The sequence below is a fragment of the Chlorocebus sabaeus genome, chromosome 6, assembly GCF_047675955.1.
Source record: "Chlorocebus sabaeus isolate Y175 chromosome 6, mChlSab1.0.hap1, whole genome shotgun sequence".
NCBI lineage: Eukaryota > Metazoa > Chordata > Mammalia > Primates > Cercopithecidae > Chlorocebus > Chlorocebus sabaeus.
Window position 1 is genome coordinate 40,820,192 of NC_132909.1, and position 72,089 is coordinate 40,892,280.

The 72,089-nt window shown below is 41.2% G+C and overlaps 2 protein-coding genes across 2 annotated transcripts in view; one reads left to right on the forward strand and one right to left on the reverse strand.

The window, feature by feature from the left end:
• The first annotated feature begins 19,697 nt into the window (after window positions 1-19,697).
• LOC103234284 (uncharacterized) lies at window positions 19,698-52,136 on the forward strand. Its single transcript, XM_073015751.1, is given in 8 exon segments — window positions 19,698-19,768; window positions 22,043-22,222; window positions 23,339-23,412; window positions 35,831-35,913; window positions 39,071-39,197; window positions 39,695-39,790; window positions 48,685-49,021; window positions 49,023-52,136. Coding segments are annotated over 8 exon segments (1,896 nt in total). The 3' UTR covers window positions 49,951-52,136.
• An 18,603-nt stretch (window positions 52,137-70,739) lies between these two features.
• LOC119622657 (zinc finger protein ENSP00000375192-like) overlaps window positions 70,740-72,089 on the reverse strand; it is a 3,210-nt gene continuing 1,860 nt past the window's right edge. Inside the window, 2 exon segments of the mRNA XM_037995092.2 lie at window positions 70,740-70,785; window positions 71,356-71,555. Of these exon segments, the coding sequence (XP_037851020.2) occupies window positions 70,740-70,785; window positions 71,356-71,555 (246 nt within the window).

Genomic DNA, 72,089 nt, shown 5'->3' on the forward strand with positions numbered 1-72,089 from the left:
TGCTCCCCCTAGGCTTATTCCTAGCATTAGTTAGAGAAGCAGGCACAGCACAGAGTCCCTTACACTTGGCATTCTTGTCACAACACAAATACTTCTGGCACAAATGAAGACAACCAATCTCCATCCTAAAGTATCAAATTCTTTGCTGGCTCTTTAAAGTTTACAGAGGCAACAAAAGGTAGCAGTGCCTGAATAAGCTTGCATTTGGAAAACAACATGTACACATGGACTAATGCAATGTTTACTAAGCAGGTACTATGTGCTCAAGAGTATGTTGCAGAGCACTGCGCTAGAAATAACACATTATGTGATTTAATCCTCATAACACACTGGGAGTTGGTACTAAGTGTTTAATAATTCCCAGCATTAGGTGAAGGGCCCAGCATATGTATTTCACCTTCTGTTTCTGTTCTTGGTTTTTTTTAAAAAAAATGTATAGAATAAAAGCTAAATGTAGACAGATGACCGGAATACAGAAAAGTTGAATGCAGTTTAGAAAAATTTGTATTGTGTTTATATTTACTCTTTTGTGACTTGTGGAGCAACAACTGAATCTGCAGGAATAGAAAACAAGTTGCTAAATGGAATGTCTCTGCAAGCACTGATTTAATAGAAAATTTAAAAATGAAGACCTTAAAATACTACTTTATTTTTCCCATTTATCTCCTTTGGGGTACAGAAAATTGTGAGCACCAGTTTTAGAAAGGCAGCAGGATTCACCAGCCAAAACTCTCTGAGGCAAGACTCCAGAGTGGGGCCAGATCTAAATAGGACCCCCAAATAGAGTGAATCTGAACAGAACTGGGGTAGGGAGTGGACCTTACATAGAATTCTGTTCTCTGTGCCACTGGGGTATTTCCAGTTCTGTTTTCCTAAGCTTGCCTAAGAGAAACTTATATCTCAGAGTTTGTATAATTTTTTTTTAACCACTACCCTGTCAATTATATAATGCGTACTAATAAGCAATTTAAATAAATGTCTTAAGGCTTTCTAGGGTAATTATTAGAATATAAATATATATTATTAGCAGGAAATAGAAATGCATGTAATAATAACAACTCTTCTGTTCATAAATATCCCCTTAGTTGATGACATAAGAAGTCACTACAATATGAAGAAAGTGGCCCAAATAAAGCCCAAGGTTTTTTGCACACATCTGTTCATTGTATCAACCACATGATGCTTAATTCAACCCTTTATTCAGGTGCTAGCCTAGACTAAAAGTTCCTGGATGGTAGGAACCATGACTGCTACATCTGTTTTTCTAATGGTCGTATAAAATAAAAGCAATTAGTTTATATGTTTGAGTCTTCAGACGTCCTGGTTGTTTGTCACCCAAGTACCAGAAAACTGGAGAAACTCTCATCTGGGTACCCACCAAAGTCATCTCCTGTGTAAGGGGAGGAGCAAATACAGGATGACTCAATTTTCTACACTGAGACAGAAGCAGAATTAACCACTTTTGTTACCCTGGCACAATTCTGCTCTGGACATCCTCAAATGCCTCAAAGATGCCCAGCTGATTGTGAGAGTTCCCAGTGACCCTGGGCTGATGGCCCAGTGATAAGCCAGGCAGGAGAGACTCAAGCTAATTCTTTTTTTTTTTTTTCCTTTGAGACGGAGTCTTGCTCTGTCTGCCAGGCTAGAGTGCAGTGACACAATCTCAACTCACTGCAACCTCTGACTCCCAGGTTCAAGTGATTCTCCTGCCTCAGCCTCCTGAGTAGCTGGGATTACAGACACCCACCACAGCGCCTGGTTAACTTTTGTATTTTAATTAGAGACAGGGTTTCACCACGTTGGCCAGGCTGGTCTCGAACTCCTAAGGTGATCCGACCACCTCGGTCTCCCAAAGTGCTGGGATTACAGGCATGAGCCACTGTGCCCAGGCGTTGCCAAACTTTAAAAAGGAAAAAGAAGTGTTCAAGACCATTTAAGTCCTTCCCCAAACTAGCACACTGTCAGTTCACAGGTTTCTACTGCCCTGATTAAATAAGGTCAGCCAGATTTAGGCTTTCTAAAACAGATTCTGTATCTCAATGGAAACAGCTGTAAAAGCACCTGGCAATGGGCATAGATATAGGAGGGATGAAAAATTGCTACAGTTTTTGCAATGAATATTATTCTGCCTTTTTCGCATATGTGGTTTATACAACTCTTTTACACCAAGAAACTTTTCCAAAGATCGACAGCTACCAAGTGGCTGGGCTGAAACTCAGGATAAACTGAATTTGTTGATTTATGCTGCTCCATAGATCAAACTATTGACTTCTGCAGACCCATGAAATGCTGGAGAATGATACTTTTACAACAGAAGCCGGATTTTGTGTGTGGTGTGTGTGTGTGCGCGCGCCCATGTAGTACTGTTTATTATTGGGAATAATCCTGTCAAGAAATTGCAGAAGCACAGGGTGCCTCACACCTATAATCCTAGCACTTTGGGAGGCTGAGTTGAAAGAATCACTTGAGTTCAGGAGTTCAAGCGCAGCCTGAGCAACATAGTAAGAACCTGTGTCTACGAAAACAGTTTTCAGGCTGGGCGTGGTGGCTCACACCTCTAATCCCAGCACTTTGGGAGGCCGAGGCAGGCAGATCACGAGGTCAGGAGATCGAGACCATTCTGGGTAACACGGTGAAACCCCGTCTCTACTAAAAATACAAAAAATTAGCCGGGCATGGTGGTGGGTGTCTGTAGTCCCAGCTACTGGGGGGCTGAGGCAGGAGAATGGCGTGAACCTGGGAGGCAGAGCTTGTGGTGAGCCAAGATCGTGCCACTGCACTCCCACCTGGGCAACAGAGCGAGACTCCATCTCAAAAAAAAAAAAAAAAAGAGAGAGAAAAAGAAAACAATTTTCAGAAATTAGCCAGGTATGATATTGCATGCCTGTAGTCCCAGCTACTCAGGTGGCTGAAGCAGGAGAATTGATTGAGCCAAGAAGATTCAGGCTGCAATGAGCAATAATTGGTTACACCACCTCACTCCAGCCAAGATAAAAGAGTAAGACACTATCTCAAAGAAAAATGGCAGGAGCATTTTGAACAGACATAGAATAATTTGAAAAGCTGAGGGATGAGCTTAGAAAGTCAAAGCCCAAGAACATTATTCATTTTTATCAATTTGAAAACTTGTAAAAGAAAAAAAAAACTTTAGAGAAATTAAACAAGATTAAATTGAGCAAAAAATTATTTGCAAATAAGATAGCCTGTGGATCCAGATTAGGCTCAGAGATACCCCAGCATAGCCACATGGTAGAAAAAGCAAAGTGACACACAGAAAATGGAAGAAAGGTACAGAAACAGTCGGATTGATTACAGCTTAGAATTTGCCTTATTTGAATATGATTTAAACATTTGTCATCCTTATATTTGCCAAAACACTGCAGCTGGTACAAGAACGGGTACAGCCTATTTATATATCAAGTTACATTTCAGTTTGTACGTAAAAAAAAAAAAAAAGAAACTATTGAAAAAAATTAAACGTGGAAGCAGGCAGCATTAGAATATAATTAATAATTTATCACTTTTGGTCTTCTCAATTTTGAGAGATACACCAAAACTTTAAATATTGAGGCTGGGCGCAGTGGCTCACGCCTGTAATCCCAGCATTTGAGAGGCTGAAGCAGACAAATCACCTGAGGTCAGGAGTTCGAGACCAGCCTGACCAACATGGAGAAACCCCTTGTCTACCAAAAATACAAATTAGCTGGGCGTGGTGGCGCATTCCTGTAATCTCAGCTACTCGGGAGGCTGAGGCAGGAGAATTGCTTGAACCTGGGAGGCAGAGGTTGCCGTGAGCCAGGATCGCACCATTGCACTCCAGCCTGGGCAACAAGAGCAAAACTCTGTCTCAAAAAAAAAAAAAAAAAAAAAGAAAAAACCCTTTATATATTAATATCACTCTGTCACCATCAAAAATGTACTTATTGGCCAGGCGTAATCCCAGCACTTTGGGAGGCCAAGGCAGGAAGATCACGTGAGGTCAGAGTTCAAGACCAGGCTGGCCCATATAGTGAAACCCCATCTCTACAAAAATACAAAAATTAACCGAGCATGATGGCAGGTGCCTGTAATCCCAGCTACTTGGGAGGCTGAGGCGGGAGAATCGCTTGAACCCGGGAGGCGGAAGTTATAATGAGCCAAGATCGCGCCACTGTACTCCAACCTGGGCCACAAAGCAAGACTGTCTCAAAAAATAAAAATAAAAATTTACTTATTTAGTGTCAAATCCTACTGTAAAAAAGCGGAACCGTGGGGTTTTTTAAGTGGAAACATGGATTCAGGTTATTTTATTTTATTTATATTTATATTTTTTGAGATGAAGTTTTGCTCTGTCACCCAGGCTGGAGTGCAATGATGTGATCTTGGCTCACTGCAACCTCCGCCTCCCAGCTTTAAGCAGTTCTCCTGCCCGGGCCTCACAAGTAGCTGTAATTAGAAGTGCCTGCCACCACCCCCGGCTAACTTTTGTATTTTTGGTAGAGACAGAGTTTCACCATGTTGGCCAGACTAATCTCGAACTCCTGACCTCAGGTGATCCTCCCACCTCAGCCTCCCAAAGTACTGGGATTACAGGCATGAGCCACTAAGCCCAGCCGATTATTTATTTTTTAAAAGGTTAGAGGGGCTTCCTTGTGTTGAAATCTATTGTTTCCAGAAGAAAAATATAAATCTGGTCTTTTTTAGGATTTACCTATTTTCTTAAATTTTCAGTGTGATTATGTCACATTTAGCACAAGTGATTCATTTTGGTTCAGTTTGGTTTGCTCTGTTTGGAACTAGTGCACAAGCTCAGTTTAGAATGATGGACTCCAATAACTTTTTGCTTTGAGACAGAGTCTTGCTCTGTCACCAGGCTGGAGTGCAGTGACGTGATCTCGGCTCATTGAAACCTCCGCCTCCTGGATTCAAGCCATTCTCCTACCTCAGCCTCCCAAGTAGCCGGGATTACAGGCACGCACCACCATACCCAGCTAATTTTTGCATTTTTGATAGAGATAGAGTTTCACCCCATTGGCCAGGATGGTTTGATCTCCTGACCTTGTGATCTGCCCACCTCAGCCCACAAAGTACTGGGATTACAGGTGTGAGCCACCACGCCCAGCCAACTTTGTTTTTAAAACTTTTCCTTTTTGGTAAAATTCTTACGTAGGTCAGAGTGTGACCAAAACTCAGGGCCTTAGTGCCACTCTCAATTTCCATTATTTAGGGTTTTTGTCCTTATAATGTTATTCACAGGTTATGGTGTCTTCATAGCCACATATGTCTTTGAGTTTCTGTCATTCCAGTTAAAGAGAGACCATTTGATATTCTAGAGATGACTGCATGTGAACCTTTATAACTTTTGAGAGAATATGGTGCAGTAGGGAGACTACTATTTTGATTATCAGGAGGATAATACCAAGAGTTGAAACAGGCTGGGCATGGTGACTCATGCCTGTAATCCTAGCATTTTGGGAGGCTGAGGCGGGCAGATTACCTGAGGTCAGGAGTTGAAGATCACCCTGGCCAACATGGTGAAACCCTGTCTCTACTAAAAAAATACCAAAAATTAGCCAGGTGCAGTGGTGCACACCTGTAATCCCAGCCACTCAGGAGGCTGAGGCAGGATAATCGCTTGAACTCAGGAGATGGAGGTTGTGGTGAGTTAAGATCATGTCACTGCTCTCCAGCCTGGGCTACAGAGCGTGACTTTGTTTCAGAAAAAAAAATAATAATAATAATAATAATAATAATAATTGAAACCATGCTTCTTAGCCAAGGTCCCCATGAACAACCAACTAAAATTCAATAGATTAAATAATTAGCTAGATAAATGATCTCATTTCAACCAAGCAGCCTGTTCATTACTCCCCTACAATTGCATCTTTGTAATACACAATGTATTCTACCATGTGCAACTACAAGTATTAGCAACTGCACAGGTTATTTATCCAGTAAGTAATGAAAAGAAATTCTCTTATTTAGCACAACTTTAGTAACAACATTTAATGCCTATTGTGTAACCGTAGCCTTTACATTAGAATCTGCTATAGAGCCCTATTTTGGGAGATAAATTTCTGACCATTGCTTCATTTATGCTAAGCTTTGGAAAAAATGATCTAAGAAATGATGCCCATTCAGAAGAGTAATGGTCTGCTGGCAATGCTCTTTAACCCATTCTGAAGAAGTTATTTTTAACTTATGAAGTAAGTTTAAAGCAGTGGATCAATACTCTGTTTCTGATATTATGAGGCAACAAATGTTTCATTAAAACTTCTCACCCACATTAGCCTTTCATCTTTTACCTATCAAGGCAAAAGTTTTGTTATATATAATGTTGTCAGCAAAATTCTCTACCTATGGGCCAGGCACTGTGGCTCATGCCTGTAATCCCAGCACTTTGGGAGGCCAAGGCAGGCAGATCACAAGGTCAGGAGTTCGAGACCAGCCTGGTCAATATGGTGAAACCCTGTCTTTACTAAAAATACAAAAATTAGCCGGGCGTGGTAGCAGGCGCCTGTAGTCCCAGCTACTCTGGAGGCTGAGGTGGGAGAATCGGTTGAATCTGGGAGGCAGAGGTTGCAGTGAACCGAGATCCCACCACTGCACTCCAGCCTGGATGACAAAACAAGACTCTGTCTCAAAAAAAAAAAAAAAAAAAAAAAAAAAAAATCTCTACCTATGAGTATACCCCATGAGTGCATACAAGAGATTCCTTTTTTATTTCTGCTGTTTGTAGAGCCATTAGAAAACTGTGAACAAATTCTGCCATGATAGCAGAGATGTCTTAATTTTTTCTTTCTTTTTTTTTTTTTCTTTTGAGACAGAGTCTCGCTCTGCAGCCCAGGCTAGAGTGCAGTGGTGCCATCTTAGCTCACTGTAACCTCCGCCTCCCAGGTCCCAATTCAAGCAATTGTCCTGTCTCAGCCTCCCGAGTAGCTGGGATTACAGGCATGTGCCACCATGCCCAGTTAATTTTTATATTTTTTATTTTATTTTTATTTTTTTTGAGATGGAGTTTTGCTCTGTTGCCCAGGCTGGAGTGCAGTGGCACGATCTTGGCTCACTGCAACCTCCACCTCCTGGGTTCAAGCGATTCTCCTGCCTCAGCCTCCTGAGTAGCTGGATTACAGGCGTGCACCACTACACCCGACTAATTGCTAATTTTTGTATTTTCGGTAGAGACGGGGTTTCACCATGTTGGCCAGGCTAGTCTTGAACTCCTGACCTCATAATCCACCCACCTCGGCCTCCCAAAGTGCTGGTATTACACGTGTGAGCCACCATTGCCCGGCCTTGATTTTTTGATCTTATAAAGAAAGCTGTCTAGATGAAGATTGCTATCTTCTTTTGAGGAGAAACTTTCCTGCTTAGCTTTACTTAAGATCTCCTATGGGTTTACAATTGAAAGAGTTTGGAGAGGCCCTTCTAAGCTGTGAGACTATGAACCCGATGTTCAAGGTCTTGAAGTCTTGCTTCAGGGTAGATGGCAGGCAGACTCAGTCTCTGAATTCTAGATTATAAAGGGTTCTACTATCCTCAGTCAATAGACTATTCAGGACTTTCTTTACTTGGTGAAAATATGCTATATTAGACCTCTGGTCAGGCGCAGTGGCTCTTGCCTGTAATCCCAGCACTTTGGGAGGCCGAGGTGGGTCGACCACCTGAGGTCAGGAGTTTGAGACCAGCCTGGCCAACGTGGTGAAACCCCATCTCTCCTAAAAACACAAAAAAATTAGCTGGGCGTTGTGGTAGGCATCTGTAATCCCAGCTACTTGGGAAGTTGAGGCAGGAGAATTGGTTGAACCTGGGAGGCCAAGGTTGCAGGGAGCCGAGATCATGCCATTGCACTCCAGCCTGGGCAACAAGAATGAAACTCTGTCTCAAAAAAAAGAAATATTAGACTTTCATGGAAAACCCAAATGCCCATCAATGATATACTGGATTTTTTAAATGTGGTACATATGAATATGTGTATACTACATGGAATACTACACAGCCATAAAAAAGAATGAGATCATGTCCTTTGGCAGGGACATGGATGAAGCTGGAAGTTCTCATCCTCAGTAAACTAATACAGGAAGAGAAAACCAAATATCTCATGTTCTCATTCATAAGTGGGAGTTTAGCAATGAGAACACATGGACACAGGAAGGGGAACAACACACACCAAGGCCTGTTGGAGGGTGGGGAGCAAGGGTACAAAACTTAGAAGATGGGTCAATAGGTGCAGCAGGCCACCATGGCACACATATACCTATGCAACAAATCTGCACATTCTGCACATGTATCCCAGAACTTAAAGTACAATTTTAAAAAATAAATAAACATTGGACTTCAGTAGCAGATGATACATGAGCTTCTATTAGGTGCATAGGCCTTCCAATGAGTATATTATATGGGCCAACTGTTTTTTTTGAAATGCAGTCTCGCTCTGTCACTCAGGCTGGAATGCAGCGGCATGATCTCGGCTCACTGCAATCTCCACCTCCCACATTCAAGCGATTCTTCTGCCTCAGTCTCCCAAATAGCTGGGACTACAGGTGCATACCACCACGCCCGTCTAAGTTCTTATTTTCAGTATAGATGGGGGTTTCACCATCTTGGCCAGGCTGGCCTTTAACTCCTGACCTCGTGATCCATGCACCTCGGCCTCCCAGAGTGCTGGGATTGTGGGCATGAGCAACCACACCTGCCAGGCCGACATATTTTTTCCTGTCTCAGTGGATCTGATTGTCATCAATCTGCAATTACAAAAGCAATCCAGTCAATTTAGTTAGCTTTACACAATACTATTGTATCCGTAATTCCTTATTTAACAGTTTTACAACTTTTCTAGTGAAGTAAGTATCTTTCTTTATCATTGGAGGCTTTTTCAGAAATTTTCCATGAGAAAAATGTATTTCCTTATATTCTTTTAGCTACTGTTATAACATCAGCTTTCTTGCATAAGAAAACTTTTATATTACCAGAAAATACGTATTAAAATGATGATTGAATAAAATTCTTGTATCCATGATTAAATGGCCCATCTGGTAGCAGAAATGTACATGAAGTTTTGATTGTCTTCTCAGGATTAAATGTTTGATGAGAAAACATTGGTCTTAACTTATGTTAGTAATTTATTATAGAATAATCACCGCACACACACTTAATTTATATTCAATTTAGATTATTTTATCTCTTCAGTGATTAGTAATGGAATGCAGAGCTGTTAATAATGGAAGCTTTAAGAACTCAGGAATGAACAAGTGGCTGTTGGCTGTCTAGGTTCTTAATGAGTCCACACTTGACACTAACTTTATGTGCTCTTAAATACCAGGTTTGTTTCTCCAGTTTAGGAGCATAGCACTGAAAACTAAGGGGTTTTCATAGGTAGTTTGACTCAGACCACAGAGTTTCCTGAAATGGCATATCTAAAAAATTTTAGTATGGCTGTTTTAGCATAATATCTTAAAATACTCTGTCACATTAGATAACACAGAGTATTTTCCTAATATTCAAATAATTTTGATTTGCCTAGGTTAGCAGTTTTATAAGAGTTAGTATCTGTATTAGAATTCCCACAATCTTTATGCAGAATAAACAATATGATCCTAAAATGCCCAGAAACCTGTACTCAATTTGTCTGGGCCCTTTCCAACTTTTCATGAACCTCCTTAGAGACATAATACTCTAGGATTTTGCAAGCTTTTGAGATTTTTAGAAACTACATCAGAATTAAACCATTAACTGTGGAAATAAAATGGTTATAAAGAAACAAATAAAAATTGATTATATCTGTGGCCTACAATAACTTATCAAAATCACCATAATTATGACTACTAGAATATACTCAGATATATAAAATTTTTGAAATTTCATATTATTTTGATATAAATATTAATCACATATTTATTAAAATATAAGTTGAAGGTCAAATACCATTTTTATTTAATTCTTGTTTTTTTTTGTTTGTTTGTTTGTTTGTTTTAAAGGAACTCTAGCTCTGTCACCCAGGCTGGAGTGCGGTGGAACAATCTCAGCTCACTGCAACCTCTAGCTACTGAGTTCAAGCGATTCTCCTGCCTCAGCCTCCCAAGTAGCTGGGATTACAGGAATGGGCCACCATGCCCAACTAATTTTGGTATTTTTAGTAGAGACAGGGTTTCACCATTTTCGCCAGGCTGGTCTCAGACTCCTGACCTCCAGTGATCCACCTGCCTCAGCCTCCCAAAGTGCTAGGATTACAGGCGTGAGTCACCACACCTGATCCAAAAATTATTTTTAATTTGACAATGCTTCCCATGTAATTAAACAAATCAAGTAATTCTGTTTATCATTCTTTTAGATGCTGCATTGGTGCTCTGTAGCATCCAAAAGTTAGGGGTCAAAAAGAAGACAATTTTTAAGCTGAAATTTGATTTCGGGAAGCTTGGAAATTATGTCAAAAGCTCAAAAGAGAGCCAAGCACAGTGGCTCACGCCTGTAATCCCAGCACTTTGGGAGGCCGAGGCGGGCGGATCACGAAGTCAGGAGATCAAGACCATCCTGGCCAGTGTGGTGAAACCCCATCTCTACTAAAAGTACAAAAATTAGCTGGGCACGGTGGCGTGTGCCTGTAATCCCAGCTACTCAGGAGGCTGAGGCAGGGGAATCAATTGACCCAGGGAGTCGGAGGTTGCAGTGAGCCAAGATCGGGCCATTGCACTCTAGCCTGGGTGACACAGCGAGACTCTGTCTTAAAAAAAAAAAAAAAGTGAGAAAGAAAGAGAGAAAAAAGCTCAAAATAGGCTGGGCCTGGTGGTTCATGCCTGTAATCCCAGCAATTTGGGAGGCCATGGCTGGATTACCTGAAGTCAGGAGTTCCATACCAGCCTGACCAACATGGTGAAATCCCGTCCCTACTAAAATACAAAAAAAGAAATTAGCCGGGCGTGGTAGTGGGCGACTGTAATCCCACCTACTCCGGATGCTGAGGCAGGAGAATCGCTCAAACTCAGTAGCTGGAGATTGCAGTGAGCCAAGATGGCGCCACTGCATTCCAGCCTGGAGGACAGAGCAAGATTTCATCTCAAAAAAAAAAAAAAATTAAAACAGTTTTGATATTTGTAGGCTATTTATGATTTTCAACACTTACTAAAAGTACTTTGCCTGAAACAACCTCTTAACTTGAAGTCGAGTGACTATAGACAGGGTCTCACTCTGTCACCCAGGCTGGAGTGTAGTGGCCCGATCTCGGCTCACTGCAACCTCCCTTTCCCATGTTCAAGCGATTCTCCAGCCTCAGCCTCCCGAGTAGCTGAGGCTAAGCTAATTTTCGTATTTTAAGTAGAGATGGGGTTTCACCATGTTGGTCAGGCTGATCTCAAACTCCTAACCTCAGGAGATCTGCCCGCCTCGGCCTCCCAAAGTGCTGGGATTACAGGCATAAACTACCACGCCGGTCCTGTCTTTTGATTTTTAAAATGCCAGAGCTGCTTTTCAAGATCCCAAAGTCAGAAGCTGCCATGGGGCAAATCTCTGCAGCACACATGGAAATCACACACAGTGGATGCATCCCCCACCCTGAACCAATTGTTTTCATCCCAGCCTGCATGTAAAAATCACCCGGGGGGCTTTTTTTTTTTTTTTGAGACGGAGTCTCGCTCTGTCGCCCAGGCTGGAGTGCAGTGGCCGGATCTCGGCTCACTGCAAGCTCCGCCTCCCGGGTTTACGCCATTCTCCTGCCTCAGCCTCCCGAGTAGCTGGGACTACAGGCGCCCGCCACCTCGCCCGGCTAGTTTTTTGTATTTTTTTAGTAGAGACGGGGTTTCACCGTGTTAGCCAGGATGGTCTCGATCTCCTGACCTCGTGATCCGCCCGTCTCGGCCTCCCAAAGTGCTGGGATTACAGGCTTGAGCCACCACGCCCGGACCCGGGGGGCTTTTTAAAACCCTCAAATATGCTGAATGCCTTGGCTCATGCCTGTAAACCCAGAACTCAGAAGGAGGAGGTGGGCAGATCACCTGAGGTCAGGAGTTCAAGACCAGCCTGGCCAACATGGTGAAACCTCGTCTCTACTAAAAATACAAAAATTCTCGGGGCATGGTGGTGGGCATCTATAATCCCAGCTACTTAGGAGACTGAGGCAGGAGAATCGCTTGAGCCTGGGAGGTGGAGGTTGCAGTGAGCCGAGATCTCACCACTGCACTCCATCCTAGGTAACAGAGAGAAACTATCTCAAAAAAAAAAAAAAAAAAAAAGGAAAATCTGTTATTTTATTTAATTACAATAAAAGGTTAAAAAGTGGCCATTCTCTGTAATTTTGAAAGCAGCATTGTCTAAACAGATGTGTATTTGCATCTATATTTACCTTCGCATATATTTATGACATCTGTCTAGTCATTCTTTATCCATTCATAGAATGTATTTTAAAAGGATGCATTTAAAATAAGTAGAGTGTCTGATAAAAGAAGCATTTGAAATGTATTATAAAAGTTAGTGTATTACATAGTGTCCAGATACATGTTCACTCAGAACATATAAAGTAAGATTATTATATCGTCTTACAAATAATTAAAAAATATTTTTAGAATATGTGGCTAAGGTTATCAGCTGAAAATAAGTGAGAATATATTTATTTGCACAAATAATAAAAATGCTTTTCAAACTGGATACAAAATACAAAATGTATCATGGAAAAAGTCAGATAATGTACATTATTTAAAAGATATACAATTCTGTGCTACAAAAGTTATGCCGCATAGAGGACATGTTACTAATGGAGGGTGTCCAGGTTCTTGGCAACTTGAACAAAGAATTAGATTAAGTAAAATATACTAGTATAAACAAAATTTGGAGCATAATTCTCTCCACCTGATTTCTCCAAAATTTGAAAACTAGTTGTGAGTATTCCTTTTTTTTTTTTGAGGTGTAGCCTCGCTCTGTCACTAGGCTGGAGTGCAGTGGTGCAATCTTGGCTCACTGCAACCTCCGACTCTCTGGTTCAAGCGATTCTCCTGCCTCAGCCTGCTGAGTAGCTGGGATTACAGATACATGCCACCATGCCCAGCTAATTTTTATATTTTTACTAGAGACAGAGTTTCACCATTTTGGCCAGGATGGTCTTGATCTCCTGACCTTGTGATCCACCCACCTGGCCTCCCAAAGTGCTGGGATTACAGGCATGAACCACCATGCCCAGTTGTGAATATTCTTAGCTTATAACAATATAGTTATTTGCATAAGTGCAATAAAAATCTGTTTTCTTCCTGGGTGCAGTGGCTCACAACTATAATCGCAGCACTTTGAAAGGCTGAGGTGGGTGAATTGCTTGAGCCCAGGAGTTCAAGACCAGTCTGGGCAACATTATGAGACACCCCCTTCCATCTACCAAAAAATATATAAAAATTTGGCAGGCATGATGGCACTCACCTGTAGTCCCAGTTACTTGGGAGGCTGAGGTGGGAGGATCACGTGAGTGCAGGAGCCAGAGATTGCAGTGAGCTGAGATTGCACCACTGCACTCCAGCCAGGGTGACAGAGCAAGACACTGTCTCAAAAAAAAAAAAAAAAAAAAAATCTAATTTTTTTTTTTTTGGTAACAGAACACAATTGGAGACACTGGTTGTTTTACCAAAGTATTCCCTGGAATGGCATGCTTTCAGATACAGATCCCTTTAAGGTATCATAGTTGGCTTATAGAAATCATATAAGCTCTTTGAACAAGCTGGCCTTACACCTCTTCTACACAGTTCCTGTACAGGTTCCTTACCTGTGGTAAGTAAAGAATTCCACTTTCTGACAGGCCGAGGAGCCCAAGTTTTTTATGACCTGATAAAAGAAGCATTTGAAATGTATTATAAAAGTTAGTTGATTACATAGTGTCCAGATACTTACATGTTCACTCAGAACATATAAAGTAAGATTATTGAATGAATTATGAATTATGCTCCAAATTTTGTTTATACTAGTATATTTTACTTAATCTAATTCTTTGTTCAAGAATTAAAGGTGTTTTGCTGAAAGATTTACCTTCATCATAGGTTCGAGGATTCATGAGCAAAAGAAACCACAATATTACACTCAAATGCAATTCAGAGAAAAGTTTAATGATGAATGAAGCAAAAGTATAATGGTAAACTTAGCAAAGACTAAAGTAGGAGAAAAGGAAAATATGTACGTATATACACATATACACCAAATTTGGGAGGATACCTACATCCAGATCAAGCAGTGCTGGGAAGTTCCAGAAACAGCCACCTGGAGTTCCAGTTAGAAGAATCCCTGGGTAGTACATCTACTCTACAGGTAAGACTTCAAGAGAGTAGTCAGAGGCTCCCAGCTTACATTCTCGGGCCAGTAGCTGACATTGTCAGTAGCATTCAAATGTGCAGCCTTCAAGGTTTAGTCAATAATGCTTAATCTTTTAGTTTGTGTCTCTCAGGATGTTCTGAAACACAGAGAATTGGTCAGATTCCCAAGTTTTGAGAAGTTCTATAGCATATGCCCTGTCTTATTTGAAGTTTCTCATCCTGAAAGAGAATCTGAATTTTCCAACCCAGCTGAACACTCAGTCCCTGCCCTTGAACACACATTCTGGTTTTCTCACCGAGTCCCTGCTTGCTCCTGCCCACCTGACCATCCCAGGCAGGTGACTGGTGTTTCTGCTCCATGTGTGTTTTGGCTGTGAGGGTCACTGGTGGGCCACCATTGAGAAGGCACTGAAACTGGCCTCATTATCTGGGGTGTCACACGAAGTTCTTGGTCTCACAGCCAATGAAATCAAGGTACAGACACTCCAAAGGTGAGGTTACAGCAGAATTTTAATAAGCGAAGGGAAGAAAGCTCTCTGGCACAGAGAAGACTCCCAGGAAAAAGAGTTGTCGTTTTAAAGTGAAAAGCCCAAGGGATTTTATAAACAAGCTGGTCAGGAGAGGTGCTTCATTTACATAAGGTGGGAAAATCCAGTCAGGACTAGGTGTGTCATTGTGTCCTTTGCATAAGGTGCAAACTTCTGACAGTCCCCACTCCAGGCGTTGTTGTTGTTGTTGTTGTTGTTGTTGTTGTTGTTGTTTTTAGACGGAGTTTTGCTCGTGTTGCCTGGGCTAGAGTGCAATGGCGTGATCTTGGCTCACTGCTGCCTCCACCTGCCTGGTTTAAGCGATTCTCCTGCCTCAGTCTCCTGAGTAGCTGGGACTACAGGCACGTGCCACCACACCCGGCTACTTTTTTTGTGCTTTTAGTAGAGACAGGGGTTCACCATGTTAGCCAGGATGGTCTCTATCTCCTGACTTCATGATCCGCCTGCCTCAGCCTCCCAAAGTGCTGGGATTACAGCTGTGAGCCACTGCACCCAGCCAAGCCCTAACTCTCGAGTGAGACCATAGGTCTTTTTGTTTTAGCCCCAATTCGGTTCATGGCATGTTTTTAATTTTGGGGAAATGCAACCTTTATTCCAGAAAAATTTCCCCCTACAGTAATGATCACCAATGTCAGGGCACCTAGCACAGTGCCTTGCACATAGGGTGCACTCAATATATATGGAACTGGGTTGATTCAGGAACAAAATCAATAGCAAAGTTGGTTCTGCAAAGAACACTAATTTGGTAATATTGGTAAGACTGAAAGGCCATGACTTAGGAACATTTTTTCATTCATCTGAGAAATAATTTGCAACTAGGTCACCTAAAAGTGTTGGTTTACAGCAGAGGCATTTGAGCTTGGTTGCACTGTCATCACATAGAGATATTTAAACTACACTGTTGCCCAGTTTCCACTCCAGGAACCTGATTTAATTGGGATGTGGCAACTTGTGTTTGGGGGATTTTTAAAGACCCCCCCCACCCGAGGTGATTTTTACATGCAGACTTGGGTGAAAACAATTGGTTCAGGGTGAGGGATGCATTCACTGTGTGTGATTTTCACGTGTGCTTCTGAGATTTGTCCCATGGCTGCTTCTGACTTTGAAATATTCAACAGCAGCTCTGCTATTTTAAAAATCAAAATACAGGCCAGGTGGGGTGGCTCCCACCTGTAATCCCAGCACCAAGGCGAGTGAATCACCTGCGGTCAGCAGTTTGAGGTCAGCCTTGCAAACATAGCAAAACCCCCTCTCTACTAAAAATAGAAAAATCAGCCGGGCATGGTGGCGCATGCCTGAATTCTCAGCTACTCCAGAGGCTGAGACACCAGAATCACTTGAAGCCAGGAGGCTGAGGTTGCAGTGAGCCAAGACGGCGCCACTGCACTCCAGCCTAAGCAACAGAGCGAGACTCCATCTCAAAAAAAGAAATTAAAAAATAAAAAAAAGAAAGAAATGAAATGTCTTCCTAGCAGATCTGTCTATAGTCACTTGATTTCAAGGTAAGAGATTGGTTCAGGCACAGTACTTTTAGTCAGTGTTGAAAATCATAAATAGGCTACACATATCAAAAAGTGTTTTTATTTTTTATTTTTTTCTGAGATGGAGTCTCACTCTGTCACCCAGGCTGGAGTGCAGTGGCGCCATCTTGACTCACTGCAACCTCCAACTCCCTTGTTCAGTCGATTCCCCTGACTCAGCCTCTTGAGTAGCTGGGACTAGGGGAACACATTACCAGTCACAGCTAATTTCTGTATTTTTAGTAGAGACAGGGTTTCACCATGTTGGCCAGGATGGTCTCAATCTCCTGACGTCGTGATCTGCCTGCCTCAGCCTCCTAAAGTGCTGGGATTACAGGTGTGAGCCACCGCGCTGGGCCAAAGTATTTTTATTTTTATGTTAGAGACAGTCTCACTCTGTCGTGCAGACTGGAGTACAGTGGCACAATCTCAGCTCCCTGCGAGCTCTGCCTCCCAGGTTCAAACGATTCTCCTGCCTCAGCCTCCCCAGTAGCTGGGATTACAGGGACCCGCCACCACACCCAGCTAATTTTTGCATTTTTAGTGTAGACGGAGTTTCACCATATTGGGCAGGCTGATCTCGAACACCAGACCTCGTGATCTGCCCGCCTTGGCCTCCCAAAGTGCTGGAATTACAGGCGTGAGCCACCGTGCGCCGTGTGTTTCTTGTTTGTAAAGTTTGGCTAATAGGAAATTTAAAATTCACATGTGGATCACATTTTACTTGGAAGGATTGTGTCCTTTTAAAAATCTCAGGTTAGTTGGGCGCGGTGGCTCACGCTTGTAATCCCAGCACTTTGCAAGGCCGAAACGGTCGCATCACCTGGGAGTTCAGCCTGGCCAACATGGTGAAACCCGGTCTCTAATAAAAATACAAAAAAATTAGCTGGGCATGGTGGCGCATGACTGTAATCCTAGCTACTCGGGAGGCTGAGGCAGGGGAATCACTGGAACCCGGGAGGCAGAGGTTGCAGTTAGCCAAGATCGCACCATTGCTCTCCAGCCTGGGCGACAGAGCAAGACTCCATCTTAACACAAAACAAAACTATCTCAGTTTGCCTGTTCAAAAGACCAGAGCCAGGAAGGTTATAATAGCCGAAATTTAGGCTAGGCGCGGTGGCTTACGCCTGTAATCCCAGTGCTTTGGGAGGCCGAGGCGGGCGGATCACTAGGTCAGGAGTTCGAGACCAGCCTGACCAACATGGTGAAAACCCTGTCTCTTCTAAAAATAGAAAAATTAGCGGGGCGTGGTGGCGCGCGCCTGTAATCTCAGCTACTCAGGAGGCTGAAGCAGAAGAATCTCTTGAATCCGAGAGGCAGAGGTTGCAGTAAGCTGATGTCGCGCCACTGCACTCCAGCCTGGGCGACACAGCGAGATTCTGTCTCAAAAAAATAAAAAAGCAGAAATTCATAAATAATTGTTATTCTATTCTTTTCATGTGTGAGCAGCGATACAGTATAGTATTTACAAATACATGAGACTTTATATACAAGGTTAAAGGCTAACACCCTCTGTGGCGGTCTTAGCTCACTTCCGCGAGGAAGCCCTGCCTGAAAAGGCTGCACCTTCGGCTGTCACTCTTTCTTCATTCAGCCCAGCATTTGGTCACATCTTCTGTCACTCAGGGCGTGAGGGCACGGCACGGGGGTGGGTCTTAAACGTTATCCAGTCAGCAGCGCTGGCCTGGCAACCGTCCAATCAGGCACGCAGCTGGAGCGGAAAGGGCGGCTTCCAGGATATGGCGGGGTCTTTGTCTCTCGTTGCAGCCGAGTTCCTGGTCTCGTCCTCGCCGTTTTGTGTCTTCTGCTCGTTGAGGCCCAGCCTTTGTGACCCTGGACCTACAAGTAGTGGAGTTCCACAGCTAAGATGCCAGGACCCCCTGGAAGCCTAGAAATGGTGAGAGTGCCGGGTCCGACATCCGGAGAGAGGGGAAGGGGCTGTGGCGGGACTCAGGCCTCCCCGCAGTCAGCTCTACAATCTGCGCCCCGAGTTCTCCTTACCCAACTCGGCCTCAGTCCTCTTCAGCCATCAGATTGGCGACTGCGCTGACAGCCGGACCCCGGCCGTCCTGTGTCTTCCCTGCGCAGTGACTGTGCCCTGGCCTGGAGCCCTTTCTGGGCAGTTCTGCACCCGCAGCGCCGCGTCTCTCCCAGGTTGTGCAGGGACCACAGGAGGGTAGTCAGGGGAGAATCCTGACTCGGAATGTTGGGGTGCGGGTTCATGAATGGAAAGAGCTTTTGTTTGATTTTTGGGGTTCCTAGTTCCTCTTTTCGCCTATTAAAAATGTATGGGAGTTATTGCGAAAATACTTAAGAATTTAAACAAGGAGCGGTTCAAAAATTGTAGCGCACCCAGCTATGGGTTGTAGTTTGTGGTCCATGAAAAGATCTCGAAGGAAAGATGCATGATGAAAATGCCCAAATTCACTAATCGGTTAGGTACATTTACGTAGTTTCTTAATTTTCACCTTGAGCCTACAAATTTCCTGGTTGTGTAACCAGAGCTTACTTGACAGTTTATTGTTTTTTAAGCCTGAATTTTGTTTCCCCCAATGTAGTAATTTCTAAAAAAAAAAAAAAAAAAAAAAGCATTTTAGTTAGATTTTTAAAAATTAGAAATCCAGGGACTGGAGCCACCTCAGTCTATTTGCCGCCACATGGGACTGATTTTCCCTTGCGTTTTTCACATGGGTCCCAAGCAGGATCGCAGGTCAACCCCCCACACCCCATTTCTCCAGCCTAACTCTGGCTTGCAGTAAAATACTGAATTTTCAGTTTCTTTTGAAAATCTCAAATGCCAACTTCCTATCCCTAATCTACTTTATTATTTGTTCTTTAATGTACATTTTCGATACTGTATTTTAATCATTTTTTGACAAAGCATTAGATGGCGTATTGAAAAAGATATGTTTTCTTATTTGAAGGACCTAAATTTGTAGCAAATTCTGTGGAAGTTTTAAAAAGTTAAGCTGTTATAGTAAGTTACCGGGCATTCTCAATATTTGAGTATGGAACATATGCACAGGGGAAGGAAATAACATTGCACTTTATAAACGCTGTATTGTAAGTGGAAAATGCAGTGTCTTAAATAAAATTATTTAAAATTGAAAAAAGTAAAAGAAAGAGGAATGTTTTCTGTTTGTAAATATTTCACATGAGAAGAAAGCAAAGAATAATCACCTGATAGTGAATTATAAAACATCTCTGTGCCTCTTTTTCTTTTGTCGTTAGGCACAAAGATCTTATGAGAATGTTTTAGTGTCAAGATATTTTTATTTTGCAAACGTTATGGGGTGATTTGTCCTCAGCAACCCTGTCTTTTTTTCTTGGTCCTGGGTTTCAGTACTGTTTCTGAATAACCCAAGATAACCGCTATGGCTATGTCTGCTAGAGTATTTAGTGAATATCAGCTCCTAAGTCATTTTCTTTCACAAGACAACCTGAGGTAGGGAGTGTAGCCTCTGAAGTGGATACCCTGGGGAAAAGACAAATCTCTTGGTGTACTCTTCCTTTGAAAAGCTAATCCCTTGAGACATTAAAATCGTCTTCACCCAACCCAGCTTCCATTTCTTGGAGACAGAGTGCTGGTCCACCACTCACATGCTGGTATTGAGGGGAAAACAGAAATAATTTCTGCCTTCTAAATGCTCTAAGATTTGTGAAAGAAAAAATAGTATCCCAAAAGACAAAAGAAAGAGAAAACCTGACTTCAGTGAGATGGTTCAAAAACTTGCAAAGTGAAATACACTTGGGGCACTCACTTGAGCATAGTGCAGTGTCTCTTCAGAGAGTGGTCACTGAGCCCTTAAGTGAGCAGGATGGAGTGGGAGAATCTCTCAAGCGATTGGATGATCTGAATTGACACATGAGTCAGACACATCTTTTTTCTTTCTTTTTTTTTTTCTTTTTCAGACGGAGTCTAGCTCTCACCCAGGCTGGAGTGCAATGGCGCGATCTCGGCCGACTGCAACCTCTGCCTCCCACGTTCGAGTGATTCTGCTGCCTCAGCCTCCCGAGTAGCTGGGGACCATGGGCGTGCACCACCACACCTGGCAAATTTTTTTGGGTATTTTTAGTAGAGACGGGGTTTCACCATGTTGGCCAGGTTGATCTCGAACTCCTGACCTCGTGGTCCGCCTGCCTTGTTCTCCGAAAGTGCTGGTACTACAGGCTGAGCCACTGTGCCCAGCCTACATATCTGTTTTCTTTTTTTTTTTTTTTTTTTTTTTTTTTTTTTGAGGTGGAGTCTCACTCTGTCGCCCAGGCTGGAATGCAGTGGCCAGATCTCGGCTCACTGCAACCTCCGCCTCCCGGATTTACGCCATTCTCCTGCCTCAGCCTCCCGAGTAGCTGGGACTACAGGCGCCCGCCACCTCGCCCGGCTAGTTTTTTGTATTTTTTAGTAGAGACGGGGTTTCACTGTGTTAGCCAGGATGGTCTCGATCTCTTGACCTCGTGATCCGCCCGTCTCGGCCTCCCAAAGTGCTGGGATTACAGGCTTGAGCCACCACGCCCGGCCACATATCTGTTTTCTAATCAACACTGCTACTCCCTGGGTTTTTCACCTTGAAAAGATTTGTTCACTTATATCGACTTTAGTTTTTTAACTGTAAATTACATTTTATTAGTAAAATTTAAAAGGTACGAAAATACTTATAGTATTTACATAGGGCATAAAAGTTGTGCATATCAGAAAAAATTATGTATTCCATTTGTTAAAAATTATTGTTTATCTTTTTCTTTCCCAAAGTGAGTTTAGGAATTTTTTCAGGTGTGTTTTTTATGACTGGGTGATTTCAAGCAGAATTCCAAGACTTTGCTTCTAAAATGCTACCAAGAAAAACAATAGGGAAAATCTCTCCTGCATTTTGGCTGTAGGAAATTAATACATTTCCCGTCAGGCACGGTAGGTAGCTCATGCCTGTAATCCTAGCATTTTTGGGAGGCTGAGGCCAGTGGATAAACTGAGGTTGGGAGTTCAAGACCAGCCTGGCTAATGTAATGAAACCCCATCTCTACTAAAAATACAAAAATTAGCCGGGCGTGGTGGTGGGTTTCTATAATACCAGCTACTGGGGAGGCTGAGGCAGGAAAATTGTTTGAACCCAGTGGGCGGAGGTTGCAGTGAGCCAAGATCGTGCCACTTCATTCCAGCCTGGGTGAAAGAGCAAAATTCCGTCTTAAAAAAACAAAAAACAAGAAACAGAATACATTTCCACAAGAAAATGTGATAGGTAATTGGTAAGTTACGTTATATAGATTCATAAAATATCACTTCCTTTTATTGCAGGGTAAATTTATGACAGTGAATATCTCTGTTCTGTATCTTGTTATCTTGACTTCTGAGTTTCATGCTAAATTTTGTGAGATAAAACTTGGTACCTCCTAGAAATGTTCCCATATGACTAATTGTTACTACGTGATTTTTAATGGAAATAGTAAGACATGTATTGTCTGAAAGGAATTGATACTTTTGCTTTTCTCATTGAGGTATAAAATGGAATCACCTTATAATTTCATTCCCTTATATGAACATTGTGTTTGAGTAATGTTACTGAATTTTTCACACACATAGTTTTGAAAACCAAGTTAATAACTCTGACAATGGAAATCAAAGCATGAGCCTAGTGACTCCAAGCTAAGGCTAATTAATATTGAGCCTGCAAAAGAAGGTTATTAATGGCCCAATTAGTTTTTTTCTGAAGACTCTCTCTTGCAGATGTCCCAGCCTCCTCACCCCAGCCATGGAAGAAACCTTTATAGTGAGAGAAGCTACAGAGCCCTGGAAAGCTGGGGACCCACAGGCAGATGCAGTTAAGGTTCAGAAGGAAAAGAACTGGCAGGATTTTTGTGAAGATGAAGTGGTTATTGTTTTGAAGCAGTTTCTAGACCATTTAAGGTAAACCATAGTTAGATTAATGTAAAAATTAAATTCCAAAGAAGTATTGTAACAGAAGAAAATACCTATAAGATCTTTAAAAATTGCAAGTTCAGGCATACAAGGAAGGAACAAACGAGATTAGAACGAAGGTGGGAGGGAAATGGCAAATGGAGGGTGAAAAAGTCAGATTTTAGATTAATGTTTTACCCTGAAGTCAGCATGTCCTTAGGAAGGACATAAAATGGGGTTGTATTTTGACACAGATTGAGTGTAGCTGAATGTTAAGGAGCCTGTGGGGAGGAGATAAGTGAAGTTTGATTAAAAAGTATTTTATTCTGACCACTGAAGAAAAATTCAGCTGGTTTTTTTTTTTTTTTTAAGACAGAGTCTCACTCTGTCACCCAGGCTGCGGTGCAGTGGTGTGATCTCCACTCACTGCAACCTCTGCCTCCTGGGTTCAAGCAATTCTGCCTCAGCCTCCCAAGAAGCTGGGATTGCAGGCACCTACCAAAATGCCTGGCTAATTTTTTTTGTATTTTTAGTAGAGGAGGGGTTTCACTGTGTTGGCCAGGCTGGTCTCAAACTCCTGACCTCAGGTGATCCACCCGCCTCAGCCCTCCAAAGTGCTGGGATTACAGGCACGAGCCACCGCTCCCGGCCAGCTGATTTTTAAAAATGAGAACGAGAAGAAAATGTGCAGTCTGTGTCTGGCTATGTGATAAAGAAAAAAGAGCACCATCTAAGCCATAATGGAAAGCATGTTTCTTTCCATAAACTGTTTCTGGAGAACACACAGGATAGAGACTTTTATTAATCATAGCTGTTTACCAGGATTATCTATGTGCTTCATCTTTCCCCATTTTTTTCTTTGTCTTATACATTTCTTACATTTGACTTTTTTGGGGGTTGTATTTTGTATAAGCTGGTAAATGTAACTACAGCATTTTGCTGAGTTCTGTGAGTAACTCTATCAAATTGTGAAACTTGAGGGAGGTTACGGGAGTCCATAATTTTTCAACAGTAGCTCAGAAGCATAGATGGGCCTATGGGGTTTGTGACAGGCATCTGCCATTAGGACATTATTGTGAAAATGAGCCCTGAATCAGGGTCTGTGCTGACTCTGGGTGCTGTCAGAATTCAAATTCAAATGTTAGACAATGAGTTGGTGTTGGACGATGGCTTGGTGTTCAGCAAACTCTACAGATTTGGTACAAGAAAAAAGATATCACAGAGGCCTGGCCTGGAATAAAACTCTGGTTTATCTGGGAATGGGAGGCTCTGCTGTCCTGTACACAGACTGTCACACTGCCCATTGTCCTGTGATTCCTGGTCTCCCAGAGAGAGAGAGGATCCAAACTTAGAGGAAAGAAACTCTGACAGCAAACCCCTTTTCCCACAGCTGTCACCACAGGATTCCCACTCACTCACAAGCAAACCCACTAGATGTTAATGTGTCCAGACGTCTCCCAGGACTAGACACCACCCTGAGAAATTTTACAACAGCATTTTTGATTCTAGTGTTTCTTGACAAAAACCTACAAAAGTGTCTACAAGTCTCCTGGCATATCCCAACCCCCAGACACTGAATCTGTAACAGCAACCTGTTTTCCCCACCAGCTGAGGGTTCTAGACCTCCTGTTCATCATCTCATCTGCCTGCGTAAACACAAAATCCATCAGAGTATACCTCTACTTGAGCCGCTATCTGTAGCACAAACCAGTTCTTCCACCTACATTGCACTGTTTCCCACTCATAGATTTTTATTCTTTTAACTTTTATTTTTGGTTCAGGGCTACACATGCAGGTTTGTTATACAGCTAAAATTGTGTCATGGGGGTTTGGTGTGCAGATTATTTTGTCACTGAGGTACTAAGCATAGCACCAAACTGGTAGTTTTTCTGATCCTCTTTGTCCTCCCATTCTCCAACCTCAACTAGGCCTCAGTGTCTGTTGTTCCCTCTTTGTTTTTATGTGTTCTTATTATTCAGCTCTTACTTAATTGTTTGTTGTTGTTGTTGAGATGAAATTTTGCTCTTATTGCCCAGGCTGGAGTGTAGTGGTGTGATCTTGGCTCACCACAACCTCCGCTTCCTGGATTCAAGTAATTCTCCTGCCTTAGCCTCCTGAGTAGCTGGAATTACAGGCATGTGCCACCACGCCTGGCTAATTTTGTATTTTTAGTAGAGATAGGGTTTCTCCATGTTGGTCAGGCTGGTCTTGAACTCCAGACCTCAGGTGATCTGCCCGCCTCAGCCTCCCAAAGTGTTGGGATTACAGGTGTGAGCCACTGTGCCCATCCTCAGCTATTACTTAGAATAACATGCATTTGTTTTTCTGCTGCTACGTTAGTTTTCTAAGAGTAATGGTCTCCAGCTTCATCCATGTTGCTTCAAAGGACATGATCTTGTGTGTGTGTGTGTGTGTGTGTGTGTGTGTGTGTGCGCGCATGCGCGTGCGCGCGCGCAGGCACACACACGCATGTTTTAACGGCCGCACAGTATTTTATGATATTTATGTACCATATTTTATTTATTTGAGATGGAGTTTCTCTCTTGTCTCCCAGGCTGGAGTGCAGTGGCACAATCTTGGCTCACTGCAACCTCCACCTCCTGGGTTCAAGCAATTTTGCTGCCTCAGCCTCCCCAGTAGTTGGGATTACAGGTGTGCGCCACCACGCCTGGCTAATTTTTTGTGTTTTTAGTAGAGACGGGGTCTCCAACCCCTAACCTCAAGTGATCCACCCACCTCGGCCTCCCAAAGTGCTGGGATTACAGGTGTGAGCCACTGCACCCGGACCCCATACTTTATTTTATTTATTTATTTATTTGAGAATGAATCTTGCTCTGTGCCCAGGCTGGAGAGCAGTGACGTGATCTCGGCTCACTGCAAGCTCCGCCTCCCGGATTCACACCATTCTCCTGCCTCAGCCTCTCCAGTAGCTGGGACTACAGGTGCCCAGCACGGCGCCCGGCTAATTTTTTGTATTTTTCGTAGAGACGGGGTTTCACCGTGTTAGCCAGGATGGTCTCTATCTCCTGACCTTGTGTTCCGCCTGTCTTGGCCTACCAAAGTGCTGGGATTACAGGCGTGAGCCACTGCGCCTGGCCTAAGCCTTTTATTTTATTTTCTTTTTGAAGACATGGTCTCACTCTGTTGTCCAGACTGGAGTACAATGGCATGATCTCAGCTCATTGCACCCTCAACCTCCCAGGCTCAAGCAATCCTCTTTTACTTTAGCCCCCCACGTAGCTGGGACTACAGGCACACACCACCAGGCCTGGCTAATTTTTTTTTTTTTTTTTTTTTTTTTTTGTATTTTTGTATTTTTTGTAGAGATAGGGTCTTGGCATGTTGGGCTGGGTGGCCTCAGACTTTTGAACTCAGGCTGTTTACCTGCCTTGGCCTCCCAAGGTGCTGAGATTACAGGTGTGAGTCACCATGGCCAGCCATACCATATTTTCTTTATCCGGTATACAATTGAGAAGTATTTAGGTTGATTCCATGTCTTTGCTATTGTGAATAGTACTGCAATGAACATGTGTATGTCTTTATGATAGAATAATTTGTATTTTACTGGGTATATGCCCAATTATGAGGTTGCTGGGTCAAAAGGTAATTCTGTTTTAGTTCTGTGAGGAATTGTCACACTGCTTTTTATAATGAACTAATTTACACTCCCACTGGTGTAAGCATTCCTGTTTCTCTGTAACCTTGCCAGCATCTGTTGTCTTTTGACTTTCTAATAGCCATCCTCACTGGTGTGAGATGATATTTCACTGTGGTTTTTCTTTGAATTTCTCTAATGATTGATTAGTGATGAGCATTTTTTATATGCTTGTTAGCCACATGTATGTCTTCTTTGAAAAAAACATCTTTTTCATATTTTTTGTTTACCTTTTAGTAAGGTCTTTTTTTTTTCTGTAAACGTGTTTAAGTTTCTTATAAACTATGGATATTGGATTTGCAAATATTTTCTTTTATTCTGTGTGTTGTTTACTGTGTTGATGGTTTCCTTTGCTGTGAAGAAGCTTTTTAGCTTAATTAGCTTCCATTTGTCAATTATTACTTTTGTTGCAATTGCTTCTGGTATCTATTTTAAAATTTTTGCCGGCTTCTATGTCTAGAATGGTATTTCATGGATTTTTTAAATATATAATTTGACATTTTACATTTAAATCTTTAATTTATCTTGAGTTGATTTTTGTATATGGTATAATGAAAGGGTCCAGTTTCAGTCTTCTACATAGTGCTAGCTAGTTATTCCAGTACCATTTGTTAAATAGGGAATTCTTTCCAGATTCCTCTTGTTAGCTTTGCCAAAGACTAGATGGTTGTGAGTGTGTGGCATTATTATGGGCTCTCTGTTGTGTTGGTCTATGAGTTTGTTTTTATACCAGTACCATTATTGCTTTGTTTACTGTAGCCCTGTAGTATAGTTTGAATTCAGGTAATGTAATGACTTCAGCTTTGTTCTTTTTGCTTATAATTGCCTTGGCTATTTGGGCCCTCTTTTGGTTCCATAATTTAAAAAATTTTTTGTTTTGTTTTTTAGTTCTGTTAAGAAATATTTTTGGTAGTTTGATAAAAAATAGCATTAAATCTGTAATTTCTTTGGCAGTATGACCATTTAAATAATATTGATCTTTTCTCTTTTTTGTTTTTTTTTTTCGAGAGAGTCTTGCTCTGTCACCAAGGCTAGAGTGCAGTGGTGCGATTTTGGCTTACTGCAACCTCTGCCTCCCAGGTTCAAGCAGTTCTCTGCTAAAGCTTCCCGAGTAGCTGGGATTACAGATGCCTGCCACCACGCCTGGCTAATTTTTGTATTTTTAGTAGAGATGGGGTTTTACCATGTTGGCAGGCTGGTCTCGAACTCCTGACCTCGTGATCCACCCACTTCAGCCTCCCAAAGTGTTGGGATTATAGGTGTGAGCCACTTTGCCTGGCCAATATTGATCTTTTCTATCCATGAGCATAAAATGGTTTTCCATTTCTTTGTGTCATCTCTGATTTTTTTTTTTTTTGAGATGGAGTTTCGCTGTTTTTGCCCAGGTTGGAGTGTGATGGCACGATCTCGGCTCGCCACAACCTCCGCCTCCCAGGTTCAAGCAATTCTCCTGCCTCAGCCTCCCGAGTAGCTGGGATTACAGGCATGTGCCACCACCCCAGCTAATTTTGTATTTTTAGTAGAGACGGGGTTTCTCCATGTTGGTCAGGCTGGTCTTGAACTCCCAACCTCAGGTGATCAGCCTGCCTCAGCCTCCCAACGTGCTGCGATTACAGGTGTGAGCTACTGCGCCTGGCCCTTCTCTGAGTTCTTTAAGCAGTGTTTTCAGTGTTGTCATAAAGATCTGTCACCTCCCTGGTTAGCTATAGTCCTAGATATTTTATTCTTGTAGTGATTGTGAATTGGATTCCGTTTTTGATTTGTCTTTTGGCATGCATTTTTTTTTTATTTACAGGGATGCTGCTAATTTTTGTACAGTTATTTTGTATTCTGAAATTTTACTGGAGTTTTTTGTCAGTTTGAAAAGCTTTTCTGCCAAGATTATAGGGTTTTTCAGATACAGCATTATGTCATCTGTAAACAGAAATAAGTTTTGACTTCCTCTCTTCCTGTTTGTATGCCTTTTATTTTTTATCTTGCCTAATTGCTCTGGCCAGGACTTCCAATTTTATGCTGAATAGGAGTGTTGAGAGGAGGCATCCTTGTCTTGTGCCAGTTTTCAAAGAAAAATGATTCCAGGTTATGTGTATTCAGTATGTTGGCTGTGGGTTTGTGATAGATAACTCACTATTATTATTATTTATTTTATTTTATTTTTTATTTTTGAGACGAAGTCTCACTCTGTCGCCCAGGCTGGAGTGCAGTGGTGCGATCTCGGCTCACTGCAAGCTCTGCCTCTTGGGTTCACACCATTTTCCTGCCTCAGCCTCCCAAGTAGCTGGGACTACAGGCACCCGCCACCACATCCAGCTAATTTTTTTGTATTTTTAGTAGAGACGAGATTTCACTGTGTTAGCCAGGATGATCTCAATCTCCTGACCTCATGATCCTCCTGCCTCAGCCTCCCAAAGTGCTGGGATTACAGGTGTGAGCCACTGTGCCCAGCCGATAACTCATTATTTTGAAGTATGCACCTTCCATGCCTAGTTTGTTGAGGCTTTTTAACATAAAAATGTTAAATTTTATTGATAGCCTTTTCTGCATCTATTGACATAATTTTGTGCTTTCTGTCTTTAGTTCTGTTTATGTGATGATCACATTTTTAATTCATCTGTGATTTTTCTTTTGAGACGAAGTCTCGCTCTGCTGCCCAGGCTGGAGTGCAGTGGCGCCATCTCAGCTCACTGCAACCTCTGCCTCTGGGTTCCTGCCTCAGCTTCCCAAGCAGCTGGATTACAGGTGCCAGCTACCACTCCTGGCTAATTATTGTATTTTTAGTAGAGAGGAGGTTTAACCATGTTGGCCAGGCTGGTCTTGAACTCCTGACCTCAGGTGATCACCCGCCTCATCCTCCCAAAGTGCTGGGATTACAGGCATGAGCCACCACACCCCACCTCATGTATGTTGAATTAGCCTTGCATCCCCAAAATAAACCCTACTTGATCATAGTCGGTTAGGTTTTTGATGTCCTGCTCAATTTGGTTTGCCAATATTTTGTGGATAATTTTTTTTTTTTTTTAAGATTTTACTCCTGCAATTCTTGATCTTTTGTATAGTTTTTCATGTCAAAATCTCCTTCCATTCAGAAATGATTTTGGTTATTTCTTGTCTTCTGCTAGCTTAGGGGTTGATTTGCTCTTGCTTCTCTCAGTCTTTTATTTATGATGTCAGGTTGTTAAACTGAAGTTTGACTTTTCAATGTAAGCATTTAATGCTATAAATTTTTCTCCTAACACTGCCTTAACTGTGTTGCAAAAATTCAGGTATGTTGTATCTTTGTTCTCATTTTTTTCAAAGAACTTCTTGGTTCTTGCCTTAATTTCATTATTTACCCAAAAGTAATTCAAGTGCAGGTTGTTTAATTTCCATGTAATTGTATGATTCAAGTGATTTTCTTTGTATTGAATTACATTTTTATCAAGCTGTGGCCTCTGTGTATGGTTCTAGAGTATGTGCCACTTAATGATGAGAAGACTGTATACTATGTTGTTTTTAGATGGAGAGTTCTGTAGAAGTCTATTAGGACTGTTCAGTCACGTGTTGAGTTTAGGTCTTAATATCTTTGTTAATTTTCTGCCTCAATAATGTGTCTGTTAGTGCCCATGGGTGTTGTAGACTCCCACTATTATTGTGTCAGTATCTCATTCTTTTCATAGATCTCTGACAACTTGATTTATTTATGTGCACACATCAATTTATTATAACACCTTTCTCTCTTCTGCTTTTTTACTGTAAACATTCTTTCAGGTTCACAATTCAGATGTCCAAGAGTTCAAAAACATGTCCAGTGACCTGTTTGTTTTAGGAGAAAATGTAAATTAAAAATAAGAGGCTTTATTCACATACATGAAAGTAAGGGAGGATATTTTGTTCATCTCCGTTTTATTAAAGCATTTAGATTGTATGTAGATATTTTTCTCTGCTTTTTTGAAATATATGTAAATTATGTTAACAGCTAAATAAACCTTTTGTCATTCTTTTTTACTCAGGATTGTCTTTATTTGTAACTTGAGATTCATTGCTTTGTTTTTGCTTTGGCAAAGGTTTATTTTTTTAATTTTCGGTCATTAAAAGTACACACAGATTTGTTCAGAGTAAAGCTCATTTTAGGAGCACATGAAAGTTGGACACAAAGGTAGAATTAAATTTAGCAATACAGAATGATAAATACTAAAAGATACATAAGTTCTTTTGACAGAAACTTGATTATCCAAGGTAATTATTTGCATGCTGAAGTACTTACAATGCAAAAGCAAGGGTGGGGTGCGGTGGCTCACTTCTGTAATCCCAGCGCTTTGGGAGGCCGATGTGGGCAGATCATTTGAGGTCAGGAGTTCAAGAACAGCTTGACCAACATGGTAAGATCCTGACTTTACAAAAAATACCAAAAATAAAAAAAACATCAGCCAGGCATAGTGGTGCATGCCTGTAGTTCCAGCTACTTGGGAGGCTGAGGCAGAAGAATCGCTTGAACCTGGGAGGCGGAGGTTGCAGTAAGTGCAGATCTCACCACTGCACTCCAGCCTGGGCAACAGAGCAAGACTCTGTCTCAAAATAATAATAATAATAATTAATAAATAAAAATAAATGCAGATTCAGATATTGCTACTTTCTGTTTTCTCTGTAAACTTTATAAAGCCGCTGGGCGTAGTGGCTTATGCCTGTAATCCCCGCACTTTGGGAGGCCAAGATGGGTGGATCACCTGAGATCAGGAGTTCGAGATGACCCTGACCAACATGGTGAAATCCTGTCTCTACTAAATACAAAAAATTAGCCGGGCATAGTGGTGCATACCTGTAGTCCCAGCTACTTGGGAGGCTGAGGCTGGATAATTGCTTGAACCCAGGAAGTGGAGGTTGCAGTGAGCCAAGATTGCACCGTTGCACTCCAGCCTGGGCAACAAGAACAAAACTCTGTCTAAACAAAACAAAACAAAACAAAATACCTTAAAAAGCCAACAAAGATTATGATGCTTTAAGATGGAGATTGGTTGTCTTCATTTGTTCCAGAAGTAATTGTGTTGTGACAAGAGTGCCAAGTGTAAGAGACTCTGTGCTGTGCCTGCTTCTTTAACTAATGCTAGTAATGAGCCTAGGGGGAGCATCATCAGCATTGACAGGGGACTTATTTAAAACACCCTCTCATGGACCCTTTCCATACCTGCAGAATCACATTACATAGAGTGAGACCAACATTACCAAGTGATTTATAAGCTCATTAAAGCTTGAGAGGCAATGCTTAGTTAATATGCAGGTTTATTACATAGGTATTTGTGTGTCATGGTGGTTTGCTGCACGCATTGACCCTTCTAGGTGCCCTCCCCTTGCCCCTGACTTCACAGCAGGCCCTGGTGTGTGTTATTCCCCTCCCTGTACCCATGTGTTCTCATTGTTCAGCTACCACTTATGAGTGAGAACATGTGGTTTTTGGTTTTCTATCCCTGTGTTTGCTGAGGATGATGACTTCCAGCTTAATCCATGTTCCTACAAAGGACACGATCTCATTTCTTTGTATGGCTGCATAGTATTCCATGGTGTGTGTGTACCACATTTTACTTGTCAAGCCTGTCATTGATGGGCATTTGGGTTGGATCCATGTCTTTCCCATTGTAAATAGTGCTGCAATAAACATATGTGTGCACGTGTCTTTATAGTAGAATGATTTGTGTTTCTTTGAGTATATACCCAGTAATGGGATTGCTGGGTCAAATGATATTTCTGGTTCTAGATCCTTGAGGAATCACCACACCGTCTTCCACGATGGTTGAACTAATACACATTCTCACCAACAGTGTAAAAGCGTTCCTATTTATCCACAGCCTCACCAGCATCTATTGTTTCTGACTTTTAAATAATCACCATTCTGACTGGTGTGAGATGGTCTCTCATTGTGGTTTCGATTTATATTTCTCTAATGATCAGTGATGTTGAGCTTCTTTTCATACATTTGTTGGCCGCATAAATGCCTTCTGAGAAGTGTTTGTTCATCTTTTGCCCACTTTTGTGTGTGTGTGTGTATGTGTGTGTGTGTGTGAGAGAGATAGCATCTCACTCTGTCTCCCAGACTGGAGTGCAGTGGCATGATCTCTGCTCACTGCAACCTCTACCTCCTGGGTTCAAGCCATTCTCCTGCCTCAGTCTACCGAGTAGCTGAGACTACAGATGTTCACTACCACGCCCAGCTAATTTTTGTATTTTTAGTAGAGGTGGGGTTTCACCATATTGGCCAGGCTGGTCTCGAACTCCTGACCTCAAATGAGCTACCCATCTCGGCCTCTGAAACTGGTGGGATGACAGGTGTGAGCCACCACGCCCAGCTTTTGCTCGGTTTTTGACGGATTTTTTTTTTTTTCTTGTAAATTTTTTAAAGTTTCTTGTAAATTCTGGATATTAGACCTTTGTCAGATGGGTAGATTGCAAAAATTTTCTCCTATTCTGTAGGTTACCTGTTCACTCTGATGATAGTTTCTTTTTCTGTGTAGAAGCTCTTTAGTTTAATTAGGTTTTATTCTTCAATTCTGGCGTTTGTTGCAGTTGCTTTTGGCTTTTTCATCATGAAGTCTTTGCCCATGTCCTGAATGGTATTGCCTAGGTTTTCTTCTAGGGTTTTTATGGTTTTGGGTTTTATATTTAAGTCTTTAATCCATCTTGAGTAAGTTTTTGTATAAGATGTAAGGAAGAGGTCCAGTTTCAGTTTTCTGCATATGGCTAGCCAGTTTTCTCAGGACCATTTATTGAACAGAAAATCCTTTCCCCATTGCTTGTTTTTGTCAGGTTTGTTGAATATCAGATGGTTGTAGATGTGTGGTGTTAGTTCTGAGGGCTCTTTTCTGTTCCATTGGTCTGTATATGTGTCTTTGGAGCAGTACCATGTTGTTTTGCTTACTGTAGTCTTGTAGTATAGCTTGAAATCAGGTAGTGTCACGCTGCCATCTTTGTTCTTTTTGCTTAAGATTGTCTTGGCTATATGGGTTCTTTTTTGGTTCCATATGAAATTTTAAGTCTTTTTTTTTTTTTTTTTTTTTTTCCTAATTCTGTAAAGAATGTCAATGGTAGTTTGATAACATTGAGTCCATAAATTACTTTGGGCAGTGTGGCCATTTTCATGATATTGATTCCTTCTATCCATAAGGATGGGATGTTTTCCATTTGATTGTGTGCTCTCTTACATCCTTGAGCAGTGGTTTGTAGTTCTCCTTGAAGAGGTCCTTCACATTCCTTGTTAGCTGTATTTTTAGATATTTTATTCTTTTTGTAGCAGTTGTGATGTTTATTTATGATTTGGCTCTCTGATGGTCTATTGTTGGCTTATGGGAATGCCTGCGATTTTTGCACATTGATTTTGTATCTTGAGACTTTGCTGAAGTTACTTATCAGCTTAAGGAAATTTTAGGCTGAGATGATGGAATTTTCTAAATGTCATCTGCAAACAGAGACAATTTGACTTCCTCTTTTTCTATTTGAGTACTCTATTTCTTTCCCCTGCCTGATTGCCCTGGCCATAACTTCCAATACTATGTTCAATAGGAATGGTGAGAAAGGGCATCCTTGTCTTGTCATCCTTTTCAGAGAATGCTTCCAGCATTTTCCCATTCAATATGACATTGACTGTGGGTTTGTCATAAAAGCTCTTATTATTTTGAGATATATTCCCTCAACACCTGGTTTATTGAGAGTTCTTAACATGAAAGAAAGTTGAATTTTATCAAAGGCCTTTTCTGCATCTATTGAGATAATCATGTGGTTTTTGTCTTTAGTTCTGTTTATGTCATGAATTTTGTTTATTGATTTGCATATGTTGAACCAGCCCTGCATCACAGGGGTGAAGCCGACTTGATCATGGTGGATCAGTTTTTTGTTGTTCTTGTTGTTTTTTGAGACAAAGTTTCGCTCTTGTTGCCCAGTGCAGTGGCGTGATCTTGGCTCACCGCAACCTCTGCCTCCCGGGTTCAAGTGATTCTCTTGCCTCAGCCTCTCGAGTAGCTGGGATTACAGGCATGCACCACCACGCCTGGCTAATTTTTTGTATTTTTAGTAGAGGCAGGGTTTCTCCATGTTGGTCAGGCTGGTCTTGAACTCCTGTCCTCAGGTGATCTGCCTGCCTCGACCTCCCAAAGTGGTGGGATTACCGTGCCCGGCCTGGTGGATGTTTTTTGATATGCTGCTAGATTCGGTTTGCCAGTTTTGTTTTGTTTTAGTTTTTATTTATTTTTTATTTTTTTGAGACAGAGTCTCACTCTGTCACCCAGATTGGAGTACAGTGGCACTATCTTGGCTCACTGCAACCTCTGCCTCCCAGGTTCAAGTGATTCTTCTGCCTCAACCTCCTGAGTAGCTAGGAGTACAGGCATGAGCCACCACTCCAGCTAAATTTTGGATTTTTAGTAGACATAGGGTTTCACCATGTTGGCCAGGCTGGTCTTGAACTCCTGACCTTGTGATCCACCTTGGCCTCCCAAAGTGCTGGGGTTACAGGTGTGAGCCACCATGCCCAGCTGAGAAATGAAAAACCCTCCAAAAAAAAAAATCAATAAATCTAGGAGCTGTTTTTTGAAAAAATTAACAAAATAGGCTGGGCACAGTGGCTCACGCCTGTAATCCCAGCACTTTGGGAAGCCAAGGCGAGGGAATCACCTGAGGTCAAGAGATCAAAACCAACTTGGCCAACATGATGAAACCTGTCTCTACTAAACATAGAAAAATTAGCTGGTCATAGTAGCACATGCCTGTAATCCCAGCTACTCCAGAGGCTGAGGCAGCAGAATCGCTTGAACCCAGGAGGTGGAGGTTGCAGTGAGCCAAGATCCTGCCACTGCACTCCAGCCTGGGTGAAGTGCGGTGAGACTCTATCTCAACTGGTTATTCTAGTTAGCAGCTCCTCTCTCTAACTTTTTATCAAGGTTCTTAGCTTCTTTGCATTCAGTTAGAACATGCTTCTTTTTTAGCTTAGTGGAGTTTGTTATTACCCATCTTCTGAAGCCTACTTCTGTCAATTTGTCCATCTTATTCTCCATCCAGTTCTGCATACTTGCTGGAGAGGCATTGCAATCATTTGGAGAAAAGGCACTCTTGCCTTTTGTGTTTTCAGTGTTTTTTTTCTTTTTACTTTTCTTTTTTTTTTTTTTTTGTGAGACGGAGTCTTGCTCTGTTGCCCAAGCTGGAGTGCAGTGGCGCAATCTTGGCTCACTGCAAGCTCTGCCTCCCAAGTTTACATAATTCTCCTGACTCAGCTTCACGAGTAGCTGGGACTACAGGTGCCTGCTACCATGCCTGGCTAATTTTTTTGTAGTTTTAGTAGAGACGGGGTTTCACCGTGTTAGCCAGGATGGTCTCGATCTCCTGACCTCATGATCCGCCCGCCTCGGCCTCCTAAAGTGCTGGGATTACAGGCATGAGCCACCGCTCTTGGCTTCAGCGTTTTTTTCATTGATTCTTTCTCATCTTCATGAGTTTGTCTAGTTTCGATCTTTGAGGCTGCTGACTCTTGGATGGGGTTCTTGTGGGGACTTTTTTGTTGCTGTTGTTCATTTCTGTTTGTTTTTCTTTCAGTGGTCCGGTCCTTCTTCTGTATGGTTGCTGTGGTTTGCTGGGGGTTCACTTTAGGCCCTATTTATCTGGTTCACTCCTGCACCTGGAGATAATACTCAAGGAGGCTGGATAACAGCAAAGATGGATGCCTTCTCCTTCCTCTGGAATGTCTGACCTCAAGGAACACCAATCTGATGCCACTAGGAACACAGCTGTATAGGGTGTCTGACAACCCCTGTTGGAGTATCTCACCCAGTTGGGTGGCACAAGGAACAGGACCCATTTAATGAAGCACTTTTATTGTCCCTTGGTGGAGGGGGTATGCTTCACTGGGGTTAAACCCACTCCTCTGGGCTGCTTGGATTCCTTAGAACTAGCAGGAGGAAAAGCTAAGTCTGCTCGTCCACAGAGACTGTGGTCACCTCTCCCCTTAGGGACTCAGGCCCAGAGAGATCAGAGTTCTGTCCCTGAGCCCCTGGCTGAAGCTGTTGGAGTTCCTGCAGGGTGGCCCCACAGAGTGAGGAGGGATGGGTCAGAGTCAGGCCTAAAGAGGTGCTGTAGCTGCAGTCTGGCACAGCTGGTGTGTTGGGCTGTGGGGGACACCTCTTGGAACCAAGCCGTCCAGCATCCCTGTCTCCAGCAGGGGAAAAGCACAGCCAGGAGCTACAGAGATGGCTGCCGCCCTTCCCCTGCCCAGGGATAGCTGCCTAGTGTGTTAGGCAGCTATCAGTCCCAGGGCTGGTTGCTGCCCCTCCCCAAGGAGCTCAAATGGCTTAGACAGCAGGCAGCCACAGCTGTGGTGCTGGTCACCCCTCCCCTGGGAACTCAGCAGGCTTAAACCGATTTTAACTGAGAGGTTATTGAGAATCTGCACAGCTCTGGGGTTAGGACCCTAGGCCCCGGTGGCATGGGTTCCCGAGTGAAATCTTTCAGTCTGTGGGTTGCACAGTTCCATGGAAAAAGCATAGTTTTGTCAGCTAAGTAGCACACTCATTCACTGCCTCCCTTGGCCGGGGGGTGGGGGCTCCCCTGCCCTGTGCGGCTGTCAGGTGGGTGGCTACACCACACTCTTCTTTCTTCCTCTCCATGGGCCATGCCAGCTGCCTAGTCAGTTCTGATGAGAGAACCTGGATACCTCAGGTGCCAGTGCAGGATGCACAGGCCATTATGGTTCTTTTCGGTGGAGCCTCTGATCACCACTGCTTCTAGTTGGCCATCTTTGCCCCGCCCCTAAAAATTTTTTGTTTTTGTTTTTGTTTTTCTTTTTCTTTTTATGCTAAACATGTCTCAGGTGAAGAGCTGTGTCCACTCTGCCTCCTGGAATGCCATGTGTTCAATACTTGAAGAGCTTTAATTTTCTACTTGTGCTTTTTCTTCCTAATGAGTTTGTTTTAACTACTTTTTAGTTCTTATAGTCAAGGGGGTCTGAAAAATATTTCTTTCCTGTGTACCAGAGTCTTCTCTACATTCTCAACATCATGGCTTCTTATATGTCATAAAGAATTCTCACCGTGAATTTATGAACTGCAATATTAAGAATGTTTCTTTCATGGCTGTGGAACATGGAAAGGTGTGGATACTCAGTATTCCTATTGGGGAAAAGCTGGGGTCCTTGGTAAAGATGGAGAGCATGTGATGTTGAGGTTCCATCTCTGTTCTCCATTATCTGTATGCAGAACAGGATTAAGAAAATGCTTATTTAGCCGGGCGGGGTGGCTCAAGCCTGTAATCCCAGCACTTTGGGAGGCTGAGACGGGCGGATCACGAGGTCAGGAGATCGAGACCATCCTGGCTAACACGGTGAAACCCCGTCTCTACTAAAAAATACAAAAAAAAAAAAAGCCTAGTCGGGCGAGGTGGCAGGCGCCTGTAGTGCCAGCTACTCGGGAGGCTGAGGCAGGAGAATGGCGTAAACCCAGGAGGCGGAGCTTGCAGTGAGCCGAGATTGCGCCACTGCACTCCAGCCTGGGCAACAAAGCGAGACTCCCGTCTCAAAAAAAAAAAAAAAAAGGAAAATGCTTATTTAAATGGGATGGCATTTATTACCCAGACAGTTTTGGAAAAAAAATATTATTAGAAGATACTTGCTCTTTAGGGTGTGAAAGAAAGACTGCTGAAAATCACTATTAAAATGTACAGAACATGGCAGATATCGGTATCTGGAACTTTGCATAAAACCAATGTTTCTGTATGATTAAATTCAGGCTGTAATTTACTTTTGGCTGGGAGATACCATAGCAGTGATGCCGTGTCCTTCTCTGTGCATCAGCATATCATAAATATTTGTCTTCATGCAGTTGATGTTAATAACTCACTTGATTAATGAGCTCTGTGACAGATTTTTTTTTCTATAGAGTTAATTATTTTTCTCTTCATTATTACCTTTATTCAGCAGATGTGCATCAACAATCACATTTAATCTGGCAGCTGACCTTTCTTAGGTTTTCTTTTCATTTATCTGTCTTTAGAAAATGAAAGCTTTCATCTTTGTTTACAGGCCAGAAAAACTGAAAAACACACAGGCTCTTCCACTTACTGGATGTTTGACAGAATAGTTTTCTTGGACCAAAAACATGGGCATTACTGGTGAGCTTGTTAGAGATTCAGAAACTCATTTTATTACAGATTTTTTTTTTTTTTTTTTGAGATGGAGTCTTGCTCTGTCTCCTAGGCTGGAGTGCAGTGGCATGATTTCGGCTCACTGCAAGCTCCACTTCCCGGATTCACGCCATTCTCCTGCCTCAGCCTTCCCAGTAGCTGGGACTGCAGGTGCCCGCCACCACGCCCGGCTAATTTTTTGTAATTTTTAGTAGAGACAGGGTTTCACCATGTTAGCCAGGATAGTCTCGATCTCCTGACCTAGTGATCCACCCACCTCAGCCTCCCAAAGTGCTGGGATTACAGGCATGAGCCACCGAGTCCACCTCAGATTTTCTGAAAAAATAATCAGGATTAACAAGATCTCCAGTTTATTGTACACATTAACATTTGAGCAGTAATTTCTAACTGAGTATGTCTTTTCCATCTGAAAACTTTACACGACTTATTCTGTATGATGTAAATATAGCACTAAAAAATGTACATGTTAGTGTTAATGCCCTCAATTTTATACTTCATCATCCAGAAAAGTATCATCTATACATTGATGTTGTGGATCTTATACTACTCTCATTTCTCAGAGTTAGAGAATACATTAGAGAATATTTCTGTGTTGAAAGTTATTTATTAGGCCAGGCGCGGTGGCTCAAGCCTGTAATCCCAGCACTTTGGGAGGGCAAGGTGGGCGGATCACGAGGTCAGGAGATCGAGACCATCCTGGCTAACACGGTGAAACGCCATCTCTACTAAAAAAAAATACAAAAAATTAGCTGGGCGTGGTGGCGGGCGCCTGCAGTCGCAGCTACTGGGGAGGCTGAGCCAGGAGAATGGCGTGAACCCGGGAGGCGGAGCTTGCAGTGAGCCGAGATCGGGCCACTGCACTCCAGCCTGGGCGACAGAGCGAGACTCCTTTTCAAGAAAAAAAAAAAAAAAAGAAAGAAATTTATTAAATATTTTCCGTCACGCCTGTAAGTAACAACCAGTTCTCTTTACTCTTGTTTTATCTTGAGTCAAATTAAAAATTCTGTTCCTGGCCACTTGGTAGACATATGTGTGTGTGTTTGTATGTTTTTCAGGGAGTGTTGACATTTAGGGATGTGGCCATAGAATTCTCTCTGGAGGAGTGGCAATGTCTGGACATTCCACAGCAGAATTTATTTAGGAATGTGATGTTAGAGAACTACAGAAACCTGGTCTTCCTGGGTGAGGATAACTTCAGTACACAATTCCCTAATATACCCTATAAGTTTTATTTCTCTTTTTTGTAGAATGGTTTTTGGTAATTTATGCTTTCAGATCTCTGGTGTTTTGTTTTGTTTTGTTTTGAACTTCAAGATTTGTCTATGTAGAAAAGAATTTCAAGGTGTTTCATTTTGACCTGAACTTTCCACAAGCCTGAGCTGATCTGTGTCCTTCACTCTAGATTAGTGTTAATTTTAGAAATTTGGTGGCATAACATACTGTTGCTCACATCTTAAAATGTAATTGCCACTACCAATTTTTGATTTAGTAATACCAGGTAGGAAAATTAAGAACTTACAAAATTAAAATATTTCCTAAATATATAAAATTTTTTGTTGTAACTTAGTATTTTAGAATTAATTTACTAGAGTATTCTATTACATCATTTTTACTGAACACACTACTAAATTGATAATTGGAGAATATGAGCACAATTCATGTTATTTTTAATAAAACAGGTATTGCTGCCTCTAAGCCAGACCGGATCACCTGTCTGGAGCAAGGAAAAGAACCTTGGAATGTGAAGAGACATGAGATGGGAGTTGAACCCCCAGGTAGGTGAGAGTGAAAGTGAATACAACAGACAATACAGATGAGAGGTCCCAAGCAGAAAAAAGAAAAGTCCTTAAAATGATTTGAAATCTGTGTTCCAAAGGAAATAGTTTCTAGGAAGCCTGAATTTTTTTTTTTTTTATTTTGCTCTCACAAAGAAGCATCTTCTGTCTTATCTTTGTAAAATTGCTGAAGATTTTACTTTCCCTTTGGTGACCTTCCTTCAAGTTTACAGTGACAGCCAAGACAGTCCTCTTTGTGGCATATAAGAGACTGCAAAATCTGACTGCTTCTTCGTTGTTTTTGAAAACACACAGATAATCTGCATAATTTTGAGAAACTCTGTGTTAAACTGTTTTTTAAGTTCTCTTTTTACATCATGTCCTAAATGTGTGAGAGTAGTGGTTTCTGTTCCATTGTCTTTTTATTGCTAATTTTTCTGCACATTGCATTCTGTCTTATTATAGTCTTGAAGTATAGTTTGAAATTATAAAGTATGATGTTTTGCTTTGTCCTTTTTTTTTTTTCAAGATTGCTTTGACTATTCAAAGTTTATTGTAATTCTATGTGAGAATTGTATTTTCTTTTCTTTTCTTTTTTTTTTTTTTTTGAGATGGAGTCTCACTCTGTCACCCAGGCTGGAGCGCAGTGGCACCATCTCGGCTCACTGCAACCTCTGCCTCCTGGGTTCAAGTGATTCTTCTGCCTCAGCCTCCTAAGTAGCTGGGTTTACAGGTGCCCGCAACCATACCTGGCTAATTTTTTTGTATTTTTAGTAGAGATGGGGTGTCACCATATTGGCCAGCCTGGTCTTGAACTCCTAGACCTCATATTCCTCCCACCTTGGCCTCCCAAAGTTCTGGGATTACAGGCGTGAGCCACTGCACCCGACCCTCTTCAAGTTTTTATAAATTGGTTTCAGAAAGTAAAGATCTTTTGTTGAGCCCCCAGGGTGATGGGATGTCCTATGGGTTTGTAGTGGAGAGGGGTAGTAGCTTATTTACAAAGGCTGCTGTGTCTGCATTAGGGTCCACCTTTAGTTGGCTTGTTACAAGGGGCTTGGGTAGTTGTAATTCCCATTTTATTTTTGGACAGAGTGCATATTCTTCAGGACTTTGCTCTGTAGGGCAGACGCTAGGGCAGGTTTCTGCACTTGGGTCTGCATATGGTAGGCTTTATATTAGGATGTAGATGAGTTTGGCTTTCACTGAGTACCAGAGAGGATTTCCCATGGTCACTGTGTGGATTTCTACATAGGCAGAACTTGCCATGAACTTTGGTTCAGGGTGATAAAACTGAGTCATGGAACCGCTTCAGGGACCACAGTAAGGGCCAAGGTCTGCAGGCGTGCTACATGGCTATAAATGGGTATCTCTCTCCAGGCCTCTGGAAGGGCAAGACCTCTCCCAGACTGTGGCTGGGAGGAGTTTGGGATGATTACAGGGTAAGTTCAGAATTCTCAGTGTGACCAAGTTGGGTGGGCCATTTTCTGGTCTGTAGCCAAGAATAGAGGTCCTGTAGTTTGCCACCCGAATGAAAGCCTGCCTTCTGAAAAGAATATTCCTCAATCTTGGGCATTAGCAGAGTTTCACAACTCCCTCCCTAGATCTCAAACCTCTTTTAAGGGCACTTATCTTGGAGATAGGTTCTTGCTACATAACCCAGGTTGATCTTGAAGGTCTGTGCTAAAGCATTTCTCATTACAGGTTTGAGTCATGATGCCTGTGTCTCTCATAGAGGCATTTTGTCAGGCTGATGAATTTTCTTGCTGTCAGAAAATAAGCAAATAAGGCACCTTTTATTTTTCCATGTTAGCGATATCACTCTCCCTGTACCTTTTGACTTTCTGTTTTCTATTTCAATTTTGTCTGTTATTTTAGATTTAGACATTTATGACAATATACTAAAATTTACATGTTATGTCTGAAGTGAATTAGATAATTAGTAGGCAGACAAAAAGGAAATATAGGCAGGCAAAAAAAGATTACAGGATTTTCACTCACTTTTGTCAACCAATACTTAAAATATGACATAATTTGTTCCCAAATATTTGTTTTTATATATCAGAGGCCCTGACCATATTCTGCAAAATAATACATATTTTTTCTTTATCTACCAATGTAAGGCTATTTTTTGCTTCTAAATTTGGATTACAGCAGTTTTATTTTGCGTAAGAATAGCATATCTTTAAAACTTAGAAATGATCTTATTTGTCAAAATGCTTATTTATCACTTTGTCATTAGAATCTTCTGTTTATGATTATGCTGCATTTTATCTGAAACTACTGCATTACAGTGCATGCCAATGATTCAAAATAGGCACCTTCAGTGAATACACAGTTAAAGTATTCCAGTTATCTGCACAAATTCTTTATTAATGCTACATCAAGTTACATACCAGATTTCATGAGTAAACATTTATTACTATTTTGTAGTTTCATATTAGTGTGTTTTTTCAGTGTAGGTTTCTTAACATAAGTTTATTATGTTTTGTGGTTTTACAATTTTAGACAATTTGAAATTCTGTTTTTACATGTAAGTCAGTGTGGGGTTTAAGAGATAAATCAGCCATATGTCTATTACAATCTGATTATATGTGTGTGTGTTTTTATCTATAAATATGACCCCAATTTTGGTTATGGCTAATCTTGTATATATTTTTTTCTTAGCTGATTTTTAATGGTGGCTTTATCTTGTCTAAATGAGTAGTCATGGAAATATTCTTATTTTCACCTTGTGTTTAATAATAAATATATTTCCTATGTGAGAGAGAAACACTTGTGACTTGATAATTTTTGGGAAGATTTATAATTCTGGATGTTCTTCAGTTATTCTTCTAAAAATCAATTGTACAAACATATAACCTAAAATTTACCATCTTAAATCTATTTAAATGTACATTTCACAGCCAGTCACGGTGGTGGTTCACGTCTGTAATCTCCGGATTTTGGGAGGCCAAGGCAGGAAGACTGCTTGAGCCCAAAAGCTTGAGAACATCCTGGAAGACATATGGAAACCTCATCTCTGTAAAGCACTTAAAAAATAGCCAGACATAGTGCTGTGGTCCTATCTACTTGGGAGATTGAGGAGGGAGGATTACTTGAACATGGAAGTTTGAGGCTGCAGTGAGCCATAATCATGCCATGCACCCCAGCTTGAGTGGCAGAGTAAGACCCTGACTCAAAAACACTCTACATTTCAGGCATGTGAAGTATATTTACATTGTTTTATAAAAGACTTCTAGAAATTTTACAATACGCATTAAACAACTACCAATTTTTCCCATTTCTTGGCACTTTTCAAATACCATTCTGCTTTCTGTTTCTAAGAGTATAACTGCTTTATATATCCATAAAATCTCTGTCTGTGGCTGGCTCATTTTATTTTTGCATAAAGTCATTAAGATTTACCTTTATAGTTGTTAGAATATTTCCTGCTTTTTTTCAAACTGAGTAATATTTTGGTATTTTTATATTTCAAATTATATCACTGAACAATTTGGTGACTGAAATCTGCCTTGCTTTTACCTATTCGCTTTTAGTAACAATGCTAAAATAATTGTGGGTATACAAATCACTCTTTATGTGACCATATATGTAAGAGTTTATATATGTGCTGCCTTCTATTTTATTAGTCTACTTTTTCACCTTTATACTCATACCAAATTGTTTTAATTCTGTAGCTTTGTAATATGTTTTGAAATCAGGAACTGTAATGCCTCCAACATTGTTTTGTTTCATTTTTAATATTTTTGGGTACTTTATTGTCTGTAGAGATTCTGTATACTCGAGGGATTGCTGTTTCTATTTCTTCAAAAATGCAATGAGAAATTTGAAAAACATTGCATTAAATCTATAGATTGTATTGAGCAGGATGGACATCTTTACAATATTACCTTTTTCAACCTTTCACAAGAGCATGCTCAAGAGTGTGTTGTTGCCGGGCGCGGTGGCTCAAGCCTGTAATTCCAGCACTTTGGGAGGCCGAGACGGGCGGATCACGAGGTCAGGAGATCGAGACCATCCTGGCTAACACGGTGAAACCCCGTCTCTACTAAAAAATACAAAAAACTAGCCGGGCGAGGTGGCGGGCGCCTGTAGTCCCAGCTACTCGGGAGGCTGAGGCAGGAGAATGGTGTAAACCCGGGAGGCGGAGCTTGCAGTGAGCTGAGATCCGGCCACAGCACTCCAGCCTGGGCGACAGAGCGACGACTCCATCTCAAAAAAAAAAAAAAAAAGAGTGTGTTGTTTAATTTCTATATATTTGTTAATTTTTCAGGTTTTTTTCCTCTTGTTTTATACTCATTTCATTTTGGTGATAGAAAGTAATTTATAAAATTTCAGTTTTAAAAAATTTGGTAAGACTTATTTTCTTTTTTTTGGCATAAGAGGTGGTCTATCAAGGAAAATGTTGTATTAGCTCTTGAGAACCACGTGTGTCCTGGTGTTGAGTGTTTTCTATACTTCTGTTAGAAATAATTGTCTTATACTGCCTGGAAGCCTCTATTCCCTTACTAATATTCTCATTTAATTTTTATTACAGAAAGTGCAGATTTGAAATATCCTACTGTAATTATGTTGCTCTCTCTGTGTCTGTTATTCTGTCAATATTTGCTTTATATGTTTGGAGCCCTAATGTGAGATACAGACACACACACATACATAAACAAATTTGTCATAGGTTCTCAGTGAGTAAATCTAAAGGTTTTGTGTGTGTGTGTGTGTGTGTGTGTTTTTTGTTTTTTTTGAGACAGAGTCTCACTCTGTGCCCCAGGCCAGAGTGCAGTGGTGTGATCTTGGCTTACTGAAACCTCTGCCTCCTGGGTTCAAGCGATTCTCCTGCCTCAGCCTCCCAAGTAGCTAGGATTACAGGTGCCTACCACCATGCCTGGCTAATTTTTATATTTTTAGTAGAGACAGGGTTTCACCATGTTGACCAGGCCAGTCTCGAACTCCTGATTTCAAGTGATCCAACTGCCTCGGCCTCCCAGAGTGCTTGGATTAGAGGCGTGAGCCACCATGCCCAGCCTAAATCTGTAAGTTTTAGTGTCCTTTTTTGTCTCCTTGGAGTTTTGACTTCAAGTACATTTTATAAAATATGACAGTTTTTGACTTAAGATGTAGCTTGCATAATATTGATTTCTTCTGCTCTCATTTGATTAATATTTGCGTGAAATGTATTCTTTCGTCTTGCCCCTTTGAGGTTTTTTATCATTAGATCTCTACTGACTTTTGTAGAAAAAAAAAGTTGGATCTTGGTTTAAAAATTTTTTAATCTACTTATTGAAAATGTCTCTTGATTTGAAACTTAATTATATATATGTATTTAAATAATTGATAAAGACTTACTGTTATGTTTTTAATTATTTTATTTGATTCTTGCATCTTTGTTTCTCATTTTCTCTCTGTCTTTGTGTCTTTACGATTTTTGTATTGATACGCTTTTACTTATTTCTACTTCACTTTTGTATATTTGTACAGTTTTTTTTTTTGTGATACCTTGGGGCTTTCATAAAACCTCTGTAAGAAACGACAGTATATTTTTAATTTGGTACAAAATCAACTTCAGTTGAATAAAAAATTCTTCCTCATTACATCTGCCCTGAAATTTGTCATTGATGTTGCTAATTATGTTTTTACATTGTATATTCATTAACAGATGTTTATAATTTCTGTGCTTTTATTTTTCAAAATTTAGAGAATAATTTAAAATGTTTTCTGCACCATTATGATAATGTCACAAGATTCTATTTTTGTGTATGTGCATATCTTTCCCAGAAAATAATTATTTTTATTTGATTATGTGTTTTTGTTTTTTTTTTTTTAATCCTTTTACTTGCAGGTTAAGGAGCTGCTTTCGTCATCTTTTATATGTAGGGCATATGCAGTGCTAATATACTTTTTCAGAATTTGGTGGTTTTGGAAGGTTTTTTTCTTTTTATTTGGCAGGACAGATTTGTTGATGGTATTATTCTCACTTCATAGCAGGTTTTTTTTTTTTTTCCCCCAGGACTTTGTGTCACACAGTTTCTTTCTGGCCTGCAAAATTTTTGTTGATAATTCACGGTTGTATCATAAGACTATGTTTGTAAATGACACATTACTTTCATCTTGCAGCTCCTAAGACTTTCTTCTTGTCTGTGATTTTTGAAAATGTGCTTAACATGTATTTGTTATAAATATCTTTGTGTGTATCCTAATTTGTTTGTTGAACTTCATTTTTACATCATTTTTCTTTTAGGATTTTCCAGTTATTATTTATTTTTCTATTTTTTACCTCCAAATTGTTTTTTTTTAAAAATATTTTGATATTTTTGTTTTTATCCTCATTTTTGTGATTTTCTTCAGTGGACTGTATTCCTGTTTCATTGGATATTATTCAGTTTATCAGTGTTTAAAATTAATGTGTATATCTTTTTTATGGTTTCTTCCTGAAATTTATGTAATATTTTTGATGAAATTATATTGCCCTGTTTTGTATACATTGTAATCTTTGATTGAGATTTGGACATTAAAAAAAGCTACCTGTCACAGTCTTTAAAATGTATTTTTTTCTGACATAGTCTGAAAACAATTATCTTGGCTAGAGATTCTGGGAGTCTCTCAAACGTGTTGTTAGGATGTGCCTTGTCTAAAATTTTGTGTTTAGTTTTTGTCAAAGGAGTTTATTCATGTTTCTTCTTCTTTTTTTTTGTTTTTTGAAACAGAGTTTTGCTTCTGTCACCCAAGCGGCTGCGCAGTGGCATGGTCTCAGCTCACTGCAGCCTCCACCTCCTGGGTTCAAGTGATTCTCTGGTCTCAGCCTCCCACTTAGCTGGGATTACAGGCATGTGACCCCACGCTCAGCTACTTTTGTATTTTTAGTAGAGACGGTTTCACCATGTTGCCCAGACTTAGTCTCAAACTCCTGACCTCAGTTGATCCACCCATCTTGGCCTCCCAAAGTGCTAGGATTACAGGTGTGAGCCACCACACTCAGCTTATTCATGTTTCTTCTTAATAACCAATAATCACTTGCTACAATTGTTTCCTGTAGCAAGTCTTTCTGCTGCTGTAAAACTTACCTTTCTTATTTATTATTTTTTGTTACACTTTAAGTTCTAAGGTACATGTGCACAACGTGCAGTTATGTTACATAGGTATACATGTGCCATGGTGATTAATGCTATCCCTCCCCTAGGCCCCCTCCCCAGGACAGGCCACAGTGTGTGATGTTCCCCACCCTGTGTCCATGTATTCTCATTGCTCAATTCCCACCTATGAGTGAGAACATGCAGTGTTTGGTTTTCTGTCTTTGTGATAGTTTGCTGAGTTTGTGAGGGTTTCCATCTTCATTCATGTCCCTGCGAAGGACATGAATGCATCCTTTTTCATGACTGCATAGTACTCTGTGGTATATATGTGCCACATTTTCTTAATCCATTCTATCATTGATGGACATTTGGGTTGGTTCCAAGCCCTTGCTATTGTGAATAGTACCGCAATAAACATACGTGTGCATGTGTCTTTATAGCAGCATGACTTATAATCCTTTGGGTATATACCCAGTAATGGGATGGCTGGGTCAAATGGTATTTCTAGTTCTAGATCCTTGAGGAATCGCCACACTGTCTTCCACAATGGTTGAATTAGTTTACAGTCCCACCAACAGTGTAAAAGTGTTCCTATTTCTCCACATCCTCTCCAGCACCTGTTGTTTCCTGACTTTTTAATGATTGCCAGTCTAACTGGCGTGAGATGGTATCTCATTGTGGTTTTGATTGGCATTTCTCTGATGGCTAGTGATGATGAGCATTTTTTCATGTATCTGTTGGCTGCATAAATGTCTTCTTTTGAGAAGTGTCTGTTCATATCCTTCGCTCACTTTTTGATGGGGCTGTTTGTTTTTTCTTGTAAATTTCTTTAAGTTCCTTGTAGATTCTGGAAAGTAGCCCTTTGTCAGATGGGTAGATTGTAAAAATTTCTCCCATTCTGTAGGATGCCTGTTCACTCTGATAGTAGTTTCTTTTGCTGTGCAGAAGCTCTTTAGTTTAATTAGATCCCATTTGTCAATTTTGGCTTTTGTCGCCATTGCTTTTGGTGTTTTAGTCATGAAGTCTTTGCCCATGCCTATGTCCTGAATGGTGTTGCCTAGGTTTTTTTCTAGGGTTTTTATGGTTTTTGGTCTAACATTTAAGTCTTTAATCCATCTTGAATTAATTTTGGTATAAGGTGTAAGGAAGAGATCCAGTTTCAGCTTTCTACATATGGCTAGCCAGTTTTCCCAGCACCATTTATTAAATAGGGAATCCTTTCCCCTTTTCTTGTTTTTGTCAGGTTTGTCAGAAATCAGATGGTTGTAGATATGTGGTGTTATTTCTGAGGGTTCTGTTCTGTTCCATTGGTCTATATATCTGTTTTGGTACCTTATCTTTCATCCCAGCAGACTCAAACTGTCATTTGAAAGAATATCACTATTTCTTTCAGAACTTTTATGCAATAAGAGACAGGAACCAGTGTCTGTAAAAGCCCCTGCCATTGAGAAATAAAGATGTATAAGCCATTATTTTATTTGTCTTTTAAAAATGAAACCAGGAGTTGGCAGTTTATTTCTAAAGTCACTGTGTTACATAGGGAAGCAGGAAGATCTGTGTTGGGTAAATGTAACAGACTTTTCTTTCTTCTGTGTGGCTGTCTGCATTAGGCTCACCTGGGGCACTGCACACACTTACTTTAGTTTTTCACAAATGTAATTTGGTCTGTATGTTTTTGTTACATTTATATATCTGTGAGAATGTTAGCCTGTAATATTTTGCTGTGCCATCTTGTGATGTAGTTTGCATAATTTTATAGGTTAGATTTGTAAAGTATATTCATCTGAGTCTAGTAAGTAATTTATTTATTTTTATTTCTTTCAGTTGTATGTTCTTATTTTGCCCAGGACCTTTGGCCAAAGCAGGGCATAAAAAATTATTTCCAAAAAGTGATACTGAGAAGATATAAAAAATGTGGACATGAAAATTTACAGTTAAGAAAACACTGTAAAAGCGTGGATGAGTGTAAGGTGCGCGAAGAATGTTACAATGGACTTAGCCAGTGTTTGACAACTGCCCAGAACAAAATATTTCAATGTGACAAATATGTGAAAGTCTTTCATAAATTTTCAAATTCAAACAGACATAAGACAAGACATACTGGAAAGAAACCTTTCAAATGTAAAGAATGTGAAAAGTCATTTTGTGTGCTTTCACACTTAACATAAAAGAATTCATACTGGAGAGAAACCCTACAAATGTAAAGAATGTGGGAAAGTCTATAATGAGGCCTCAAACCTTTCTACACATAAAAGAATTTATACTGGAAAGAAACCCTACAAATGCGAAGAGTGTGGAAAAGCCTTTAACCGGCTCTCACACCTTACTACACATAAGATAATTCACACTAGAAAGAAACCCTACAAATGTGAGGAATGTGGCAAAGCTTTTAACCAGTCTGCAAACCTTACTACACATAAGATAATTCATACTGGAGAGAAGCCCTACAAATGTGAGGAATGTGGCAAAGCTTTTAGCCAGTCCTCAACCCTTACTGCACATAAGATAATTCATGCTGGAGAGAAACCCTACAAATGTGAAGAATGTGGCAAAGCTTTTACTCAGTCCTCAACCCTTACTACACATAAGATAATTCATACTGGAGAGAAATTCTACAAATGTGAAGAATGTGGCAAGGCCTTTAGCCGGTTCTCACACCTTACTACACATAAGAGAATTCATTCTGGAGAGAAACCCTACAAGTGTGAAGAATGTGGCAAAGCTTTTAAACAATCCTCAACCCTTACTACCCATAAGAGAATTCATGCTGGAGAGAAATTCTACAAATGTGAAGAATGTGGCAAAGCCTTTAACAACTCCTCTATTCTTAACAGACATAAGATGATTCATACTGGAGAGAAACTCTACAAACCTGAAAGTTGTAACAGTGCTTGTGACAACATCGCAAACATTTCCAAACATAAAAGAAAGTGTGCTGGTGAGAAATCATAGAACTATGAATAATGTGACAGAGCTTTTAAATGGTTATCACACTTGTTTGCAGGTAAGGTAATTCACACTGGGGAAAACTTCTACAAGTGTGAACAATGTGGCAAAACTTACACAATGCTCATACCTTATTGCACATGAAAGCCTTTATACTTGAAAATAAATGCACAAATATAAAGAAAGTAAAAAAGTGATTAATATTTGCTCACATCTTACTCAACATCAGAGAGTTTATACTTAATAGCATTAAAAAAGTGCAATTACTATCAAGAGTCTTGAGAAAATATAAGCCATTAAAGTGCTGAAGAGGATTTATTTTGAAGACAAACATTACAAATATAAACAAAGTTGTAACTTGTAACACAGATCTTCTTGTATTCATTTTGTATTAGCAGCAAACCCTGAAGCAATTGCTCAAACTTTGTTCAACATCAGAGAATTTCTATAGAAGAAAAACCCTATAAATGTAATAAATTTGGAAAAAAACATTTATTGAAAAACTGCAGGTTAGAAAACAGTTCATATTAAAATATATTTTTGCAGATGCAATAAATAGAAAAAAATTTAATTCCATGGTAAGTATATGGAAATATCAGAGAATTTACATTAGAAATATATAAGGTACTCATACTTCAGACTTTACACTTAATCAGAGTTCTGAGTTAGAAAATAATCCAAAACTAAACTTGGTAGAAAAATTATTTGTATATAACTTTAAAAGAGTAGAAGATTTTTTGGAGCGTTACAAGTATACTTTTTTTTGGAAAGATTAGATTGTTTGAAAAGTAAGTTATGTAATTAGCTCTCATATTACTTCATACAAATAATGTTCTAATTAGCTCTCAAATTACTTCATGTTAATGTCGTAACTATCAAATTACTTCATGCTAAAGAAGTTAGTTTCTTTTTCTTTTTTCTTTTTTTTTTTTTTTTTTGTTTTTCTTTTGAGATGGGGTCTTGCTCTGTCGCCGTCCAGGCTGGAGTGCAGTGGCGTGATCTCAGCTCACTGCAACCTCTGTCTCTAGGGTTCAAGTGATTCTCCTGCCTCAGCCTCCCGAGTAGCTGGGATTATAGGCGTGCACCACCATGCCCGGCTAAGTTTTGTACTTTTAGTAGAGCTGGAGTTTTGCCATGTTGGCCAGGCTGGTCTCAAACTTGTGACCTTAGGTGATCCACCCAGCTCAGCCTCCCACAATGCTGGGATTACAGGTGTTAGCCACTGCGCCTGGCCCATGCTGTTTTTTTATTCCTATTGTATTCATATGTGAAAGCATGTGACCAAAAGATATGAGAGATTATTTTTTATTAGGTGAGCATTTATGACCTCTTCTGTGAAAGAGTAAGAACGTTAAAATGTGAGATGCATGATGAAAATCTAAGTAAAGAGGTTCTTTGTGATTCACTTACAGTATTGAGTGATGCATGAGGTAGGTGTTCAGAGTAATATTCTTCTGCATTATATTGAGAGAGAAATATTTTTAGTTTTAGTCAAAATTAAAAATAAATTAGTATATTTTACTAGTTGTACTTTTATGAAAAAAATGCAATACATGTTAAAAATTTTAGATTATGTCTGAACTTAATTTCTTAATTCAACATTTTTAATAGTTTAAAGATTGTGCATTCAATGAGATGACATTATTCCACTTACTTTAACCTAGTCCACCTTACTCAAGGGTGTAGGTAAAAGGTGGTAACAAGGCCGGGCGCGGTGGCTCACGCCTGCAATCCCAGCACTTCGGGAGGCCAAGGCGGGCGGATCACTTGAGGTCAGGAGTTCAAGACCAGCCTGACCAACATGGAGAAACCCCATCTCTACTAAAAATACCAAATTAGCCAGGTGTGGTGGTGCATGCCTGTAATCCCAGCTACTCGGGAGGCTGAGGCAGGAGAATCCCTTGAACCTGGAAGGCAGAGGTTGCGGTGAGCCGAGATCGTGCCATTGCATTGCAGCCTGGGCAACAAGAGCGAAACTCAGTCTCAAAAAAAAAAAGAGGGTGCTAACAATGCACTATTTAGTAAAATAATGGACTAACATCTCTAGTACTAATCTTTTTTCCAGTGGCTTTAAACTGCAAATAAGGAATATTGTTTCTGTAGGCAAAATTTTTATTTATTTTTTTCCCATTTAAATTTACTTTTGTTAATTTTTTCAGGCATAAAATGTTTATGTTATATATGGCATATTCTGATAGAGGCATACAATATATAATGATCCCATTAGGGTAAATGAGGTATCCATCACCTTTAGAATTTATTTTTTGTGTTATGAACAGTCAATTGTACAGTTTTCGTTATTTAAAAATATACAGTTGTTATTGACTGACTGCAGGGTTATTTTTATAATAATAATAAAAATTATGTACAAGTACAAAATTTACATTTCTGAGTCCTGAATACTTAAAAATAATTTCTTGTATATTTTTCTTTGACTCTGTGGCCTCTCTGCTTGCAAACACAGACTTTTAGTTTGGATTTACATAGAGTTAAATATACACATCTATTAGTCTAAATAAAAACCTTAGGTGTAAGAAGATTATGGATTAAGTGTGTTTGAGTAGGAGTTTAGAACTGTTTTCAGAATATTCAATACTGGAACAAGACAAATCATTTTAATAAGGTGTTTAATTTTCTTTCTTTTTTTTTTTGAGACAGATTCTCACTTTGTTGCCTAGGCTGGAGTGCAGTGGCGTGATCTCGGCTCACTGCAACCTCTGCCTCCTGGGTTCAAGCAATTCTCCTGTCTCAGCCTCCCCAGTAGCTAGGACTACAGGTACAGGCCACCATGCCCAGATAATATTTGTATTTTTAGTACAGATGGGGTTTCATCATTTTGGTCAGGTAGTCTTGAACTCCTGACCTCAGGTGATCCACCTGCCTCAATATTCCAAAGTACTAGGATTACAGGCGAGCCACTACACCTAGTCAGGTGTGGTGTCTAGTTTTCTAGAAAACAAAAATCCTCAAAAATGAATGCAGATGTATACTCTCTGCTTTGTATTGAATTTTACTGTACAATCTTATGACTTATGGTTCAGAATCTCACCCTGCAAATTCTCTGTTTTTGCTTGCCTGGTACTCATGCTAGACCCATAACTTCCTTTTCTTATATATATTTGTTGTTTTATAGTTTGTGAGATATCATTATGTGAGCTGTTCTGTGATTATAAGAATGATTTTAATGAAATTTAGTCACAGGCCGGGTGTGGTGGCTCACGCCTATAATCCCATCACTTCGGGAGGCCGAGGTGGGTGGATCACTTGAGGTCAGGAGTTCAAGATCAACCTGGCCAACATGGTGAAACCTCATCTCTACTAAAAATACAAAAATTAGCCAGGCATGGTGGCATACAGAAATTACCCAGGCTACTGGGAGACTGAGGCAGAATAGCTTTAACCCGGGAGACAGAGGTTTCAGTGAGCCAAGATTGTGCCACTGCACTCCAGCCTGGGCGACAGAGCAAGACTCCATCTCAAAATAAAATAAATTTATTCATGTACACAAAGTAATTTTTAACTGTAATTCTAAGATTAGTGCGTTAAATTATATTTAGTTGGAAACTTCCATTTTGTTCTTTTAATTGGAGAACCCTATATAAATAAGCCTGCTTATGTTATTTTTTTTTCACTTTTTATGATGGATATGAGTAAATTTATTAATTGGGCAATTTGTTCTGGTAAGTACTAGGGAAACTTCTTAAGTCATGAGAATTTTTTTTTTTTTTTTTTTTTTTTTTTTTTTTTGAGACGGAGTCTTGCTCTGTAGCCCGGGCTGGACTGCAGTGGCCGGATCTCAGCTCACTGCAAGCTCCGCCTCCCGGGTTTACGCCATTCTCCTGCCTCAGCCTCCGGAGTAGCTGGGACTACAGGCGCCCGCCACCTCGCCCGGCTAGTTTTTTGTATTTTTAGTAGAGACGGGGTTTCACCGTATTAGCCAGGATGGTCTCGATCTCCTGACCTCGTGATCCGCCCGTCTCGGCCTCCCAAAGTGCTGGGATTACAGGCTTGAGCCACCGCGCCCGGCCGAGAATGTTTTTATTCATAAATGTAGCAAACAAAGACTACAGCGCTTGCTGTGTAACAGATGCTCCATAATAAGGCGTAAATATTCCTGTGAAACTTGCAACTTCAAGTCAGGTGGAAAATATCAAAGGTAAACAAATAACATTGATTCTTCATGTGGGAAGGATTTTTTTTCAGGCTGCAAAGCTGAATTTTGCTGAATTTAAAAAATTCTGCTGGGCGCGGTGGCTCACGACTGTAATCCCAGCACTTTGGGAGGCTGAGGCGGGCAGATCACGAGGTTAGGAGATAGAGACCATCCTGGCTAACACGGTTGAAACCCTGTCTCTACTAAAAATACAAAAAATTAGCTGGGCGTGGTGGCGGGCGCCTGTAGTCCCAGCTACTTGAGAGGCTGAGGCAGGAGAATGGTATGAACCTGGGAGGCGGAGCTTGCGGTGAGCTGAGATCAGGCCACTGCATTCCAGCCTGGGTGACAGAGCGAGACTCCGTCACAAAAAAAAATAAAATAAAAAATATTCTGCTTCATTTATTTTCTAATTGTCTTAAGCTTTGTTTGTCTTTGTATGTGTATTCCACCCATGTATGCATCGTAGCCCTTTTTCTGTTATGGCTACAGTTTTCCCACTGTTTTCTTCATGCCATGTTATTTCACATGGTATTTTGTGGGTTTTGATGAGAACTTTGGTATTTTTTAATGCACTGAAAAATTGGTTTTAACTGGAGAGTGTGCTTATCAATATTTCAGATTAGTTAATTAAGATAAAAGGCATACATGTCCACAGGTGAGAGGATTAAATCTGTTAGCATGGTGCTGCTTTCTTTGTAAAAAGAAAAAATACTGTTTGAAAAAGAAAGTCTTACTAGATTCTTACCCAAAGTGTGACAAATATAAAATTTGCTAGAAAATGTAGAAATTAGAATTTTAGAGAGTTTATGGTAAGTGAACCATGTTATATTATTATTATTTTTCAAGAGAGTCTCACTCTGTCACCCAGGCTGGAGTACAGTGGCACAATCTGGGCTCACTGCAACCTACATCTTCCGTGTTCAAGCAATTCTTCTGCCTCAGCCTCCCAAGTAGCTGGGATTGTAGGCACCTGCCTTCATGCCTGGCTAATTTTTGTATTTTTGTAGAGACGGAGTTTCACCATGTTGGCCAGGCTGGTCTCGAACTCCTCGTGATCCGCCAACCCCTTTCGGGCAAGGCCCAGGTAGTAGAGGAGAATCACCTCACGTAGGTCTGGGGCCCAGTGATATTTTGTATTTTTTTTTTTTGTATGTAAGGCACAGGAAAAAAGTCACATCACCTAGGTTCTGGGTTCAGTGGTATGAGGGTGACAGTTATAACTGTGGCCTGGGTGTGCATAGGAGAGTCACAATCTCAACTGTGTGCCTAGCCCTGTTTTGATACTCTCTACCACTCAAGTGCTTTATATAGTATGTGTGAGTGATGTGATCCTTTGTGATCTTCATACAATTAGGAAACTAAGGACCTTACTGGCTGCCCTAATCTTGGCTATGAAAGTAACCATCTCTCCTATAAGCTGAGTTCAGGTACAAGAGTCATCCTCATCCCTGTTAGCTGGGAGCAGGGATGAAGCTGTATCATCACATTCCCTGGGTGCTGGACCAGGAATATGTCACAATTTCCTCTATGAGCAGGACCCAGGCAAGAGCGTCACATCGCCTCAGTGCTGGGCCCAGTGAAATGTCACAATGCCCGCTGTGGGCAAGGCCCAGGAAAGAGTCACATTACCTGGGTGCTCAGCCCAGTAATATGGTCCAGGCTTTCCTGTGGGCAAAGCACAGGCAGAAGAAGAGAGTCACATCATCTAGGTGATGAACCCAGAGATACGTCAAAATGCCCCTCTGAGCAATATGACATAATTCCCCATATATGCACGGCCCAGGCAGGAGGGAGTCACATCATCTAGGTGCTGGGTCCAGAGATATGTCACAATGCTCCCTGTGGACATTGCCCGGGAAGTAAAGTCACATCACCTTAATGATGTGCACTGCATTATATTACCATGCCCCCTGTATGCAGAACCCAAACAGACAAGGATATTTTTACTTCAGCTGGGTGCCAGCCCCAGTGCTATGTCACAAGCCCTAAAATGGGCAGGGCCCAGACATGAGAAGAGAGTCATACCGTCTACGTGTTGGGCCCAGTGATACATTACAATGCTCCCAGTGTGCAGGAATCAGGCAGGAGAAAAGAATCACATCACTTACATGCTGAGCCCAGAAATATGTCAAAATCTCCCTTGAGGGCAGGGCCCAGGAAGGAGAGTTATGTCACCTAGATGCTTGATTTAATTAATGTCACTGTAGGCTTGACCTACCCAGGCAAGTGGAATTCCTCAAATGCTACGCGAACGTATATGCAAAAATCACACCTGCAAGAAGGTCCTATGGTTAGATTTACAATTCTACACATGTCCCAGCTTTGGGTATGAAAGTCAACACCTCCTGTGAGTTATGCGCAAATACAGGCCTCATCATCTCAATAGTAAATTGGCCCTTAGGGCCACAGGCACAATCAAAGGTTTCAGAGCAAATTTTGACTCATGCATATTTAATAAAGCCCTCGAGTGGTACAGAGAGTGTTCTAACAGGGCCCAGCACACAAGTGAGATTGTAACTCTCATCTGCACACCCAGGCGAGAGTAAAGATTGTCATTGTCTCACATGAACACAGCCCACTGTTGAGGTTCTGAATCTCACACCCTGAGGTGGCTAAAAGTTGCAAACTTGACTCTCATACATGAATTTGTTCCACAAATGGGTTCATGACACAGATTAAGTTCAGCAAACCCATGAGGCTGACTCTACTTAAAAAACACAATCCCCAGAAGGAATAGGGCTCTCAAACATAGATCCTGTGGACCAATGGTATTGTGACTTGTGTACTTAGAATGACCATACAGAAATTGACTCATACTTAGAACTGAGACTTGTGTGAGATTGTTAGTCTCAACCCTAGACCTTCCTGTAGGTGTTATTGTTACATATGCCGCAGTCCAGCACCTCAGTGATTTGACTCTACTGCCTGGACCCAGCTCACATATGAGGTTGTAACATATAACTGAGCGCTGAGACATTGCCAGAAGTGAGATAGTGACTCACTCTGGATTCAGCTCACAGGAATGGTGACGATTCATACCTGGACCCGCTAATAAGAGAGATATTGACTCTGGTAGCTAGGCTTTGGGGTCTGGGTTCTTTACTTGTAGGAAAGTAACAGAAGATTATGACACTCACATATGTTGTATAAAAGATCTTGGGGAATACTGAGTGTCATTGTAGGGCCCAGTTCACAGATGTAATTGTGACTCTTTTATACACAGCTAGCCAACAGTTTGAATTGCCATGCTCATACTTAGACCGAGCCTACTGGTGAGGTCCTAAATCTTACACATGAACCCATTCCATCATTGAAATTGTGACTGTCATATATGGATCCAGTCACAGGTTGGATGGTGACAAATTTCTGTACCCAACTCACTTGCACAATGAACCTGGCCAATAGATTTTGACTCTTGTACCTAGGCTTAGGTCAACAGGTAAGGTTTTGGGTTTTCTACTTGTATAAATGTCACAGAGGATTGTCGCACTCACTTATATTGTATAATGATGCCCCCAGGGTTGTAAAGAAAGTGCCATTATATAACTCAGCACAAAGTTCAGATTGTGACTCTCAGATGCACACTCAGCCAACAGTAAGAATTGCCATTCATACACGTGGACAGAACCCACTGGTGAGGTCCTGAATTTTACTCACAGATGCAATCCGCAGTTGGAATTTTTAATGTCATGTGTGCATCTAGCCATTGGTGGGATGGTGACTCATATCTGAACCCAACTAAGAGGCAGAGCAATGACTTTTATACCTGGACCCAGCTAATATGAGAGATGTTGACTCTCATACCTGGGCGTGGGGCAACAGGTAAGATCATGCGTTTATACAACACTAATGTCTCACGGCGGATTGTGAGTCTCACCCAAACAATGTAAAGCCCTCTGGTGGTACAGAGAGTGTCATAAGAGGATCCAGAACACAGCTGAGATTGTGATTCTCATATACACTTCCAGCCCACAGTAAAAATTGTCATCCTCCAACATGAATACAGACAACTTTTGAGCTTCTGAATCTCACACCTGGACATAGTTGAAAGTTGGGATTAGGCTGGACGCGGTGGCTCAAGCCTGTAATCCCAGCACTTTGGGAGGCCGAGATGGGCGGATCACGAGGTCAGGAGATTGAGACCATCCTGGCTAACACGGTGAAACCCTGTCTCTACTAAAAAATACAAAAAACTAGCCAGGCGAGGTGGTGGGCCCCTGTAGTCCCAGCTACTCAGGAGGCTGAGGCAGGAGAATGGCATAAACCCGGGAGGTGGAACTTGCAGTGAGCTGAGATCCGGCCACTGCACTCCAGCCTGGGCAACAGAGCGAGACTCCGTCTCAAAAAAAAAAAAAAAGAAGGAGAAAGAAAGTTGGGATTATAATCTTTACATGGGCCGGGCGCGGTGGCTCAAGCCTGTAATCCCAGCACTTTGGGAGGCCGAGACGGGTGGATCACGAGGTCAGGAGATCGAGACCATCCTGGCTAATATGGTGAAACCCCATCTCTACTAAAAAATACAAAAAACTAGCCGGGCGAGGTGGCGGGCGCCTGTAGTCCCAGCTACTCCGGAGGCTGAGGCAGGAGAATGGCGTAAACCCGGGAGTCAGAGCTTGCAGTGAGCTGAGATCCGGCCACTGCACTCCAGCCTGGGCAACAGAGCGAGACTCCGTCTCAAAAAAAATAAATAAATAAAAAAAATAATAATAATCTTTACATGTAGATTTTGTCTACAGGTAGACGGTAACTCTAGGACCAGGATTCATTACACCTGTGAGGCTTTGACTCTGATACCAGTACACAGTCTGCAGGTAAAATTGAGGGTCTCATGCATAAATCTGGTCCCTCCTTGAGACTATGACTCATGTATTTGGATGCAACTCACGGGAGGTGTTGACTTTCCCACCTGAAGCTAGAACATATGTGGAATTGTGAATCTTATCCCTGGACCTTCCCACAAGTGTGATTGTGACATATACTTTTGTGTAACACCTGAGTGATTTTACTTTCCTGCCTAGGCACAGCCCTCAGGGGAGATTGTGACATATACCTGGGTCAAGCACCTAGGTGATGTGACTCTTGCTTGAACCCTGCCCACAAAGGGTGTTGTGAAATATCACTGGGCCTAGCACTTGCGTCATCTGACTCTTATCATTAGCCTGGGCCTTACCCACAGAGCCTTTATGAGATATCGCTGAGCCCAGCACCTCGGTGGTGTGACTGTACTGCCTGGGCCCTGCCCACAGTAGGTATTGTGACATACCTCTTAACTCATTACCTAGGTGACGTGACTTTTTTCTTTTGCCTACATTCTACCCCTTGAAAATGGACTGTGATATACCATAGGCCCAAGTACTTAGGTGATATGATTCTCCTCTTCTGCTTGGGTCATGGCAACAAGAGGCTGAATTATTTTAGCAAGCCCAGATGCAGGTAATGTAATCTTCTATCCTAGGCCCTGCCCACAGGAGGTATTGTGATTTATCTCTGTGGCCATAATTTAGGTGCTGTGAATCTTCTGTTCTCTCTAAGCCATGCCAATGGAGGGGGATTGAAACGTACCTTTGGGACAGCACAAAGATAATGTGAAATTCCTGCCTGGGCCATGCCCATAGAAGGCATTGTGACATATCACTGGTCACAGCATGCAGATAATTTAACTTTCCTTCCTGGGGCCTGCCCAAAGGGGCATATTGTAACATATCTTTAGCTCAGCACTTAAAATGTGTGGCTCTCTCAGCTTCTTTTCTACAAGTGACATTTTGACATATTAAGTGCACCCAGCACACAGATGAGACTGTGACTCTTGTATGCTCATCCAGTCAACAGTTATGAGTGTCACTGTCACGCATGGACAGAAACCTCTAGTAAGGTCCTGCATCTTGTACATGGACACAGTCCACAGTTGGAATTTTGACTGTCATATGTAGATCCAGCCACAGGTGTGATATTAGCTCACAGGCACAATGATGACTCTTATAACAAGACCCAGCCAATAAAATATATGCTGACCCTTATAGCTAGGCTTAAGGAAACTGGTAGGGTCCTGAGTCTCCTACCTGTATGAAAATTATGGCAGATTATGAAACTTACGCATATTGTATAATGCATCCTGGCGGTACAGAGTTCTATTACAGGGGACAGCACACAGGTGAGATTATGACTTTGATATACAGACACAGCTAACAGTATTGTCACCTTGGTGCTGAGCCTAACAGTACAACTCAATTCTTTTTTAGGATTGTGAGCCCTAGGAGCAGAAAAGAGTCACATCAACTATGTGCTGGGTCCAGTAATATGTCACCATATCCCTTGACTAAAGAGCACGGGTAGACAGTCACATCAACTAGGTGAAAGGCCCAGCAATATTTCACAATATTCTCTGGAGTCAGAACCTGGATAATAGAGGAGTGACATCAGTCTGGTGCTGGGCCCAGTGAAATGTCATGTTGGGTATAAGTACATGAGTCACGATCTCAATAGTGTACTGGATCCATGCATGATGGCATCAATCTGTCCTGTGGACTGCCTTCTTAGTAGAGTGACAGCCTCACAGGTTTGCTGAATGTTGGTTGGAGAGTCAGAAACCCAAATGTAAACCAAATCTGCCTGTGAGAGTCAATTCACTACTTTTGACTGGCTTTGGGTGTGAGATTCAGAACCTCAACAGTGGGCTGTGTTACTGCTGGCTGGGTGTGCATATCACCGTCACAGTCTCAGCTGTGTGCAGTGCTCAGGCAGAAAAGAAGAGTCAAATCACCTAGATGAATAATTATAAATTTTATTCTCTTTTACTAATCTTTTCTAATACCTCTGTGAGCAAAGCCAGTGGAGGAGAGTTGCATCCCCTATGTTTTGGACACAGCCATATGTCACGATACACAATGTATGCAGGGCCCAGGCAGTAGAGGGAAGTCAAATAACCTAGGTGCTGGACCCAGTGATATATCACAATACCTCCTTGGACAGAGCCCAAGTAGTAGAGGAGAGTCACATCACCTCAGTGCTGTGTACAAAAATGTGTCACAATACCAACTGAGTGGATGGCTCACTCATGAAAGTCACACCACCTAGGCGAGGGTCTCAAAAATATGTTGCAATGCCCCCTGTGGGGAGGGCTCAGAAGGAAAAGAAGAGTCACATAACTTAGGGGCTGGGCCCAGTTTCATGTCACAATCACTCCAGTTGAAAGAGACAAGGCATGAGAGGAGTGATGTATCACGTAGATGCCGGGCCCAGCAATATGTCATATTCCTCATGTGGACAGGCCCTATGAAGAAAAGAAGAGTCACATCATCCAGGTGATGGGCTGAGAGATATGTCTCGAAGACCCCTGTCACCTGTGTGCTGGGCCCAGTCTTAAGTAACTGCCTTCTGTGGGCATGACCAGGCAAGAGAGGAGAGACACATCACCTAGGTGCTAGTCCTAGAGATATGCCACAATTATTCTGTGCACACAGTTCAGGTAAGAGAAGAGGAAAGTCACATTAACTAGGTGATTGGCTCAGAGCTATGTCACAATGCTCTTACAAGGCAGGGTCCAGGCAGGAGACTCAAATCACCTTGGTGCTGAGCCCAGTAATATGTCACAATCTCCCCTGTAGGCAGAACCTGAGAAAAATAGTTACACCAATTACCTGTTGGCCTACTGACAGGACATAATCTTCCCTGTGAGCAGAAACCAGACAGTAGAAAAGGTTCATATCACCTGTGCGATTGGCACATAGCTCCCTACAGGCAGACCCCAGGCAGGAGGTTTACATAACATGAATGTCAGCCCCAAAAGTGTCACAATGACCCACACGGGCTGGGCACAGGCAGAAGAGATATATAACCTGAGTGCTGAGTGAGCGGCCTAGAAACATGTGACAATGCTCCATGTAGGCAGGGCCAAGGCAGAAGAACAGAATAACATCACCTACGTTCTGGGTCCAGTGATATGTCACAATTTCATGTGTGAGTTGGGCCCAAGTGGGACATTTCAAATCATGCTGGGTGCTGGGCACATGATATGTCAGTCACACCTGCAGGAAGGTCCAGGGATGAGATTAACAATCCTGCACATATCCCAGTTTTAGGTATGAGTCAACACATCCTGAATGTTGCGTCCAACTACATGAGGCACATCTCATCAGTGAACCAGATCTATGCATCATAGCCTCAATTCCTATTGCAGATTGTGTTGACTTAGTGGAGTCCCAGCCTTGTTGGTGTGCTGAATCCTGGTCTGAGAGTCACCAACCCACCTGTAGACCACGTTTATGTACAAGAGCCTTTAAAAAATAAATCTGACTGCCTCTGGGTGTGAGATTTAGAACCTCAACAGTGCACTGTGTTGATGTATGTATGACTTACATCTTTACTTGGCCATCTTTACTTTCAGCTGGGTTTTCATGAGGGTCACAATCCCATCTGTCTGCTGGGCTCTGTGAAAACATTCTCTGTACCAACCGATGGCATTATACAGTGTGTATTAGTGTCACAATTCACTCTGAGACATTCATGTTGGTATGGACCAATGATTGTACCTGTGGCCCTAAGCCAAGATACGAAGAGTCAACATCACTCCAGTTGGCTCGGTCCAGATAGGAAAGTCCCACCTATGAGTGGATTTAGAAATGAGTTACCATTCCAAGTGTGGCCAAATCTTCACATATGTGAGTCATAATTGCAATTGTAAGCTGCATTCCTGTGTGTTTTAAAACTTCACCAGTGGGCTTTGTCCATGTATGAATGTGATTAATGAAATGGTTGGCAGGGTGTGTGTATGTAAAACACAATTTCACCTGTGTGCCGGGCTTTGTGTTGACTCTCTGTACCACCCAGGGTCTTTATATGATATACAACCAAGTGGTAACCCTCTATTACCTTTGAACAAAGTGAAGACCCACAATGTTACCCACATTGGCTGGTTCGAAGTATAAAAGTCATCGTCACACTTGTACACTGAGCAAAGATATATGTCACAATCCTGCTTGTGGGTAAGGAGAAAACAGGAGAATCACATCATCTGGTTCCTTCTCCAGGAATATGTCACAATCATTTCTGAGGGCAGGGAATTGGCAGGAGAGTCACATTATCTGTGTGCTGAGCTCAATGACAAATCACTATTTTGTGCAGATGGTCCAGGGCAAAGCTCATAGGAGAGACGGTCTCATCAATGAGTTGATGGGTCCAAAGATACGCCAAGATACTCCTTGTGGGCAAGATCCAGGCAGGAGACTCACATCACCTTGGCGCTGGGCCCAGAAATATGTCACAATGTCTTGTGATTGCAGTGTGAAGGCAAAAGAGTAACATCAACATAGTGCTGGGACAAGGGACATGTTACAATCTCCCCAGTGGGCAGAAGCTAGGAAAAAGAGAAGTCACATCAGCTAGCAGCTAGTCTCAAGATATATGTCACCATTTTTCCTGTAGACTGAGACCAGGCTGGAGAAGAGTCACATCACCTGGATTATAGGCAGAGATAGGTCAAATGCCTCTTGTAGAAAGAGCCCAAGCAGGAGAGTTACATCACATGGGTGTTGGGACTCAGCAATAGGTCTCAATGGCCCATGTGGGCAGGGCACAGGCAGGAGAGCCAAATATCCAGGGTGCAGGGTACAGTAATACGTCACAGTGCCCTCTGGGGCATTGCTAAGATGAGAGTCACATCACCTGGGTACAAGGCCCAGAAATATGTCACAATGTCACCTGTGGTTAGACAAAGCAGAATAGTCACATCAGTTAGACACTGAGTCCAGAGATATCTCAGTTTTACCTTTGAGCCCAGGCAGAAAACTCAAATCACTCAGGTGGTGGCCAAGTGCATATGTCACACTGTTGCCTACAGGAAGGTCTAGTGAAGAGATTAAGAATTTAGTTGCCAGGCATGGTGGTTCATGCCTGTAATTCCAGCACTTTGGGAGACCAAGAGAGGTGGATCACCTGATGTCAGGAGTTCAATACCAGCCTGACCAACATGACGAAACCACACCTCGACTAAAAGTACAAAAAATTATCAGGTTATGGTGGTGTGCGCCAATAATCACAGCTACTTGGGAGGCCGAGGCAGGAGGATCGCTTGAACCTGGGAGGCAGAGGTTGCAGTGAGTAGAGATTATGCCATTGCACTCCTGCCTGGGCGATAGGGCAAGACTGCCTCAAAAAGAAAAAAAGAAAAAACAAAAAAAAAGGAAGAAAAGAATTTAGCACGTCTTGGTTCTAGGTACAAGAGTCAACACCTCTTGTATGTTATGTCTAAATACAGGAGTCACAATCTGAATGGTGGACTGGAATCGTCCATGAGAGCCTCAATCACTTTTGTGGACTGTGTCTCCATAGTCACAGCCTTACAGGTGTGCCGAGTCATGGTCCGAAAGTCACCAGTCCTCCTTTTGACTGGATTCACATGTGAAAGTCCATCCTTTGCCTCCTGAGATTCAATTCCTCAGCTGTGGGCTGGGTTCATGTGGAAATATGACAATTGACTGTTGGGTGAGTGTGCATATGAGTGTCATATTCTCACCGGTGTTCTTGGTCCTGTTAGGACACTCTCTGTACCACCCAAGGGCTTTATACATTATGTACGAAAGTCACAATCTGCTCCGACATATTTGCACTGATACAGCCCTATGATTGTACCCGTGGCCCTAAGCCCAGGTATGAGTCAACATCTCTTCAATTGAGAGAGTCCAGATTCTAAAGTTTTTACCTGCCTATAAGCTGGGTTTATTAGAGTCACTAACCCAACAGTGGCCAGATGTTCACATGTGACAGTCACAATTTTAACTTTGGATTGTCTACTTGTGAGTTTCAGGACCTCAATTGGACCCTGTCCATGTGTGAGGGTGACAATTTTAAAGGTTGGCAGGTTGTGCATACAAAAACAATCTCATATTTGTGCTGTGTCCTGTGATGACAGTTTGTACCACTTGACAGCTTTATACTGTATGTGAGGGAGTGGTATAACTTTTTTGGGGGGTATAAATGTCATCATCATATCAGTGATCTCGGCAAATATATATATCAACATCCGTCCTGTGTAGGGAATGAGTAAGAGAGTTACATCACCTTGGCACTGGCCCAGCAATACGTCACAATCTTTTCGGAGGGCAAAGATGAGGCAGGGGAGTCACATCACCTTGATGCTTAGCTAGGAATATGTTACAATCCCCTCCTGAAAGCAGGGCACAGGTGGCAGAGTCGCATCACCTGGGTGCTGGGCCCAGTGTTATGTCCTAAAACTTTCTGTGGGCAAGGCCCAGGCAGGAGAGGCATGTCACCTGTTTTCTGTGCCCAGTAATACGTTACAATCTTCCCAGTAGAAAAAAGAAGAGTCAGTTACTACTTTTTGCTGATGAACGCAAAGATATGTCACAATTTCCTTGTAGGTAGGGTCCAGATATAAACCTCTAATCTAATTCCACTAATCCCCACGAATTCCAACTCTCGCTCTGCCAGCTTATGACTTATCATATACTTTTCATTTCTATTATGCCCCGGAATGAGTTTCTCCGTGACTTTTGAAGCAGTTTGTCCACCTGCTTTGGATGAACATTACTCTCTTAAATCCAAGGGCTGCTGTTTTGTTGAGCATATGAAGGCTTCCCATGAGTATTCCTCTTGCTTCCTTTCACTTTCTTTTGTAGCCTCCATTTTTCTAATTACTTTCCTGCTCTTCTCAATATGCATCAAGACCTTGAAGGTCATATAGGAAAGTAGTGGGGAGGGATGTCTAGCCCCGATTTGGCAGCTAGCTGAAAAACAGGCTTCACATCTACTAAAAGAACATAGGAAGTGGAAATCTAAGAGAAATACTTTTTTTGTTGCTAGAATGCTCTTAGCAAGAGTCACTAGAGGTCAATGGAATCAATGATGTAGGCCAGGCCAAAGCCACGGTGCAAGAGACCCATAAAACAGAGATCAAAAGCTAGGTGGGCATGGTAAGACTCGAACCCCAAGGATGAAGAGGGGGCCACAGTTTACTCCAGTATCTCCTCTGTTCTCAAGTGGGTAACTAGCGGATCACCTACAACTAGTGATCAGCAGCTTCCCCATAAGATCTCAAGAGTAGGGTGAGTCGGGGGAAGTAACCCAAGACCCCAGATGTATGTCAACATACAAAACCCCCAGTCCAAAGGTCACACTGTGCACTTGCCTTTAAAGTCACCCACTTGGCCCTCTTCCAAGTGTACTTTCCTTCGTTTTGTTTCCGTTCTGTAGCTTTCTAATAAACTTTTACTGCTACTCTAAAACTTGCTTCTGTCTCTCCTGCTTTATGCCCCTCAGTCGAGTTGTTTCTTCTGAGGCAAGAATCGAGGTTCCTGCAGACTCATACCCATATGAATTCACTTCCAGTAACAGGTAGGAGAAAAGAGTAACATCACCTAGGTGCTGGTCCAGAAATATGTCATAATACTGTATTAGCGGAGGGTCCAGGAAAGAGTTATATTACCTAGGTGAAGTGCTTAGAGATACATTACAATGCCCCCTGTGGGTAGGACTCAGGAAGAAGAGTTAAATCACCTAGAAGCTGTGCCCAACTATATGTCACAATCAGCCCAGTGGGAAAAGCCAAGGCATGAGAGGCACATCATGTAGGTGCTGGGTCAAGTGATATGTCACAGTCTCTGTGGACAGAAAAGGAGACACACATCATCTAGCAGAAGAGTCCAAAAGTATGTAAGGATCAAGGCAGTAGAATCATATCACCTATGTGCTGGGCCCAGTGATAAGTCACTTTTTCTTTTGTAGGCATAGCCCAGGCAGGACAGCAGAGTTACATCAACTAAGTCCTGGGCCCAGAGATATGTCACATTCTCCTCTATAGGCAAAGAGCAGGTAAAACAAAGTAATCACTTGAAATAGTTGAGCTTCCAGAGATTATGTCATGGTGGTCTCTGTGGTCAGGGTTCAAGCAGGAGACTCATGTCACGTTGACTGTGCCCCAACAATGCGTCACAATGTTTTCTGAGAAGAGGGTCAAAAAAGCAATGCTACTTTGGTATTGGGCCCGGTGATATGTCACTGTCTCCCATGTGAGCAGGTATCAGGCAAGAGAAGGGAATCACATCACCTTAGTTATGAGCATAGACATGTCACAAAGCCCCAGGTAGGCAGTGCCAAGACAGAATAGTGTCACATCACCTAGGTGCTGGGTCCAGTGATATGCCACAATCACATGTGTCAGCTGGGTCCCAACAGAGTCAAATCACTCAAGTGCTGGGAGAGGTGTATGTCACAATAACATCTGCAGGAAGATCTGGGGGTAAGATTAACAATTCCATACATGTCCCAGTTTTAGGTATAAGAGCCAACATGTCCTGAATGTTGAGTCTAAGTACATGAGTCACAATCTCAACAGTGCATTGATCAGAGCCTCTATTCTGCCTGTAAACTTTGTCTTCTTAGTAAAGTCACCATCTCATGGGTGTGCTGAATCATAGTGTGGGAGTGACTAACCTACCTGTGGACCAGATCTGTGTGTGCAAGTCAGTTTTCCAACTTTTGACTGCCTTCGGGTGTAGGATTCAGAAATTCTACGGTGGCGTGTGATGCCACCAGCTAAAGGGCTATTAATGCACAGAAGGGTTGTTATTGTAACCATCATGGTTTCTGTTGTTTTTGCCTTGCTAAGAATACATGCATGGTTTATAGTTGTGCTAGAAAACCATAAGGGTTTTGGTTAAATTACCTGTTGTTGTATGTTATAAAGTAGACATAAAATTGGCCAAAATAGATTAAAATTCTACAAACGTGAAGTCAAGTTTCTCTTGACTCCAGAGAAACTTGGAGGCTTAGGAAAGACAGACCTGGAAAAAAAACTAATAAAAGGGTAATCAGAGAAATTGCAACCAGTTGTCCTTTATCTACCTATGACCTGGAAGCTCCCGCCCTACTTTGTGTTGTCCCTTTCTGGACAATGTACCTCTTACATATAGTGATGGATGTCTCCTGTCTCCCTAAAATGTATAAGACTAACACGTGCCCCAACAACCTGGGACATGCATTGTCACAACCTCCTGACACTGTGTCGTCTCAGACACTTTGGGTTCAAATTAGTAATTTCAGGTAGAAATTACAATTCTTCTTAAAATATAACAAACATAAGGACTAGTTAAAAAGAAAAACTAATAAAAGTGTGCTCAAGGCTGGACACTGGCTCACACCTCTAATCCCAGCACTTTGGGAGTCAGAGGTGCGTTCAAGACCAGCCTGGCCAACACAGTGAAACCCCATCTCTACTAAAAATACAAAAATTAGCCAAGCATGGTAGTGCGTGCCTGTAATCCCAGTTACTCAGGAGGCTGAGGCAGGAGAATCACTTGAATCTGAGGACAGAGGTTGCAGTGAGCTGAGATTGTGCAACTGTACTCCAGCCTGGGTGACAAGAGTAAACTCTGTCTAAAACAAAACAAAACAAAGCAAAACAAAAACCCTAAAATTTACATGGTACGACAAAAGACCCTGAATAGCAGAAGCATTCAAGCAAAAAAGAAAGGCTAAATGTATCATCGTACCTGACTTTGAAATATACTGCATAGCTATAGTAATGAAAACAGTATGGTACTTGAACAAAATGAGTCACATAGGCCAATGGAGCACAAAAGAGAGATGGGAAGTATATCCATGTATTTAAATTAAAGCTAACTGATTTTTTATATAGGTGACAATTTCTTAGGAAAATGAGAGTATCTTCTATAAGTAGTGTTGAGAAGACTATAGCCACATGCAGAGCAATGAGTCTCTCATCTTACTCCATCTATATAATCAACTCAAAATATATTAAATACTTAAATGTAAGGCCTGAAACTCTGAAACTACTACAAAAAATATAGACTGAAAGCCCCATAACATTGGTTTGGGCAGTGACATTTTTTTACTTAACCTCAAAATCCCAGGGAACTAAAGGAAAAATAGATGAGTCAGATTACTTCAAACTAAAAAGTTGCTGCACAGAATCTGGTATAATCAACAAGATAAATGGGAGATTTTTGCAAATCATACATGTGACAAGGGGTAAATGTCAAGATTATGTAAGAAAGTGACTATACAATAAAAAAAATTACTATGAAAAATGAGCAAAAGGCTTAAATATATTTTTTAAAAGACATACATATGGCCAAGAGATATTTTAAAATGCTCAATGTCACTTATTATCAGAGAAAGGCAAGCCAAAAAATCTATGAGATATAAAGTCATTCATATTAGAATGACTCTTATTAAAAAGAAAAAAGTGTTGGTAAAGACGGGAAGTAAAAGGAATGCTTGCCACACTGCTGGTTTGAGTGTAAATGAGGACAGCCAGAATACCGAAACAGAGATTTCTCAATAAATTTAAAATAAAAATACCATATAATACAGCCATTTCACTATTGGACATATGTATTTAAAAACAAATGAAATCGGAATGAGAAACATTTGCACTTCTATGTTGTTTGCAACACTCTTCATAATAGCCAAAATATAGAATCAACAGTTCAACATCTAATGAGTAAATGCCAACAATGTAGTGCATATACACAATGGAATACTATTTATCTTTTAATAAGCCAGGAACAGAAAGAAAATTTTATGATTTCACCTAAACATGAATTATATAAAACTTAAATTCACTGAAGTAGAAAATAAAATTGTAACCACCAGACACCAAGGTATTTAAAAGAGGGCTTTAGAAAGATGCTTGTCAAAGAATACAAAATTATAGTTAGATAGAAGTAATATATTCAAAAGACTTTTTGTACAGCATGGTGTCTATAGTTAATAATAATGTAATTTTGAATAATTCTAGGACAATGTCATGTGCTCTGACCATAAAAATGTTCACTATGTGAGGTAAAGCATTAATTACCTAAAATTAAGCATTTGACAACGTATACATATACTTCAAAACATGTTTTACAGAATACATGCTTTATCTAAGTTGAAAAATATATATTTAAAATATTATATAGAAGGATATCGATTTTTTCAAATACTGTCTTTGTCATTAACTTGGCTAAATAGCATCAAAAATACAGTTTTGTGCTGTCTTGTCATTTAATGTTTGAATCATAACCATAGGAGCTCTGACATTTAACAGCACGTTCTGAACTCAATACAGTGCATGGGAAGAGCCAATGTACATTAGGGCTTTTATTTTAAGCTTAAGACAGCAGGAGGTTCTGGTGCTAATTGTAATGGTATGAAAGACATTAAAAGGGCAGGTGTTGTTTATGGTCTCAAGACTAGCCACTGTTTGAACACAGTAAACAAGTTTGCATGCAAAATAACAGGAAATGTTTTAATCCGAAAGCCGTTATAACCTCATCTCCAAAATTTTTCCAGAGAAAATGACCAAAGAGTTGCCTACAGTGAGCTGACTAAAAATAAAACTGTAGACTGAACTTCACCCACTTCAAAAATTATATGAGTGAAAAATGTCTCCAAATTGTAATATCAGTATGAAAAATAGTTATTTCAAATTTCTAATCACCAGAGTACATTTTATTATTTTGCAACATTTAACATTTACACTTAAAAACTGGAATCTCTATGAAAATAAAAATAAAAACTGTAGACTGAACTTCACACACTTCAAAAATTATATGAGTGAAAAATGTCTCCAAATTGTAATATCAACATGAAAAATAAAGTTATTTCAAATTTCTAATCAACAGAGTACATTTTATTATTTTGCAACATTTAACATTTACACTTAAAAATAAGACTCTGTATGAAAATGTAAGTTGTAGGCTGGGGACAGTGGCTCACGCCTGTAATCCCAGCACTTTAGGAGGCCGAGGCAGATGGATCACGAGGTTAGGAGTTCAAGACCAGCCTGGCCAAGATGGTGAAACCTCATCTCTACTAAAAATACAAAAATTAGCCAGGCGCCTGTTATTCCAGCTGCTCGGAGGCTGAGGCAGGAGAATGGGTTGAACCTGAGCAGCAGAGGTTGCAGTGAGCCAAGATAGCACAGCTGCACTCCAGCCTGGGTGACAGAGTGAGACTTCATTTCAAAAAAAAAAAAAAAGTTGTGCTATGTCGTACAAAATTAAATTTAGAATTTTTACTTACCATTAACTCTCTTATAATTTCTAAGATATATTTTGTAATAAATTTTATGCTTGCCACACTTTATGTAAGAATTCAATAAGATTCTTCTTTTACAAACAAAGAAAAACAATGCTAACTGATTTAATTCTTTCACATGTGGACAGTGTATGCCTCTCACTTTAATTAACTAATCTCAAAGTTATATTGGTAAGCAAATTCTCCACTCAAAACCATTTTTTTAAGCACATTAAAAATACCGACTTTTGGCCAGGCGCAGTGACTCATACCTGTAATCCCAGCACTTTGGGAGGCCGAGGCGGGCAGATTACAAGTTCAGGAGTTCGAGACCAGCCTGGCCAATACGGTGAAACCCCGTCTTCGCTAAAAATACAAAAGTTAGCCGGGCATAGTGGTGCGTGCCTGTAGTCCCAGCTACTTGGGAGGCTGAGGCAGGAGAATTGCTTGAACCCAGGAGGCGGAGGTTGCAGTGAGCTGAGATCATGCCACTGCACTCCAGCCTGCGTGACAGAGCGAGACTCTGTCTCAAAAAAACCAAAAACCCACCAACTTTCTCAGCAGAACCTACAAAGTACCATGTAAAATAACACGGTAGGAAGACAAGTGAGAAAACTGTAGCTGTAACACAGAAAAAGGAGAAAAGCTGTGATGCATACATCCTTGAAATGAACGTAAGACAAACAAAACTGAAGATAATTAAAAAATAAAGAAGTAGAATATGTCTTTAAATTCAGCAAGAGTGAGCTTTGCATGCTGGAAATAAAAATGTCCTCTCAACATGAGGAATCAATGTAATTTCTTCTCCATTGATATTTTCCATTCTGACTTAAAGTTACAAACTAACTCCAGAAGGAATACTTACGGCTTATCACAAAGCATCTGCTACACAGCAAGCACTGCCATATTTGCTTGCTGCATTTATACACAAAAACATCCTCTTGACTTATGGAACTCTCCCTAGTACTTACCTGAACAAATTTGCTCAGTAAATAAATAAATTAACTTATGACAATTTTAAAAATGGAGAGGAACAATAACTAAGTAAAAGTGAGCTTATATGGGGTTCTCCAAGTAAAAGAAACAAATG